General features: G+C 38.7%; 5 protein-coding genes and 1 long non-coding RNA gene across 6 annotated transcripts; 3 read left to right on the top strand and 3 right to left on the bottom strand.

Annotated features, from left to right (window-relative positions):
• Positions 1 to 15,015: 15,015 nt before the first annotated feature.
• Positions 15,016 to 18,556, bottom strand: LOC109401220 (uncharacterized). Its single transcript, XR_003894328.2, has 2 exons — positions 17,852 to 18,556; positions 15,016 to 17,784 (listed from the first exon to the last, which is right to left on the bottom strand). It is a non-coding gene; the product is annotated as an uncharacterized LOC109401220 (long non-coding RNA).
• Positions 18,557 to 33,125: 14,569 nt separating this feature from the next.
• LOC109427832 (uncharacterized) lies at positions 33,126 to 38,239 on the bottom strand. The gene is made up of 7 exons (XM_062850034.1): positions 37,940 to 38,239; positions 37,726 to 37,867; positions 37,150 to 37,633; positions 36,940 to 37,097; positions 36,705 to 36,870; positions 34,146 to 34,246; positions 33,126 to 34,082 (listed from the first exon to the last, which is right to left on the bottom strand). The coding sequence occupies exons 1-7, from the start codon at positions 37,963 to 37,965 to the stop codon at positions 34,065 to 34,067; spliced, it is 1,095 nt and encodes a 364-aa protein (XP_062706018.1). The 5' UTR covers positions 37,966 to 38,239; the 3' UTR covers positions 33,126 to 34,064.
• A 1,173-nt stretch (positions 38,240 to 39,412) lies between these two features.
• On the top strand, positions 39,413 to 40,068 carry LOC109428246 (uncharacterized). Its single transcript, XM_062854902.1, has 2 exons — positions 39,413 to 39,641; positions 39,702 to 40,068. Exons 1-2 carry the CDS (start codon positions 39,513 to 39,515, stop codon positions 39,993 to 39,995), a joined length of 423 nt encoding a protein of 140 aa, XP_062710886.1. The 5' UTR covers positions 39,413 to 39,512; the 3' UTR covers positions 39,996 to 40,068.
• Positions 40,069 to 48,867: 8,799 nt separating this feature from the next.
• LOC109427810 (zinc finger protein 391-like) lies at positions 48,868 to 51,771 on the top strand. The gene is made up of 3 exons (XM_062850035.1): positions 48,868 to 49,105; positions 49,341 to 49,530; positions 49,620 to 51,771. The coding sequence occupies exons 2-3, from the start codon at positions 49,396 to 49,398 to the stop codon at positions 50,889 to 50,891; spliced, it is 1,407 nt and encodes a 468-aa protein (XP_062706019.1). The 5' UTR covers positions 48,868 to 49,105; positions 49,341 to 49,395; the 3' UTR covers positions 50,892 to 51,771.
• Positions 51,772 to 60,781: 9,010 nt separating this feature from the next.
• LOC134286111 (arp2/3 complex-activating protein rickA-like) lies at positions 60,782 to 62,422 on the bottom strand. The gene is made up of 2 exons (XM_062847682.1): positions 62,249 to 62,422; positions 60,782 to 62,150 (listed from the first exon to the last, which is right to left on the bottom strand). The coding sequence occupies exons 1-2, from the start codon at positions 62,420 to 62,422 to the stop codon at positions 61,293 to 61,295; spliced, it is 1,032 nt and encodes a 343-aa protein (XP_062703666.1). The 3' UTR covers positions 60,782 to 61,292.
• A 4-nt stretch (positions 62,423 to 62,426) lies between these two features.
• Positions 62,427 to 63,786, top strand: LOC115256726 (arp2/3 complex-activating protein rickA-like). The gene has a single exon (XM_062847683.1). The coding sequence runs from the start codon at positions 62,427 to 62,429 to the stop codon at positions 63,309 to 63,311; it is 885 nt and encodes a 294-aa protein (XP_062703667.1). The 3' UTR covers positions 63,312 to 63,786.
• The last annotated feature ends 8,303 nt before the right edge of the window (positions 63,787 to 72,089 follow it).

Genomic DNA, 72,089 nt, shown 5'->3' on the forward strand with positions numbered 1-72,089 from the left:
GTCCGGGAGTCACCTATGGTTGGTGATATGATTTGACAATGGATCAATATACACAATAGTATGGGACAAACATCAAATTCTCGCTCCAGTTGACTTTTTAGATTCCATTTAGGTCTCATATGAACTGTGCAAAATTTCAGCGCAATCGGTGAAACTATAATTTAGCGCAAGCGGTACAAAGATTTCATAGGATTTACTATGGAAAAAGTTACACTTCTAGATAAAAATTCCCAGAGGTCGCCCCTTGTCTCCTTAATTCAAATCGATCAACGCTTCTTGTAGAAAAATCATTTATGAAACTTTCCTCCGAAGACCGCAAAACCATTGGATGCTTGTGGAAAAAGTTATTGATTTATTACCGATTAGTAATCCGTTGAACGGCTTTTTGTTTTGTTTTATCCGTTGCTGCATGGGGTGGCGGGTGGCATCACCACCCCCAGAAACAGCAGCAGCCAAGGCAGCAGCTACAGTGCTGCTGATAACACAAAACAAAAAGCCGTTCATCGGATTACTAATCGATAATAAATCAATAACTTTTTCCACAAGCATCCAATTGTTTTGCGGTCTTCGAAGGAAAGTTTCTTAAATGATTTTTCTACAAGAAGCGTTGATCGATTTGAATTAAGGAGACAAGGGGCGACCTTTGGTATTTTTAGTTTGAAAGTGTAAATCCTATGTAAACTTTGAACCGCTTGCGCTAAATTATAGTTTCACCGATTGCGCTGAAATTTTGTACAGTTCATGTGGGACCTAAATGAGATCTAAAAAGTCGACTGGAGCGAGGATTTATTTTTTTGCAATTTCTCATCGTAATAGGCTATTTTACCTCACGCAAATCTGCCAGGAAAAGGCCTACTTTCCCACACCAAATAAGCAGTGCGGTAATGGTTCATTACCGCACTGATTTGCGTTGTTTGCGTTGCGTAATAAACTATTACCACAGAGAACAGATATCCAGGCTAGAACAAATTTCATTCAGAAAGTTGTGTAAGGATTTGAATCTTTACTTGAGTAAGGTTGTAAACCAATATACGATGACAACACTAACGCCACAGAGAACAGACATTTAAGCTCGAACAAAAATACGTCGAAATCGTGTGTAAAGGATTTAAGTGTACCTCAACGCCACCAACGGAGACTGCCCCACATATAAAGTCGATTTGACTCCACGATGGCAGTGTTTATAGTTAAAATACACTAGCCCACAAAGCGACACGAGCGCCAAACGGCCAAAAATGGCGAGCACTGGAAACAAAAATGACAACACAACAATGTAAGTGATGGGACGCTAGCGCCGCGCAACGGGAGCATAACCACATACTCTGATATGACCGTTACAAAGTTTTACACAAGGTAGAAAGCGAAGATAGACGTCTGTTCTCTGTGCTAACGCCGCCAAACAATATATTGCTACAGTCAGTGGTGAATTGAAACATTTCAAGTGGTGAATTTAATTAGTATGAGAAATTAACCGATTGCAGCGCCACGGTATTGCCACTTGTGTTGCCGATTTCAAATGGCCGTTAAATTCCTTACACAGTTTCGGAACTGGACTTGGATGTCTGTTCTCTGTGCTATTACAGCACTGTTTTCAGTTTTGATCATCTTCTTGATGCTTTCTGGAAGCAGTTTTGAAAAATTGTGACAACTGCACAGTATAACCTGCTGTGATCGGACTTTCTTAAACATGGCTTGTGTGGGATACCCTATTATCCGTTAGAGTATGTCATAATATATACCCCTCGGATCATTGCCTGTTGAGGTTCATCCAACCAGTGAGCGCTAGAGTGAGCGTTCATTTCCAATAAGAGCTCCACTGACGTACGCACATCGAGCATCAACTCGGCCTCTTTCTCGTGTGGACCATCGAACCGGCAAGACGTGCCGAGCAGCAGCGTGGAGTAAGTACCGCGCCGTTGGGCAATCCTCTGTTGGATGTTTGTCGGATTTGCACAATGGCGGTCCTGCCAGGTTGCTAATAGGCTCCTAAAGGCCTATCTCAATTTCTGCATAATTCGATCAAGCATTGATTAAAACGACATGTTTACTCATTTTTTAAGTATTCCTATTAGGTAAAGCCCATAAAATATATTTTCAAAAATTTTAATAATTTTTGCAACACTCCTTGTTTAGCACTAAATTTTGGGTAAATTTTGTTTACCGTGTATGTCAAACAGGAACATTTATTGTCAAAAGTGAGCCAATGTGGTGTCTTTTGCAACCCGCCGTTTCACTTTCATTACGTCAAGGTTGACCTCGAATGTCAAACAAGACCTGCTCATCATTATTTTATTTTCAAGTTTATTAACTATTCTGTTATTGTTTAAGTTCGGAAAAAATACCATTGAGATCAGAAAAGCATGCTCTTTCGTGTTATGCAGCAAAACCGGGGAAATATTTTTCATTTTAGGACCCTATTAGCAACTAGCAAAAAAAGCGAACTAAATATCAAATATCTAGAGGATTGCTTAGCGGGTCGCAATTTGTAGTGAAGGAGTGAAATACCAATGGAAACAAAACTTTCCCGTTCCTTTCGCGAGGCACGAGGGCCCGATTGATTGTTCGAGATAGCGAAACGGCAACGGGGCGAGCTGTTGCGCGGTAGTGGAAAAGAAGTGTGCATGCGTGTACGTGTACAAGTGTGCTTTAGTGTTTGTATTTTCAAATGAGTGTTGATTTAATATTCTTAGTGCTGCTCTCACGGTTAGAGTTAACGTAAAATAATGCTAAGAAGAGTATTAGAATGCCCTCTGTAAGTGGAAAGATCAGTAATAACTAGTACTGCTTTTGGATGCTTTATTTATGCTATCGGACAGAGACAATCGTGAAGCTTTGTGACGGGCAGTGTGCGGCAATGTGTGTGGTTCCAGAAATGTGCCATTGATTAGAATTTTGTGCGTTTCGTGATGGAACGCTTGACTGCTGTTTTGATGAATCAGACCGCTGAGTAGACCTAATGCTGAAAACTTTCACGGCACGGGACGTTCTGTGAAATGCATTAGATTATAGAAACATGCCATGAGTCGGGATGCTCGATGGAAGTTTTTTTGATTTTATCTTCGAGATGGGACGCTCGATGAAATACTGAAAATACAATGCTGTCATGGAGAGGGATTCTCTGTGGAGGTATAAAAAGGAAAGTTCACGAAGCGGGACGCTCGGTGAAGTACTAAAAATACATTCCTGTCATGGAGAGGGATTCTCTGTGGAAGAATAAGAAGAAAAGTTCACGAGTCGGGATGCTCGGTGATGGATGCATTCATAAGATGGAACACTCGTTGAAAACGAAAGTCATGAAATACTTTACATGAATCCTAGGTATTGTAATGTTTTACTAACGACACGGGACGTGTTGTGGGTTCCGTGTAGCGAGTTATGACCCGAGTTATGTGTGTTCTCAAAATATGTAATTGAACGATTGGATATCAGAAAGTTTTGAAGGGTGCTCTGTAGAATGAAGACAATTAAACAAAAACGGTAACAAGTGCGTTGTTGTAGCTAATGCCGGAGCAATTCGGATAGTGGAGCACGAGGAAATCAGCTGATAAAACAAATCAACAACTACTTATAGTACTGTGGATTGGTTTGGGTTTGATTCATATTACAAAAAAAATCGGGAGCTGATTGTGTTCTGAAGAATAGCTTAAAGGCACATTCTCCGTATCATGAGATTACGGATGCTCAAATGAGCTGAAAAAAGTACAACTGCAAGAAGCCAACCAGAATGTTTTTTACACTCTATAATTCTTGAAATGGACGGTCCTAGTAAGTTGTAACACTTCACGTTCCTACTTAATCTTTGGAAATTCAATGTACATGTGCTTTCGTATTTGAAGAAAAGAGAACGAGAAGCGCTAGGGTTATGTCAAGCGCTAGTTCTTTCTTAGTGTAACTAATGGAGCTATGATGGGTTCCACCATCCGATCGGACTTGTAAATACTTTCCCAACTCGGTGGAGTTTGACAATACACACTTTATCAGCGATTAGCGTTTGTCATGTCGCGAAAAACAAAATCATCCTAAACTACCTACAATAAAAATAAATCGTGGAAGAAAGGAAGCAAAAAAAATACTACAGAGGATGGGTTTGAGGAAGGAATGCAGCCATACAATGGTTGCTTGCTTCGGTGAGGACATAAAATTTTGCATAACGTCAGTTTTCTTCCAGTGGGAGGATAAAACAGCGATGAATGGGAACAAAAACAAACTACCGGTAACTGTCAATTTACATGTAGGAGGAAAAAGTGAGAGACGAACAAGAATGAACCAAACGATCATTCGTGTCGTCATCCTGAGAAATGTAATTCCTGGAAGGTGAGTGACAGTATGGAATAAAACATATGTAATGTGTGAACTTGCAATTATGGCTCGGAGCTGTCGCGACCAAAACTTTCGGTTTCGCCCTGGGTTTCGCCGATCTTCGCCATGCACATAAGTACAATGTCGGCGCTTCTGTGGATCGATTCGCTACAAGAAATTTTTCTTGTGTGGTCATGTAACGTGTGGTATGGCATTTCTCGTGGTATTGCGTTTTCAAATTCACATTTATGGAAAGAAATGCGTGACTGTGTTTTCGCCACGTATATGACATCCCTATTCCCACCCAATAGGATTGTTTGGATCTCAGGAGAGATCGCGTCGTGTACTGAGTACACGCACCATGGAAAATGCGCGCTCGTGGTACACAGCGTGAGCGTGGTGGTGTCGCTGAAGGTCGAAGACGCGACTGCTCGAGGGTTATATTGGTTGGTTTTGTTTTTCATGTCGGTCGAAACTGATGATCAGAAATAATTTAGGTGGTGTCGGTGATACAGTGGTAAGAGTGGTTTTCTCTCACCCCAGTCGGTCTGTTCGGCCCTAGTCGACGGCCATCCGATCACGTTTTCCTTCAGCTGAGAAGAAGGTAAAGCCGTTGGTCCTGCTCCTGTGTTGTTAAGTGTGATATGTGAGGTTTCAGGTAATGTAGATGTCGCTCTGATTGTCCGTGCTGCAACCGATGCTAGAAGGTGTCCGTTGTCCACATAGAAGAAAGTCAATCTATCTTCTATATATATAAAAATGCAGTGGCATACGTGGGACCGCGCATAACTTGCGAACGGAAGGACCGATTTTGATCGTCTTAGTTTTGTTCCGTTAGTTTTCACCCAAGGAAGGTTTATGAGGCAAAAAAACATGGGAAAATTGGGAGTTTTTGAAAATCGATTTCCATACATTTTGACCGGGGACTTGGGTGGAAACATGAAACGTCAAAAAAAAAACGCAGAAGGGAAGACAAAGTTTGCCGGGTACAGCTAGTAACATATAAAATGGGCGGGAAGTATTGATTTCATAAAGGTGCAAACCAGCAGGGGGAAGTTCAGTTCCCCGTAAACGAAGCAACAAGCCCTTGAAGTTAGGAGGAGTACAGACTCTCCGGAAAAGACTGATTTTTTGCAGTTGCAGCTGAAAATGATCAAATGTGACGAGAACTAGATCCCAAGATGGAAAAATTGAAACGGTCACTAACGGGAACAATTCTGTTTCAATATTAATCGGGTTTTATCTTTCGATTATTTATTTGAGTGATTATTTATTGTTCTGTTAGGAAAACAATAATACAAACAGTAAAGAAAACACCAGTTTTGTGATGTGAAGTTCGCTTCTTTTGCGCGCAGATGAATCGCGCCAGCTGGCTCGTATTGCCGCAATCAGTAACATAGATGGCAGCAGCAAGCAGCCAGTTTTCCAACGTATTTGGACACAAAATTTACAGAGTATTTTGTAAAAAGAACGATGAAGAAGCGTAATCTTTTGTTTGGTGACATGTTTCATTCACAAATTATTGTTCTGATACTCGAACACCATCAGGGTGAAACAGGAGGTTTTCAAGGTATTTCTGAAAAAAAGATGCAGTGCAGTTATGAAAACGTATAGGACAAAACGTAAACGTAAACGTAAATAAACTCGTAAAAAAAGTTTTGTAAATTTTCATATTATGACCATGCTAGACGTTTAATTGATAATGTATTGAATTATTTAATTAGGAATAACTTCCATAGTTCTCGTGAGAAGATTTCAAGTTATAAAAAATTTGAAGGAAGTACAGGTAATAATTTGCATGCATTCCTTATGAGATAAGCCATAACTGGTACACTATGGCGGAAAAGGGTGCAAGAAAGTAGAAATTTTAAGTAGAATGATTTATTTCTACCATAATTCGAGCAAAATGTGGAGTTCAAATGAGTGCAACCATGTTTTGTAAACGTGTTCTATTGTTCACAAGTTTTGTCTTGTTGATTTACATCGTAAAAGTTGAAAATCAACTATGACGAAAAATTGGTACTATAGCCATAATTGGAAACACTTACCCTATACGTGTAGATTTGTGTGTGTGCGAATTTATCTCACGTGATGCTTACGTCGGAATGGTAACTATTCCGTTACGTCTGGAGCAATTAGATTTTTTTTTTAGAGAAGAAGTGGGATGTGGGATACCCTATTATCCGTTAGAGTATGTCATAATATATACCCCTCGGATCATTGCCTGTTGAGGTTCATCCAACCAGTGAGCGCTAGAGTGAGCGTTCATTTCCAATAAGAGCTCCACTGACGTACGCACATCGAGCATCAACTCGGCCTCTTTCTCGTGTGGACCATCGAACCGGCAAGACGTGCCGAGCAGCAGCGTGGAGTAAGTACCGCGCCGTTGGGCAATCCTCTGTTGGATGTTTGTCGGATTTGCACAGCTTGGCCACAGACAAGTCTGTGGCTTGGCTATGAACATCAGTGGCAGTTTGATGAAAAAGTTTTGTTAAAAACTATCCTCAAGCGGTAATTTATGAAATTGCAAAAAAACGTTGTACGCAACTCGGTGCAGAACTCGATTTTCACAGCACTCGTCGTAATTATCCAACTCGGCAAGCCTCGTTGGATAAATGTACGACTCGTGCTGTAAAAATCTTCATTCTGCACCTTGTTGCGTAAACTACTATTTCCATACAAGCGTGTCCCATACTAATACACAAACCGCCGTTAACAACCGACCACTTTTTGACGCAAAAACTAGCCAAAAAGAAAATTCTATCGCGCGTCTCCATTCCACTAGGGAGCAGAAACCTTTAGTCTATTCCACACAGAAATACACTGAACGCGACTCACTTGTCGGCGCCCCGATTTTTTTCTCGACCGGCGAGCCCGAACTAACATTTTTCACTCTTTTGTGTAAATGTAAAAAATGAAAGAAAATATTTATTATCAACTAAAAGTGTATTGGGAACTAGCGCCGACGGAAAGCGAAAAATTCGGAACCGACTCGAGCCACGACGCGTCCACCGCACACTGAATTCCGAAAAAGCGGCCTGTACACTTTGCCTCCAAAAACTTACTCTCAATCACTGTATGGCCAATTTATTGTTAAAATATTGGGATTATATTGAAGTGCTCTTCTTACCCCGTAGGGGTGCTCGTCTTGCCCCGTAGCATGTTCGAACTGACCATAAAATATCTTTCTTGTTTAGTCAAATAAATCGTCCTTATTGTGAATTTTGAAACCTCCCATATTTATGGGTGATAGAAAACATGATATAGAAAATAACTATTGAGAGGTACTTTCAATAAACTCAACGTGATCCTTAGGGCAGCGTTTCTCAAACTATGGGTCGCGACCCACTGGTGGGTCGCGGACTGATTTTTGGTGGGTCGTGAAGGCTTGGGCAATATTGTAATAAATGTCTTGAAAAACTTATGTCAAATGATATTGCTAGCCATTTTCTAATTTACAAATTCTCTCTTGGAGAATCGGCAGTTTTTATCTAGAAATTCGGTTTCTAATTAATTCTATTCAAATTTGTGTATTAAAAGTGTTACTCTGGAGTATATTGAATATTGAAGCGATTGTCTGCGTTCCAAAATCAATTTTGAATCCATGAATTTTCAATCAGAAAGTTTAGGATTAGGGTAAATTTTATTTTCTTGTGTTCTGGACAAAAGAATGATCGTTGCTTGCGCATTTTCAGTAAGATTGAAGTGCAGCAGCATATTTAAAAAAATAGAAGCACCAAAAACAGTTAAAAATTGCCAAACTTCGACTAGAAACCTTACCTTGACCGAACCTCAGTAAAGCTAAACTTCGGAGAAATTCTACTGAATGGCGAAAATCTGAAGTTTTACGAAAGTCAGACCAACTGAAAAGTTATTTCAATGAAAATTAAATAAAAAAGTATGTATGAAGGATATGACTAAAAATTTCAAGAGGATTTAAAATTGCCACTATATCTTCAAAAACTTCGTCCAAATTGTACGTTTTTTGTTTGTTTCTTGAATGTGTAAAAGAATACCTAAAACCTGTTGCATGGACTCAAACTAGTTGAACATTATTATAAGAAACTTTGAAACTTCTCTCAACATTCTTTAGACTAAGAGTTTATTGAAGATGAATATTTGGGCATCTTAATCTTACTTAGACTTTTTCAAACTTCAAAGGGAGCAGCATAAGTTAAAAAACAATATTTTGTCTTAAGATTGAGTGCTACGTAACGTACATTTGTCAAAATCTATGAAAGTAATAAAATGTTTCCAAATTTTAGTATTTTATGAAAATATGTGCTGGTGGGTCGCCAAACTCTATAAAAATCCAAAGTGGGTCGCAACCTTAAAAAGTTTGAGAACCCCTGCCTTAGGGTGCTCATTTTGCCCCGCCCTACCCTACCTTATACCATGTAGGGTGGGGCGGGGTAAGATGGGTCACCTAAGGATGGATCACCATAAGTTTGTAAATACAAATCGTATTGGTTTGTATTCATCCGCTACTCTTTAATACACTAGCTAGCTATGCTAAAAGTCGATAAAAAGTTCATTAAATACAAAATATGATGTTAAGCAAGCAGTTTTAAAAAGTGATCGATTTTGCGCCGTGAAAAAAGTGTGGGGCAAGATGGGTCACCTTTTAAGTAATTCACATTTTCTCAACGAAAAACGTCAAAATATAAGATTTGTTCCGCATTCATATATGCTCCATATCCATACTGAGTAAACAAGAGCTACTAGTAAACATTTTATGAAATTATTTGCAATATAAAAAAACTTTACGATTTGAGTGGTCCTAAGACGACTTGAAAATCGATGTTTCACTAAAAAAATATCATAATTTTATGTTATAATTTTGAGCGTTCATTCTGCTTGATTGAAGTCATTTATGAGATAATCTTGTTATAAAAAAATAAATAACTTTTGAATGCACCAAAAATACGTTCAAAATTGAAGGTGACCCATCTTGCCCCGCGGCCGTTTATATGGAGATTATATGGAATGTATAGCATAAGAAAAATGGCTAAAAACCAATTTATTTTTTATTTCCAATGAGAGTGAATAATTTTTCAATCAATGCCCCAATCTTTTGTAAATTTATGCTGATCACCTAACAAAATTATTAACATAATCAAAACATGAATAATGCGCCCGAAAATGGCACTGACCCATCTTGCCCCGCCCCACTTTACTTAATGCATTGCTTGTCACACATTTGAATCCCCCCCTCCTTATTTTAAACGTGACGTACTTTATGGATTCCCCCTAATCTAATGTCTGCGATTGTGCATCGACTGAAAGTATAAAAAAATGCTATCGGCGAGCACGCAGAACGGCGAGAGTATGAGAGCCAATCCAGTGGTTCACAACTATAAGCATAGCATTAGTTCATTCTACCATTCATTATCAGTTTTTTTCAATAGAGTTAATAAACTATAGAGGACGAATGTCGCTGGTGTTCCCTTTGTTCTCGCTCGGAAACATGCCGGGTATCTACTTGTCAAACTGCATACTTTTATGCTTTGACACTTATACACGAAAAGAAAAATCCTTATTGAATGTATAAGAAAATGTTATACATTTTTGCCATTTCGTTTTCCTAATAAACCGTATGAATAAATGTAATGTATAGCATAAGTAACCAGAAATAAAAAGTATAAGTTTACCCTAATACAATCAATCATTAATGCTAATGATTGATATTAGAATTCTTATATCATGTATGTGATACAACTTATGAAATCAATTACCGTTTATTTTGAATTTGCCTTCTACTTTTTCTTCTTCCAGTTAACATGATCAAGAAAATAAAACATTATTTCATTCGAAATACTTAATTTATTAGTCATTTTTAGAGGTTTGCACTGCACTTGCATCTAAACTGGCAGTATAATCTATGTAAAATTTTGGAAGGCATCTTTCGGCAAGATCTGACATCTCGAGTGGATGTACTCCAGTGGTAAGTTGGCGACGGGACGCGTTTGTTGCAGTTTCCACACAATCAGATTGTTGTTACCGATAATCATTAGCCAATGTCGTTCCGCTTGCGAAGTAATTTGCAAGATTGCAACTAAAAATAGAAAGTTACACGTTAGCAGCTTATTCTAGCAAATACACGAAAGTTCTTACCCGCCGCCACCGTCTTCGCAAATTCCTTCATCTTTCGAGCCCCTCGCGTCGAAAATAGCACTGGTCCGCTTCCTCATCCGCTTCTTAGGGGTCTTTTCAGTGATGTCGACTTCCTCTTCCGAGTTGAAAAGAAAGCACGGATGCGGCTCCTCGAACAAATCCTGGGCCGGGAACCGGGTTTCGGCCCGCTGGAATAAACTAGTATGCTTATGTGGCTGCGACAAAACAATAAAAAACAGATTACCTGATAAATCTTGTCGATCACTGTTAGAAAAATATTAAATTCCTGGTTTTGCTTAAGTAAAATACACTTGCGTGTTTTCAATTCGCATTTTTTGTTTGCGGAACTTCTTGATGTGGGCAAGCGCTCGATTGGCGGGAAAAATCAAACTGAAAACTTATTCAAAGTATAAGCTTAGCCTTATACTTTTTGTCCATTAGCCAAAATATATGAAAAGTATTAGTTTGGCTTATGGCAATGATGTGTTATCATAATACATAATATTAGGTGAATTTATTATCGTTATTAGGTTCGTTGTTATTGATTGTAAAAGGCGATTGTAATGGATTTAATAATTGAAATATTTTACGTGACTGCCATGAATCGCATATCTGTCCCATTTGCATAGTAAATCCAGCAAAGATGGGACTGATATGCGATTCACGGCAGTATAGCCCTGCCTATCTCCGCCAGCAAGAGATGTTGCGGCGGCGACGCCAGCGACATTCTTCCTCTATAGTATATTAGCTCTATTGTTTTTTCTCGAACCACGAAGGTGTACACAACAGGGTGACCAGCGAACCGGGAGAATCGGGAATTCAAAATCAGCGGAAAAATACCGGGAAATATACGGGAATTTTTGTTGCCACCGTGAAAATTTCGTAATCCATCAAAAGTTTGTGAATATTTTTCACGAAACTAAGTTTGGCTTACATGCACTTTGTGAAATTTTCAGATATACATATGTGGAGTACCTCAAATTTTAAATTAAATTAATCTAAAAAATCTTTTAAGTACCGTGATCACAGAGAACAGACATCCAAGTCCAGTTCCGAAACTGTGTAAGGAATTTAACGGCCATTTGAAATCGGCAACACAAGTGGCAATACCGTGGCGCTGCAATCGATTAATTTCTCATACTAATTAAATTCACCACTTGAAATGTTTCAATTCACCACTGACTGTGGCAATATATTGTTTGGCGGCGTTAGTGTTGTCATCGTATATTGGTTTACAACCTTACTCAAGTGAAGATTCAAATCCTTACACAACTTTCTGAATGAAATTTGTGAGAATCTTTCTCTGTAATGATTATTCAACAACTGTATTCATTATTTGTATACACTTTAGTCCTGTTCAACGACGCAGGTTGAACTTGCTCAAAGTTGCTGCATCTTGCTCTTACCCATTTGTCATCAAATGGGTAAGAGCGGGATGCAGTAACTTCGAGTAAGTTCAACCTACGTCGTTGAACAGGACTTTTATTACCGATACTTCAATATTACATACAATGATTCACACTCCAGACAACAATAACAACATCTCCACATATGACAGATACTCAATGTAAACATACACGCTAAACGTAATAGAGTAATACAATAATTTATTATGTGCATACCACAAGGTACCACATCTCGTTTTTTCTCCAGTTTCGCAGCAAGGTCACTCCACGTTGTTTTCGCTTATAGTCTCCTCAGTTTATGAACGTCTCTCTTCAGTCTCACATCAGAATTAGTAGTACAGTCATCCATTTGGTCATCCATCTCTGCTCGGCATTTTGGTAAATTACTTGGCCGTTACTTATGGTTGTACCTAAAAAGAAACATTATTTTGACCCAAATATTTTCCCAAATCCCAAAATATGTTTAATACTGAGTGTCAAGCTAAATATTACCTTTGCTGATGAATTAATTGAATTGCTTTCCTCTTCTCCAATGTTAGCATGCAAACATTGTATACAGCCCACTGTTTTTTTTTTTGACATGTCCCTTCATAGAAGAATCTCATACAAATGGTATGGATATTCAGATTACTATTCAGATTTTTTTAACTAACATGTCGGAATACTGCACGAATGTTACAGTGGAAAAATTATCAATCCATTAACTCGTTTTCGATCCAAAGTGTCCAAGTGTCATACAAACACTATTTCATTTTATGTTTTTTTAGCGAACTTCGCTGAAACTCGTTTCTTGTTCAGAATATATTCAAAAGTTTGGCTTTACAGATTTTGTTTTCTAAATATCGAAGGGATTGATACTTTTTTAAATCAAATCACGATTTCGAAAAACGTCACTTGTCCAAAGCAATATTTGTAATACTAGTTTTAGCTAAATAGTAATTTGAAAACTTGAAAACATCCAGTTTTTGAATTATATTTAATACATATTGTTCACAAAACTCGCACCCGCACTAGCTGTTTGAAAGTATAGTAGAATATTAATATTCATTCTTTGTTTTGTTTTCCATGTTGTAATCCTATAATTATCTCAAATTCTTAATACATACATCGTCGTCGCAGTACCAAATCGAAGTCACGCATTTAAGCACATGCAAAGTTGCAGTTGGGACGTAAATTTGAACCGGTTGCTGGTATTGCGCATCATTAAGCTACTTAAGAGCTGAAATTAGCACTAATCTAAATCGAGTTGCTATGTTTATAAGTAGGTTAAACATTTATTTTCGCACCGCCAGTCACTTCGGCTTCCAACCGAAAACGTAATGATAGTAGCGAATTATAATATACAAAGCAATTTTCTCCAGATAACAAAATAAATCGATCATCTTATTGGAGCACTTTTCGGCGATTCACCTATACCCATACCTATAGGTGTCCACGTTTTTAGGAATCATGTTTCCGATAATTTCGGAATTCTCATAATTTACCATTTACCTTTCAAACTTAATGAGTTTATTTTTACGGTTTGGTCGTTCAATAGGTTTACATTCTACGATGCATATTTTCCCGCATTAACTGGTGATTCGTGTTCAATCAAACATATTTTAACATTACAAACCCCAATTATCTGTCTATCATATCACTTATTTCACATCTTTTCGATGAAATACATCCTCATTTCTTTTTTGTTAACGCTTACAAGTCTGACGTATTTAGTGCACACTGACCATGATTGTCTGTGTCATGATGGCCCTTACGCTTGCCTCTACGATTCATTCAGTACATAGTGAAACAATTTAAAGCACGTTTTTATTCAAATTTTCAATGAACTTATTAACACAAATATCACTTATAGATGTACACACATTTTTATTGGTAAAAATCCATGGATATGAATTTTATTTGTACACACATACTCGTTTTCCACGCTGGATCATACATAAAATCGATGGACCTTATATAAACTATGTGTATCTACACATTAAAAGGGTTATCTATGGCAAATTGCAAAAATCTATGTGTGCGACACATGCATACAATATTTGCAGTTTTTGCAGTGTATGAAATCTAAAAATTCAAACAAGGTAACATGTTAGTAAATGCACAGAGAACAGACGTCTATCTTCGCTTTCTACCTTGTGTAAAACTTTGTAACGGTCATATCAGAGTATGTGGTTATGCTCCCGTTGCGCGGCGCTAGCGTCCCATCACTTACATTGTTGTGTTGTCATTTTTGTTTCCAGTGCTCGCCATTTTTGGCCGTTTGGCGCTAGTGTCGCTTTGTGGGCTAGTGTATTTTAACTATAAACACTGCCATCGTGGAGTCAAATCGACTTTATATGTGGGGCAGTCTCCGTTGGTGGCGTTGAGGTACACTTAAATCCTTTACACACGATTTCGACGTATTTTTGTTCGAGCTTAAATGTCTGTTCTCTGTGGTAAATGGTACCTGTTTGCATTAATAAGCTCGACTGAAAAACAAACCTCATAATGCAGCTTTCATTAGATATATCTATTCCTGTAGTTACAGAAATGATTACCCGGATAAAAAATACAATAGAAAAACATAGGATTCTTATGTAACAGTACCATTGAAAACCATACTCTCACAATAGAATTCAATGTGAAAATAACAATAGAAAAACAATAGAATCTAATGTTTCTAACAATAGAAGCAAATGTGAATGAGCATTTCACATTGAATTGTATAGGTTGTTAAGTATCGTAACAATACAAAAAATGACTTTTTTCCATACAAGTTTTTTCGCAAAACAGAAGATTCTAATGTAAATGAAATGTTGTTAATACATATACGTGGAATCAAATATACCGTAGATTTTTATGTATTTGTATTGTTTTGAACTGTTAAATATGCCGAGAACTGTCTGTTTTGAACTGTGATTTTACATTAGATTCAATGGTTTGGGGATGGTTTTCTATTGTGAAACAGAAAATTCTTATGTTTTCGAATAGTTTCAAATAATTAAATGCTCAGTAAACGTAGTGTTTTGGGTAGTGATTTTATTGATGGTTCCACACTTGATTCAATTGTTTTGGAATTGTTTTCTATTGTGAAACAGAATATACTGTTTGTACTGTGTTTACATTGAATTCAATGGTTTGGGTATAGTTTTCTATTGTGATACAGAAGATTCTTATGTTTTCGAAATGTTTAAAACAGTGAATTGCACGATAAACGTATTGTTTGGAGTAGTAATTTTATTACTGGTTCCACGTTTGGTTCTATGGTTTAGGAATTGTTTTCTATTGTGATACAGATGATTCTTATGTTTTCATATTGTTCTTTGAGCAGTGACTTAATTACACATTAGATTCTATTGTTTTGGAATTGCTTTCAATTGTGATTATGGAACATACTGTTTTGCCCACGGTAAATCCAATGGTTTGGGAATTGTTTTCTATTGTGAAACAGAAAATTCTAATGTTTTGGAATAGTTTTATTTTACAAACGAATATGAACATTTTGGAATGGTTTGATCTATTTCTGCTTTTTAGTTTTGTTACTGATTGCTTGAAAAAATCTGAAAAACAGTGAATCTGAACTATCTTTATGCATTTGGACTAGAAGCTTGTATTTATATTTTATGCTAAATTAAGGGCTACATTTTAAGAACACAGATCGAACAATTATCTAATATTTGGATCAATCATGTCGTAAATCGAGTAATATTTGATTGCATTAATGATTGAAGCTTAGGCTCCCATGCCCCACTGGCCAGATAACTGGGTTTAGCAAACTAAGCATTATATGTGGCAACACTATGAGCGGCATATGGGAACCGTGCCCAGCGCGCTAAGTGTTATTAGTCCACTAATGTAGCTGCATTTAGTGGGTGATGAGGTACAAAAGTAACATTACAGCGTGTTTAACCATTATTGTAGCACTAAAAAAACTCGATATACTACAAGTTGAACCTATACTTGATGATCGTTCGAAACGTTAAAATGCAAAATATTGCATAGATTAAGTTTGTTAAATGTTGACTATACACAAGCTTCTATATAGTTTGAATCTCGGTTTGAATAGTTCTTCAAATATTTGGATCGCTCGTCGTAGTTCAAATAACGTCTGATTGCATTGATGGTCGAAACTTAGGCTGCCATGCCCCACCAGCCAGGTAACTGGGTTTAGCAAACTAAGCATTATATGTGGCAACACTATGAGCGGCATATGGGAACCATGCCCAGCGCGCTAAGTGTTATTAGTCCACTAATGTAGCTGCATTCAATGTAACATTACAGCGTGTTTAACCATTATTGCAGCACTTATAGACACTTGATAAACAGCTTGCGGAATACAGCATGCAATTGCGTCTAATTTGATAGTTAATCCAAGGGATAACTATAGAATTTAACTCAAACGCACGCATGTGTTCCAGGCTTGAAGAGCGATCCTATATTAGAAGACGTTGCAAAGCGACCAAATGCGAAAGATGGTTCTAATTCAGTAACAAGTGTAGTGTCCCCACTACTGCTATTGTGAATATCTTGTGTAAAATAATATTAGAGTGTATGCTGTCACCTACTCGTTGTTCAATATGGTTTTAATTATGTTTCACTAGACAAGTTTAATATGAATTGAATGATTGCAGTCAATTAAAATTCTAAATAAAAGCTTTTCATATTTTCGTCAAAACCGGGAAAATCTCAGGGGCTTTATATTGAAATTTTTCTGCATTATTTTACAATTATGTTAAACTATTACCTCGACTATTACATACTCTTACGTACTAGCATTACTTCTTGCTTTCATTATTATTTTTAGATTTGGTAAATAGACGGGTCGTGCTCATTCTGAAGTATACATTTTACGGCTTTTCGTAGAATTACTTACTCTCTATGCTCTCTCTCTCTCCGATAATAAATGCGCTGCATGGGAATACCGCAAAGTAATTAAATATTAACCTCGATATTAACTAAAAAAATCGACACAGCGTTCATTTCATAGACAAGTGACGTTAACTGCACGGAACTACAAATCAATCAATATTATGGGTTCTTTTGTTGTATGACTAGAAATTCGTCAGACAGCGATAGTGCTAGGTTGTTTTCGTGTGGCGGTAAACATTTTATTCCAGTGGAAAGTTATACTCAGTTAATGAATGGGTCAGTGCTTCTGTTTTCGTTTTTGATAAAATTCATGTGGAGTGACAGAGAACAAGCTAATACTGAGTTAAATATACCAAATATACACGCTTTTATGTAGGGTGACTTTGGGTATAATCTGCAGGTTTGTTCATGGCGAAGAAAAATGCCGAAAATACGTAAGTTCCCCTATATTATTTTTTTTTAAACTTATTCGTACGGTTGAAATACTTTTTGGGACATAATTTTAGACAAATCCTAAATAAACTTACTTTGCGGCATTCCATTCGACCATTCAACTTTTCTCGGCGTGACTCATATTCTAAAAAAAACGCCGAAAAAAGACAAAAAACGAAACGCAAAATCTTACCGTCTTCCTCTGGTTTGAAAACTTGTGGCGTCCCCTCTGGTTTTAGGTGCCGGCCAGAGTGGGCACGTGACGCGGAAATTTGCACGCAAAGGAATAACAATCAATAATAAGGAGTCAAATCGCGAGATGGACCAACCAATGGTCTTAGCCTGTCGAGCAGACAAATCCAAAGAAAAAAAAAAAAAGGAGTCAAATCGCATGGAAAATCCGCGTCGTGTCGCGTCCTCTCTGGCTGTACCCTTACGTATTAATTGGAATGCCCTTAAAAACTTGTGGGGGATCTCCACCCCTTGCAACTCAGTTGTTGGCGTAACGATTTCTTGCACTTAGGTCCTTCTTGAACAGGTCCGTCCACAGCATACGAACGCCGCAGTTGATATTTGATTCGACCCTCCCTGGCGGAACGACCGAACTGGATTGTTCATATTAAACGCTGCTATGCTCCAAATGACAAATCCATACTCCAAATGTATGTCCGGAAGTTTGACCACCCTAGAATCAGAATTGCAATCAGATAAATATTTACTGAAATATAAAACGAAAGCAATATCGTACTTACCGCACACCGGCCCACAATGGGTTTTTCCAGCAGCAGCAGCAGCAGTAGACTTGGCCGTGTAGTTTCGCCGAATCAATCGAGCTTTTGCAGCTCCGCCTTGAAGGCGACCGTGTTGGGCTGCAGCAGAAAAACTCGTCCCAGCAGTAGTAGCGTAGTAGCTTGTTTCGGTCCGCCTTTGCACCGTGCAGCAACAGCACACCACTTCTCCGTCGGGCGTTTGGAGTCGGAACCGAAGCGCTTACGAGTGGCCATTCCGAATGCGGGTACCGAGATTTATCGGCGCACGCAGAATTCGATCGGAAGCAGCAAACTTTCCATCACTTCACACACTACGCTTCACATACCCGGAGGACATCAAAACAAACACGCATAAAATTTCAAACACAAAAATGTGTGAGGGTTACGCGGTTACGCCAAATCGGCCAAATTGAGTGCCATGGAGTTCGGCGTGAAACTTAATGAAAAATAACAATGAAATCTAATGTGATTATACTGTATGTCTTCAGTAAACACTGTAACAAAGAAATCTTATGTTAATCTACTGTATGCCCATAGAAAACACTGTAACAATGAAATCTAATGTTAATCTATTGTAATCGTTATAACGAATGATATTTTGAAATGTGCTGTACAGTACACTTACAATAGAAAACGTTGTTAACATGAGATTCTTCTGTTTGTCTACAGTTTTCACAATAGGTTCAACGGTTCATTTTTATACGGGTATCTTTTATTATTCCAATATGTTGTGCTTTTGATATACTGTACGTTATTCTCCTCAATAATAGTTTCAATACTTCTTTAACTGATCAAAATTTGTCTCTTCCTGTAAGGAAATTATTGTGCAGAATTTGTTGTTGAGTGTACTGCTGTACCTTGTTCTCTAACTTGTTCCACAGTTCTTGGCAAGATGGCACTATATCCAGTGTTAAGCAATCATAAGTGAAAATGCCCCTCCTGACCACACCCGATACATTTTATATTCAAAGACTTCAGAAGTGATTACTCAATAACTCACTGTACTTGAATCGCATAAACATTTAGTGGCATTCAATAGGCTATAAAGCGCTTTTTACTCGAATTCCTGAGACTTCTAGTTAGGCCGAAAAGTTTCATTTATTTTTTATTATTCGTTTTTTTTTAATATTCAATTCAACTAGTTATTTGACTAGCAGCATACTTAACAGGTTAGTGGTTAGCAACTGCTCTGAATATGTTGTCTAGCTTCAACGAATGCTTTAACTGTCATTTTGACTTCCTATCTTGCAAACTACCAAGACAGTTTAATTGTTCTCACACATTGATGTTAATTTTCTTGAAGTTACATTTTTAGTCTTGTAAGAGAGGACACAGCATTGGTTAAATCATGTCTTCATGTTAATTTGGTTTCAAGAGCCAACCCTTTTTACGTCTCGTAGACTTAATATACTTTACTGAGCAATGATAACTTCAATATATATTACCTGAGGTGGTTCCACAGCAATCTCAGTATTTGCTCAGTTATATTCGCATTTGGAACATATTCAAATATTATTCGTTCCTGTTTTTCTAATCACGCTCAGCCTAAAGTTTAGTTTTGTCTTTCGCCTTCTCAGCTGCCACTTAATTGGTGTGAAATTTCATTTTTAATGGTTCAATTCAACTATAAAGCCCAGATTGGAGTTCAAGAGAAATCGCTCAAGAAACTTCTAGAACGATTCCTGGCAGAAACTTTCTGCGGTGACTGACATTTGAACTGTCATTTCTTCGCAACTGCGTACTGCGATCGAAGAAAAAACGGTTACTTGAGCGATTCAGCCAAGGAATTTCCCATGCATCAAGATAGGCCGACAAATTCCTTCTGATCTGAAAACAGCCCTTAAATCTGTGTTGGCTGGTAACCTGTTTCTTACGAAATTTACGACACTGTTGCGTTTTTAGTACTTTAATTTTTAATATACACAATTCGCCTTATACGGCTCTACAAAGAATCGACTATATCTGTCTTGCAGGTCTTACCGCCTTCAACGGCATTTCCACCTTCAACGGCTTTTTCCGCCTTCAACGGCTTTTCACTCACCGACGGATCTTTCCGCCATCGACAGTTTTTCGCCTTAGTCGGCTCTTCTGCCTATAACATTTTCTGCTTTCAAAAAGTCTTTCCGCCTTCAACGGCTTTTCTATCTGTGATCCTTTCCGCCTTTTCCGGCTATTTCAAGAATGTCGCCTTCATTAGCTTTTATCGCCTTCATTGGCTTTCATCGCCTTCACTGGCTTTTAACAGCAACGGCAAAATTTGATTTCAAAATATTGTTTCACCTCTACGCCTTCCTCGGCCATCCGGTTAACAAATCAATACTTCATTCATCATTCAGCATTTAAGTCTAGATTTAGGACAACAACCCTATTCAACGAGTATCAATATCACAATCAACAAAACTTAGATTTTCTTCACAGTTATTTATTTCTTTATCTGACAATAGTGATTGTCATCGATTTGAACTAAACAATACCGATCACCATCAAAATCTCTCACAGGTTGATCATTGACATTAGTCGAAAGTATAAATAGATTGTTTGATTCATATTGAACAGTTAGTACACAATATTTACCTTTTTGATTCCAATGTTGAAATTCAATCACAAGTCATCACCTGAAGGTCATCACCATTCTACATGCACCACACACACCACTCATCTCTTTCTTTTTCCAAAGAAAACACTTCCCGAACCGAAATTAAACTAATTTCACATGCACTGTTCACCGTTCTCGTCGCCAATGTGAGAATCTTTCTCTGTAATGATTATTCAACAACTGTATTCATTATTTGTATACACTTTATTACCGATACTTCAATATTACATACAATGATTCACACTCCAGACAACAATAACAACATCTCCACATATCCGGAGTAATTCGCGAATAGGGCGTAACTGACAAAGCAATAACATTGCGAAAACAACAACCGAATTTGGCTGATTCAATTTCAATTCCTATTTAGGGGTAATTCAGAGGAATTCAACATGAACAAGCTTAAATGACACAATTCTGACACATTTTCTTGATTTTCTAATAAAACAGTACGAATTTGTTAAATTTTGCACTAAAAATTGCATTTATTTAATTACGCCTGAATTGATACCTAAGAATGCTAATTTCGCCCAATACTATGCGCCTCGAATCGATATCATTTTCGGAATCGCCTTTTACTATTCGCCTTGTTTATGATTTTGACAGAATTTCGCCATTTGCTTTCGCCGTGTTTACGTTTTGATTTCAGTTTCGCCTTCTACTATCGCCGTGTTTACGTGTTGATTTCAGTTTCGCCTTTCACTTTCGTAAACAAAACACCAAACAAAACAAAGGAGTAGAAGGCGTAATTCTTGTTTTTGTTTGTTTGGAATAGAATTGAATTACGCCTTTCACTCAATCAGTGATTTTCAATAGTTAGAAAAGTGATATCAAGGAAACTTTGTGAGGATTCAGAAGACAAATCTAGCATCTTTTCACTCCTGCAATTACTCAAATTGTGTACATTTTGTTGGTTACGGCTTTTTCGCTAATTATTACGGATATGACAGATACTCAATGTAAACATACACGCTAAACGTAATAGAGTAGTACAATAATTTATTATGTGCATACCACAAGGTACCACAAAATTTGTTCTAGCCTGGATGTCTGAGATCTATGGTTCAAACACAATAACACACGAAATAATCATTTTTAGCTATTTCGGCACCCTCCCTGACCCCAGTACAATCCGGAATATCTCCGAAATGATTCCGGATATTGCATGGCCACTTGGGTGTAATAAACTGGCACCAATTTATGATCGATTGAGAGCGACTTCAAAAAATTGGATTAAAATTGACAAAATGCACATTTTCAAAATGAGATGTTGGGGGTTGGGTACGTGAAGGTTATTCGAGTTATACAAGTTTTTACAGTTATGAAATTTGAAAAACTAGCTAAATTGTTTTTTTACTGTTAAGTTCATGATACTGACTTTCGATCATATCAATGTATGCTAATAATCCTGAGTTTTCTAGTATTCATTTAACGTTATGCCGTTCTGAACTTTTTATCATTTTATTAGAGCAAATAAGCTAAAAATTAAAAGTGCATCACACTGTACTCAATATAATGATTGGTGAATTTTAAGTACATTCTTCGGTGATATCGCTTTGAGATATCTCACTCCTGCATTTTTATGGGTTTCTTATTAATGTTATGGTGGATTCAGTCTTGAGATTCCTACAAATTTGTTGTACAGAAGACTGGTGATTTTTTTTTATTTCTGAAGAAATCAACAAATTCAACAAATCTCTAGTAATAATCCCTGAAAAATCTTTCCGAGATGATTGCCTCTAGGATTGCCTAGTTCTTCATCCGATTCGTTCTAAATCTACGTTCCCAGTAGAGCTTGGTCTGCCTCTCTTCAACTTAGTGTTCTTTATGCACTTCTAAAAGCAATCAAAGCCAATCAATGCACTAGAGAACTGTAGTATCTGAACCCAAAAAAAAATCCTGCAACGCCACGATGTCGAAGTTGCGGGGATGTAGTTCGTCGTAGATTATCCTGTCACATCCTGCGAAACCTAGTGACTTGCAATTCCATGTTCCAAGTTTCCAATCGTAGTCCTTATTTCGTCGCGTGGGTCTTTGCCGATTGTATCGAGTCGTATTTTCTCCTATGTTATTCGCAATAGGGATTTTTACGGGTGGCTTATTGGGCATACGCCAACACTCCTGTTATATCCGAGCAGCGTTTCTGGCAGCAATGGAGCTGTCAACCGCACGAGCGCAACCACTCGTGCCAACCTGCCAACCACAACATCTTCCGCAACGGTACCACACCGTAGTGAAAAGATCACTCTGTACCACCATTTCGAAGAGAGTAGAAGAATAAAGCTAATCAGTTTGTACTACTGTACGCGTTTTGCTTCTACTAATTCAATTCCGCCGGTCCGAATTCGGTTCTCTCGGTAGTTCCTCCGCCCAGTACATAATAACTCGCCGGAGGGTCATCGTGCCAGTTCTGTTTAACGTCCCAACCAACACTGGGACGACCACGCTGATGGGGCTACCACCTTGGATCTAGCTGGGTGTGGTGCAGCGTTTCTTACTCAGCCGCTGGATGCCAGAACAGACGCTGTTTGAGCCGCATCTCCTTGGTGAACAGACGCTCGGGTCGTACCTCCTCAATCTAGCTGAAGTCAGAATGACAACAGTGCCCAGGCTGCACTACCAGTTAAGCACACAACTCTTAGCTGGCGGTCTTTGTCATCGCTTAACCCGTGGAAGCATGAGGTAGGAACTTGTGAGGACCAGAGCTATGTTGGACGCTCTCCTTATCGGCTCACAGTTTTGCAGCCCAAAAAAATAGAACAGCTATGGCAGATTATGCACGAATACGGATTCCCGGATAAACTGATATGATGTGCGTAGTTCGAGTATCAGGGACACTCGAGTCTCGAATCTCGCAGAGGGTTACGGTAAGGTGATGGTCTTTCGTGCTTGCTGTTAAACACTGCTTTAGAGGGTGTAATTAGGAGAGCGGAGATAAACACGAGTGGAACGATTTTCATTTTCACAAAGTCCGTTCAGCTGCTTGGTTTCGCTGATGATATTGATATTATTGCTCGTAAATTTGAAACGATGGCGGAAACATACATCGGACTAAAGAGTGAAGCCAGGCGAATCGGACTAGTTAGTCATTAATGTGTCGAAGACAAAGTACATGATGTAAATTTCCGCACTACAGTTTCGGCCGATTGCCGCAAAATTGCCTCCAGCCTGTTTTGGATGACACGCACTAGCGTGCACAGGGGGTGGCAAGGGGGGGCACTTGCCCCCCCTTCTATAAAAAAATTCTAGGCACCATTTTTGCAATTCTTGCACCTTGGATCTTACCACGCAATGTTGAGAAACACTGAGCTATGGTGCACCATTGACACATACAATTTCTTAGTATTTCATGCACAACCATGATGTTCTCAGAATCATCTAGGCTAATCTTACGCACCATCTTCTAACTAATCAGTGATGTGAGTGCCACATTTGGTAAATATGCACCATTTTGGCATTTCGTATTCCAAAACTGTATTCCATGTACGTGAACCATGGTGACTTCGGCACCACAGCACCATTTTTGCAATTCGTGAACCTAGCCATTTAAAATAACGAGTATCACTGAATAACAGTGACGACTAATACAGCACATTAACATCATGCACCTTCTTCAAAGCTTTCAATGCATCATCATGATGTCCACAGAATGATCTGGGTATCCACGCATTGTGATGATCGCATGAAATGTCTTTTTATCATTTTATCTAATACCTCATATTGATATGCACCATCATGAAATTTCATGCACCATTTCAGCGTTTATCATATCATCTAGGCATCTAAAGCATTGTAATGCCGTGAGCATCACATAAAATACATTTTATGTATGCTATGCACCATTTTTGCAATTCGTGCACCTAACCATGCAACATGTTGAGAAGCTTTGAAAAACGGTGACAACTAATGCATCATCTAGTATCATGCACCTTCTTCAAAGCTTTCCAACCACCATTTCGGCATTCACTATATCATCTAGGCATCTTATACACCATTATGATGTGGTTCACAAGTGAATTTGATGCACCATTTTGGCATTTCCCATACAAAATAGCATTCCTTGTACCTGGACTATATTGATTTATGTGCCACATTGAGTTTCCTGCACCATTTTTGCAATCCGTGCACCTACATATGGAATTTGTTGAGTATAACTGGCTCATGGTAAAACTAATGCACCATACAGACATCATGTAGCTCCTTTGCATTCCATGCACCACCATGATGATCACGTAAATATCTAAGCACCATCTCACACGTCATCTAAGCATTTAATTCACATCTGAATTTCATAAGCTCCATTTTTGGCATATCGTACATTCAATTGTATTCCATGTACCTGATCCATGTTGACTTCAGCACAACATTAAATTCTATGCATCATTTTTGCAATTCTTGCATTTTGGATCTAACCACCCAATGTTGAGAATCACTGAATTATAGTGGCAACAAATGCACCACTGATACATACAATTTCTTAGTATCTCATGCACAACCATGTTGTTCTCAGAATCATTTAGGCTAATCTCACGCACCATCTTTTAACTAATCAGTGATGTCAGCACCATATTCAAATAACATAAACCATTTTGGCATTTCGTATTCCAAAACTGTAATCCATGTACGTGAATCATGGTGACTTCGGCACCACAGCACCATTTTTGCAATTCGTGCACCTAGCCATACACAATGTCGAGTGTCGCTGAATAACGGTGACATCTAATACAACACACTAACATCATGTACCTTCTTCATAGCGTCCACAGAATGATCTAGGTATCCACGCATTATGCTGATCTCATGCACTATCTTTTAATCAACAAGGAATCTAATGCATCATACTGATATGCACCATCAAAGCTTTCCAAGCACCATTTCAGCGTTGATTATATCATCTAGGTATCTGATGCACCATTATGTTGTGAGCATCACATAAAATACTTTTATTTTGTATTTTATGCACCATTTTTTCAAATCGTGAACCTAACCATGCAACATGTTGTTAATCTTTGAATAACGGTGACAACTAATGCAGCACACTAGCATCATGCGCCTTCTTCAAAGCTTTCCATGCACCATTTTGGCATTCACTATATCATCTAGACATCCTATGCACCATTATGATGTGGTTTAGATTTGAATTTGATGCACCATTTTGGCATTTGGCATTCAAAATAGTATTCCACGTACCTGGAACATGTTGATTTATGTGCCACATTGAGTTTCCTGCACCTTTGCACGAATTGCAAGTGCACCTTAATATGAAACATGACGAGTATAAGATAACCATGGTGAAGCTAATGCACCGTACTGACATCATTCATTCTATGCACCACCATGATGTTCACAGAATCATCTAGGCACCATCTCACGCACCATCTTTGAATCAAATATGTGTCTAATTGCAAAATCATGCACCATCGTTAAATTCCATGCATTACTAAAGCTTTTAATGCGTAATCGTGGCGTTCACTATCATCTAGGCATCTATTGCACCATTATTATTGTATGAAGTTTTGTACATCAAAACAGCATTTCTTGTACGATGTCAATTCTAATGCATCATACTGACATCAAGCACCATCTTTGAATGACATGCTCCATATCAGCATTCAATGCACCATAATAATGAACTCAGTGTTATCAGAAGATCCTATACACCACGGTGCCATCATGCACCTTTATTGCAGCACGCAATTTGATTTTTACGCAGCGCCAACATTTTTATGTTTACACCATCTCCAAATCTCATGTTTTATCTTAGCATTCTATAAATCAAATTGCAATTACTTGCCGCGCATGCACTATCTCAACGTTCCCTTGATCATTAAGATATATAATGTACCATACTCACATCACACACCTTTTAAAACTCTATGCACCTTCTTGGTGTTCATTGTATCATCCACAATTGAATTTTGTATACCATTTTGTGATTCGCGCATCAAAACAGCATTCCGTGGATCATTTTGAGAATCACTTTACAGCTCGAGAAATATCTGGAGGAATCCGTGGAGGCATTCCAGAAGAAATCCCTGGATGAATTTCAGGAGGAATCTCTAGAGGAACTCGCGAAAGAATTCATGGAGGAATTTCTGGAGAAATATTTCGAAAAACTCCTGGACAAATTTCTGCAAGAGTCCCAGCAGGGGCTCATTTACGAACCCCTGGAGGATTTCCTGGAGTAAACTGTGGAGGCATTCCTGGAAGAAACCCTGGAGAAATTCCTGGAAGAATTTCTGGAGGAATCTCTGGAGGCATTCCTAAAGGAATCCTTGGAAGAATGCCTGCAGGTTTCTTTGTAAGAATTCCTGGAGGAACTTCTGGAAAAGTGTCCGAAGGAATTTCTGCAGGAATCCCTGAGGAAATTTCTGGAGCGACATTTGGAGGGGTTTCTAGAAGAATTACTGGAGGAAGCTATGAGAAATTCCTGGAGAAATCCCTGATGTAATCCCAGGAGGAATTCTTGAAGGAATCCGTGAAGGAATTACAGGATGAAACGCTGGAGGGGTAACAGAAGGAATCGATGAAATAATTCATGAAGGAATTCCAGGATGAATTGCAGGAGGAAATCCTGAAGATTTTTTTTTTGGAAAAATTCCTGCATGGATTTGTGGAAGAATTACTCGAGGAATTCAATGACGAATCCTTGCAGAAATTACTGGAGAAATCTCTGGAGGAATTTGTGGAGCAATTTCTGGAGGAATCAGTGGAGGTATTCCTGAAGGAATTTTTGGGAAGAATCCGTGAAAAAATTCTTGGAGTAATTTTTGGAGGCATTCTTTCAAGAATCATTGGAAGAATTTCTGGAGAATTTTCAGAAGGAATACTTGAAGGAATCCCTGAAGACATTCATAGAGGAAATCCTAGAGAAAGCTTAGGAAAATTCCTAGAGAAATCCCTGCTGTAATCCTAGAAGGAATTCCTGAAGGAATTCGTAAAGGATTTCCAGGATGAATCCCTGCAGAACCAGAGAAAATTCTGCAAGAATCCCTAGAGGTTTTTCTGGAGAAATTCCTAAAAAAATGTAGGAATTCCTGGAAGAATTTCTGGAGGATTACCTGAAGGAATACTTTGAAAAATTTCTGGAAAAATATTTGCGGCTTCCAGGAGGAATAATTAAAGGAACTCCTCGAGCAAAAGTTCCTAGAGGGATTTTTGAGGAAAATCTGAAGAAATTCATTGATGAATCCCTGGAGGAATTCCTGAAGAAATTGCTGGCGAATTCCATGGAGGAATACCTGGAGAAATTTTTCGAGGAATTCCTGGAATAATTCCGGGAGAAATTTTTTTCAGGATTTTCTGGAGAAATCCGAGCAGGAAATCCTTTAGGAGTCCTTGCAGAAATTCCTGGAGGAATCTCTGTAGAAATTTCCGGAGGTATTCAAGATGGAATTAACGAAGAAATTTTTGAAGGAATAATGGAGGAATTCCTGGAATAATTCCCGAAAGAATTCTTTGAGGTATTTTTTGCGAAACATTCCTGGAGAAATTCCTGGATGATTTTTTTGAGGAATCTCTGGAGAAATTCCTGGAGGAACCCATGTTTGCATTCCGGGAGGTATTTCTGGAAAAATTCTAAAGAAATTCCTGGATAAATTCTTTAAGGAGTTTCTGGACAAATATTAAAGGCTTCCTGGGGGAATGTGTAGAGGAACTCCTCGAGAAATTTGTGCAGGATTTTTTTTAAAGTAATTTCTGAAGAAACTCATGGATGAATTCCTGGATGAATTCCCGAAAAATTCCTGGAGGAATCCATGGAGAAATCCCTAAAGGAATTCCTAGAGAAATTCCCAGAAAAGATCCAGGAAAAATTACTGCTGTAATCCTAGGAGGAATTCCTGAAGAATTCTGTGAAGGAATTCAAAAATGAATCCCTGAAGAATTCCCAGAGAAATTTCTGGAAGAATCCTTAAAGGTTTTTCTGGAGAAATTCCTGAAAAAATGAAGGAATTCCTGGAAAAATTTCTGGAGGATTTCCTAAAGGAATTCTTTGAAAAATTTCTGAAAAAATATTTGCGGCTTCCTAGAGGAATGATTTAAAGAACTCCTCGAGTGATTTCTGAAAGATCTCCCATGGGGATTTTTGAGGAATATCTGAAGAAATTGTCCAAGAATTTTTCCAAGGAATTTCTAGAGGAATTCCTGGAACAGTTCCGGGAGATGTTTTTTCTGGAGAAATCCGTGAATGAACTCTTGGAGGAATACCTAGAGGAATTCTTGGGGGTATCCATGAAGAATTTTTAAGCGGATTTTCTGGAGCAAAAACTAGAGTAAATTGTTATAGTTGTCCCAGGAGAAATTTCTGGAGAGGTTCCTGAAAGAATTCCAGAAAAAAAAATCCTGCAAAAATTTCTGTAGAAATCCCTGGGAAAATTTCTCGTGAAATTCCTGTTAGAGTTCCGGGAGACATTTCTTCAGGATTTTCTGGAGAAATCCGAGCAGGAATTCCCTAAGGTATCCTTGTAGAAATTCCTGGAGGAATCCCTGTAGAAATTCAAGATGGAATTACTGAAGAAATTTTTGAAGGAATGAATGGAGGAATTCCCGAAAGAATTCTTTGAGCTATTTTATGCGAAACATTTCTGGAGAAATTCCTGGATGATTTTCTTGATGAATCTCTGGAGAAATTTCTGGAAGAATCCATGTTTGCATTCCGGGAGGTATTTCTGGATAAATTCCTCCAGATTTTTTTGGAGGAATTCATTTATGAATTCTTAGATGACTAACTAGATAAATTCCTGGATGAATTCTTTGAGGAATTTTTGGACAAATATTTATAGCTTCTTGGAGGAATGTCTGGAGGAACTCCTCGAGGAATTATTGAAGGAATTTTTTGAGCAATTTCTGAAGAAACTCATGGATGAATTCCCGAAGAAATTTGGGAGGAACCCATAAAGAAATCTCTGGAGGAATTCCTAGAGAAACTCCCGGTAAAGAACCGGGAAAAATTCTTTTAGAATTTTCTGGAGGAATTAGTCGAGGAATTTCTGGAAGAATCCCTCTGACAGAAATTCTTAGAGAATTTTTTGTAGGAATTCCAACAGCAATCCCTGGAGGTATTTCATGAGGATTCCATGCAAGTATCCCTGGAGGAATTCCTAGAGGAGTTCTGGGAGAAATTGATTTAGGATTATGTGGAGGATCCGTGGAGGATTGCCTGGAAAAATCCCTGAATAAATGCCTTGAGAAATTTCTGGTGGAATCCATGAAGGGTGCAATTTCTGAAGAAATTTCAGAAAAAAATCCAGGAGGAATCCATGGAGGTATTTCTGAAGGAATTCTTGGAAGGGTTCCGGGAGACATTCCTTTAAGATTCTCTGAAGGAATTCTGTCAGAAATTCCTAGAGGATTTTCTGGAGTAATTCCTGAAGGTATTTCTGGATGAATTTTAGAAGAAATTCATGAATAAATCGTTGAAGGAATGAATCCCTGAAGAAGTCCTTGAGAATTTCCTGTAGAATTTCCTGGAGAAATCCATGTAAGAATTGCTCGAGAAATTCCAGGAGGAATTCCTGGAAGAGCTCCGGGAGAAATTCCTTTGGGATTTTCTGGAGGAATCTGTAGAGCAATTCCTTGAGGAAATATTGAAGAAAATCCGGCAGACATTCCTAGAGGATTTTTTCTATAAGAAATTTCATGAGAAATCTCTGGAGGAATTCCTGGGGGTAATTCTGGAGGAATTCCTGGAGGTAATTCTGAAAAAAAATCTGGAGTATTTACTGGAGAAATTCCTGGAGGAACTATTGGTGGAAATTCTGGAGAAATATATGAGGCTTCATGGAGAAATTTCTGAAGGAACTCCTCGATGAATTTATATAAGAATTTCTGGAGGAATTTCTGCAGGATTTTTTAAAATAATTTCTGAAGAAATTTTTTAACGAATCCCTGTAGGAACTCCTTGAGAAACTCCTAGAAAAAGTTCTGGGAAATTCTTTGAGGAATGCAAGGAGAAATCCCTGTAGTCCTGATGAAAATTCCCTGAGGATTTTTAGAGGAATCCCTGGATGAGTTCCTGGTAGAATGTCTGGAGCTCTTCCTTAAGAAATTTCTGAGAGAATTCCCGGAGCATTTTTGCGGAATTTCTGAAGAAATTCATGGATGAATCCTCGGAGGAATTCCTGAAGAAATGCCTTGAGAATTTCCTGAAGGAATCCATGGGGGAATTTTTCGAGGAGTTCTAGGAGGAATTTTTGGAAGAGTTCCGTTAAAAATTCATTAAGGATTATCTGGATGAATCCGAGGATCAATTCTTGGAGGAATCCCTAGAAGAAATATTGTAGGAATTCTGACAGTCATTCCTAAAAGAAAATTTCAGGAGGAATCTCTGGAGGAATTATTGGAGTATTTACCAGAGGAATTATTTGAGGAATTTCTGGTGAAATATATTAGGCTTCCTGGAAAAAATAATGGAGGAATGTCTGAAGGAACGTCTCGAAGTATTTCTGAAGGGATATCTGGAGGAATTTCTGAAGACATTCATTATTGCATCCCTGGAGGAATTCCTGAAGAAATTTAAGGAAAAAATCCTGGAGAAATTCCTATGGGATTCCGTGGAGGACTCCCTGGTGGAATTTCTCGCGGAATTATTCGAGGAACTCCTGGAGGAATTCCTGGAAGAGTTTCGGGTGAAATTACTTTAGGGTTTTCTGGTGGAGTCCATGGATGAATTTCGGGGAGAAATCCACGGAGGCATCTCGGAGGAATTTCTGGAGGAATGTCTGAAGAATCTACTCGAGCAAATTCCAAAGGAATACCTGGAGGAATCTCTGGAGGAAATATGTATTGGAGGAATTCTGGCAGACATTCCTAGAGGATTTTTCCTTGAAGAAATTTCAGGAGGAATTCATGGAGGTAATTTTGGGAGAATTCCTGGACTATTTACTGGAGGAATTCCAGGAGGAATTATTTGAAAAATTTCTGGAGAAATATATGAGACTTCCTGGAGGAATTTCTGAAGGAATTATTGGAAGATTTTTTTTTGGGGAATTTCTGGAGGAACTCATGCACGAATTTACGGGGAAATCCTGGAGGAAGCTCTGTAGTTTGCAACAAGGATTTTGATCAAAATGTTCTATCTAGGAATTCTGACATTCTCCAATTCTAGCATCACTAATTATCCAGGATCAAAATTCTTTCACATCGACCATATTTTTTAAGAGTCGAGATAATGACTTCATATTGAAGTTTCGCACTGCCTTGAAATCATCACCATCCGAAGCCTTCTCCAGAATCCCAATATGAAGTACTTGGCGATGTAAGCACCACAACATGTTGAAACTCCTACTTGGGAATTCATATTTCGTGTAACACCATAATTCTATTTTGCACCATGATCATACATATATTGCACCATTATTATAGTGCCCCCCCCAAGCAAGAACCCTGCGCACGCTAGTGATGACACGTGCTTGCCCACCCGGTTGCTGCGATGCGAAAGAAGACGATCGTCGGCGGCGCGGTCTCTCCTGTCCGACCGGCTCGAGTCTTCGTGTCGCTGACGACCGACGACGTGCGCGTCGCGACGTCGCGATGTCTGATGGAGCGCGATTATTGTTGCCGCGGCTGCGTCGCGCTGTTCGATGATGCGCAAATGCTGACGATTCGCATCTCTGCGCATAGGGTGCTAAACTGGTATGCCACACATGATGGCAAAAGGCTCCAGGGAGGAATCACCGCGCCCGCCACCCCGAATTTAAATCGACGGTGATGAAATCGAGGCGGTTGAAGAATTCGTGTACTTGGGCTCACTGGTGACCGCCGACAACGACACCAGCAGAGAAATTCAGAGGCGCATTGTGGCAGGAAATCTTGCTTACTTTGGACTCCGCAGAACTCTACGATCGAATAAAGTTCGCCGTAACACGAAGTTAACTATCTACAAAACGCTGATTAGACCGGTCGTTCTCTATGGGCACGAACATGGACCCTACGTGCAGAGGACCAACGCGCCCTTGGAGTTTTCGAACGAAAGGTGTTGCGTACCACATACGGCGGAGTGCAGATGGAAGACGGGACTTGGAGAAGATGAATAAATCACGAACTGCATCAGCTGCTGAGAGAACCAACCATCGTCCACACCGCGAAAATCGGGAGGCTACGGTGGGCGGGTCACGTCATCAGGATGTCGGATAGCAACCCGACTAAAATGGTTCTCGAGAGTTATCCGACCGGTACAAGAAGACGTGATGCGCAGCGAGCTAGGTGGGTCGATCAGGTGGTCGATCGCAGAGTGCGAAACTGGAGACACCGGTAAGGTAAGTAGATTTTAATGTGTTTTCGGTAATTGAATTCGCGTACACCTTATTTCACGTTAAGACTATCACGGCCACCTCGGACGCGTATTCAACATCTGAAAAACTAGTTTTTTAAACGCATTCGATTTTCCAATTTTTGCTCAATTCCTACAACATTGGTGCCAAAGAAGCATATAACAATAAGACTCTATAGAGAATATAAAGCTGTTTTGAACATTCCCTCTCCCAGATGAACAAGCCGAGGGCTAAAAATCTCGTTAATACAGATACAAAAAAGCTGTACGGTTCCGGATAAAGGTAGAGGCAGGCATAATAGGGTTATTCTTTGGATAGTACTCGCTCACAAAACTCAAAGGAATGTACGTTTTGGAAGTATATTTTCTTTCACAGATATATCTGTCCCAATAGTTAAAACTTTATTTTGCTCAAATGCTTCGTTACAAGTATTTTCCTATGAATGTTTGTATTAACGTTTATTGCATTGATCATGCTCCTTGCCTTGATGAAATTTATGTTTGTTCAGTTTGCACTGCCATGGGGATAAAATATTCCTTCGAGTTCTAAGTATGACGATAACTGTGTAATATGCTTCAAGTTTATTCTATGGGCAATTATGACGAATTGAAAAGATGTTATCTGATTTGGGTTGGTACAAACTGCTAGTACAAAATAGTTCACAACGGTTGGCTAGGTAAAAAAATAAACATTACGAGTAATTTACCAACAATTTTTACTTTTCCTCTGCTGTAACGAATTATCTTTTAGATTTGGTTAGTTTGCTGCTTAAGAGCCCTTATCTGGAACGTGTTTTCTTTTCTGCTTATAGTTTGTAGATATCTTATTTAATTGCGCTAGTTCGTGCTACAAATTCGCTGCATTCGTTCTAGTGGAATGTCTCGGCTACTTTTATTTTCAGTATCTCTCTGTGAAAGCTATCATTTCCATTACTGTGTGTTGGGCCACGTTGTTTTATGCCTGTTTTATTCAATTTTTGAATATTATCAACTGATTCAAAAGTCGAGAATGTTTAAAACGTAACTACCACCATCGTTTGTCGGTATTTCGCTATTTATAGTTTATATGTTTGGCAATTCAATCAAATGCTTGCAATATATAGAATTATATTATGTATCATTTTCGTAAAAATTATCTACTCTCGTGTAATAGATCACTACTGATTGCTTCTAGCATCGTGATATATTTTCGGTACCTATGTGTTGGGACAGGTCTTCGTTGGAGACCGTGTTCTGCATTTGCTAGTGCGGTATCATCAGCTATAACCATTCATAGCTAGAATATAGGAAAGGTTAGAAAATAGTTTGCATATCAACTGTGGTCCACATTATACTTGCCTTGCTCGCTGTAAAATATAAAAGATTTTAATAATTTCAATTATTCTGTAATATTGAACTGCCCTACTTACTTTGCGGTGACTGCATTGATTGTAACGGTTGTGAGATTTTTTCACAGCCTCGATTATTGCTTCGCGTACCATATTGCCATCCATGTGGTCACTCCAGGCAGCTGGATGCGAGAAAACAGTTATCAATGTGAATGACAATGACAATTTTAAATTAAGACTAGCTGCTCAGAGCAGATATATAATATGATGTTAGAAGTATTTGCTGTTTTGGAAACACAACACTAGCGAACCTGGTGGCGGAAGTCAAGCCATCTACACTGTTATTTTCCTAGGACCTTACCAACTTGACGAAAAAACTCGTTCAACAGTGTACAGTTAAATCCACCATCAAGGTGATCGCAAAACGAGGTGCTTAAACCCACTGACAGCTTTCAGAAAATTGATTTTTATTCTTGTTTTAGAGCCAAAGCCGGAAGGATACGGTGGGCAGAGCATGTTGCAAGAATGCCATAGAACAATCCTGAAAAGTTATGGCACAGAGAACAGACATTTAAGCTCGAACAAAAATACGTCGAAATCGTGTGTAAAGGATTTAAGTGTACCTCAACGCCACCAACGGAGACTGCCCCACATATAAAGTCGATTTGACTCCACGATGGCAGTGTTTATAGTTAAAATACACTAGCCCACAAAGCGACACGAGCGCCAAACGGCCAAAAATGGCGAGCACTGGAAACAAAAATGACAACACAACAATGTAAGTGATGGGACGCTAGCGCCGCGCAACGGGAGCATAACCACATACTCTGATATGACCGTTACAAAGTTTTACACAAGGTAGAAAGCGAAGATAGACGTCTGTTCTCTGTGGTTATGGTGTTCGCTATTGATAGGGTGACCATATGGAAATAAGATGAAGGAGGACATTCAGACCAAATTCAGTTGGAAAAGGAGGACATTTGAATAAAAAGGAGGACACTTTTCAAAATAGCACAAATATACAAGGAAAACAGATTAAAAAGGCACATAACGCAAAAATAAATATGAGTTGAGTAAAACAAACGCGTTGTAAATTCAATTTGTAATAATTTACAACGCATTTGTTTTACCTAACTAACATTTTTTGCGTTGTATGCTTCAATTGAATTCTTCAGTAGCATCCGGATTATCTTATAAACTCCACAATTAATTGAAGTCTTCTATCATTCCAACCATGAAAATTAAAACTAGTAGTTTAGTTTTCTAATTGTGTAATTCTATTTAAAATGAATTATTTTAAATAAGCTTGGAGAGCATGCAATGTTTTGCTCTCTGCTGTATAATAGTCAAACTGTAGCAGTGAACGCTGAATAACAAGGGAGCAATCTGGAACAAATCATAAGCAAAAATACATAATGAAACATCAGGAGTCATCTTAGTTTTTGGACTCAATAACTTTTTACTCGGTTACTATTACTGCTAAATATTCTATTCTAACTTCCTGAGATTTTCCAGAAAATTTAGTAACTTGGGCAAATCGAATAAAGAGTTCTCTCTCACCAATAAATACGGCTACTTTTATACTGTATGTTTGTAATGCGTTGTTGTTAGCTTGTTGTAGAATAGTGTTTCAGCTAGAAACTGTAGATTTCAAGTTCTTGCAGACAGTTTGCTTGACGTTTCACTTTATTTTTCACGTAGATTAAATAGGAAAAGCTTCTTGTGACACTGTTTATAAACCTTTTCGGTATATTTGTTTATAAGAAACCGGCATATTTACTTCTCATGAGAGGCAGTAAGGATGGTATCTGGAAAGTAGGGATTGAGATTTCGATTTCATGTGATACGTACTTTCAATAATTTATTTATAGTTACCCATTGAAAATGTGTCTGATGCAATGATAAACGCTCAACAATTACATTCGAATTATATCAAGCACAAGAACAAAAAATATTTGCCAGTTACTCATACAATCTCGAGTTAAAAGCTCAAAAAGGAGGATATTTTCATGCAAAAGGAGGACATTCGATTTTTGATCAAAAAGGAGGACATGTCCTCCTTTAGGATACCATATGGTCACCCTAGCTATTGATATCTGGCGAGCATTGGGCATGGCCAAGGATGGAAAGCGGCAGCCACAAACCTAGTTTTGTGACGTACTAAATATTGTTGACAAACACATTTAGGCCTACGTGGAACGACCTCTTAGCCAAAGATTAACAGACCTAACAGCTAGGACAATTTAAGTGAAAATTCATCGCCCAGTCTACACAAACATCACCTGGTGGAAATGTTTCACGAAACACAGCGTTGTGCAATATCGTCAACAGAAGCTGCCAGTGTAAAACGTCAAACGCAAAGGAAAACATTGCGCGTGCCTCTGGTTGTGAAAGCCACAACTGAAGATTTAAAATGATCGTTAAAAGCGTAGCGTGGTCGATGGAAATTTCGCAAGTGTTACGTCTTTTTTCTGTGTCTTGACTATCAATAGTCCATTTTACGAGCCGATTTTTGAATTAAATTTTGACAAGAGGTAGCGTGCGAATGCGTGAAAATCAATATCATCATTACCATTGTTGTCACTTCGTAAAATGGCTCATTGTATCAAATTCAGCTGTCCTGCCAAAATGTCCCCTTACCTGGCATGCAGTCGGTGAAAATGGAAAGACTCTTCAGCGGCCGTTTGTTGTACTTGGGGGAGATGCCGTCGTAATTGTAATGAATCATAAGCGCGTCGGTGAACAGACGTTGATATGTATCGCTCAGTGAGGTATCGTGCGTTTTCAGCGATTTCAGCAGTGTAATCTGAAACGGATAGTGGTGGATAGTATAAGTAGAGCATTGGTTAATTTTGGTTAGGATATGGGATAATACAAATTTTTCTCTGGTGACGGTACACGTCCGGATGCGACGTTCTAGGCAGTCTAGCTCTTCCACCGTTTCCAGCGGAAACCGCATACCCTCAATAGCGTTCGTTATCATTTTGGGACTACGTAAAATCTTTGCCGGCAGCGGTTCACTCATTGTGGTAGCTAGTAAGAATGTTCTTTTTAGATTTGTTCATGACATATAAGAAACCCATACCTTCCGTGTCGTCTACAACCGATATATCCGTTGATTTGCCACCGTCAGTATCACCACTCTCCGGGTGGTTTCCATTCAATTCGGCTGGCCGATCGCCTTCAACGTCTTTAACGGGAATGCACAAACTCCCTGGCAGTTCAGTGTTACTAATCACAGTAACGTTACCTCCATCACTGCTACTGCTAGTGACTATCACATCTTTTTCCGCTTGGTCCTCCTTGGGTTCTACTGATTGCTCGTCGTCTTCGTTGTCGGGAGGTTTTCGATCCATGTGATCGTCCTGATTCGCCGTCGGATCATTGCCATTGGTACTACTCGGCGGTTTCAGTCCACCGCCTCCGCTGAAAAGTCTTGATTTGTGCAACTTGTTGAACCTATAAATCTCGTTGCTACGCAAACACTTTGCTCTGAACAGTAGAAATTCGTCCAACTTGAGCGCGCAATCCTCGCAAATGGGCGACGGAAAGTCAAAATCCTTGGAAAGCTGATGCAGTGCGAGAGGAGGTGGGAGAGGGAATGGATGTTAAGGACGAGTTACGACCACTGAATTAGCATATTATGTGGGTCGGTAATTACCATAATTGCAGTGCACTCGAAAATTTTATCCACGAGGGTATCGGTCGTTTCCTTGCTGTCGCATTCGAAGATAGACTGGACAATCGCCTTGTCCGAGAGGCACAGTCGACACTTGCTCTCCAGGTTCGGAATGAGATGTTTTCTGCAAAAAAAAAGTTTTCAAATGATTAATGTTGTTAGTGTTCGAGTTAGCACTAGGCGGAAAGACAATTACTTGAACACATTTCTGATCTTGGCCATTGGTCATTGGTTGATTAGCGAGTGCGGAATTGGGTAACCGCTACTAAGGTACTGAATGAATCGAATAAACTCTACTTAGCTTCTACTTTTCACAGCAATTATTAGAATTCAATGAGATGTTATCTATGGTAATCGGATTAACTAGTGATACTTTTTCCTAGAATGCGAATGACAGGACGTACGGAAACAGATTGACGTGATTGCAAGGATATCATGTGTTTGTAGCAACAAATGTTTCTCGCCAGGATGCGCATGTCCTTTTCGAAAGGGGTGTTGGCCATTACGCCGTCATGTATTAGGGTATCGCGCTACTTGGGCGGTGGTTTTCTTCGTCTGTTATTTTCGTCTGTTTTCCACTGTAACTCGGTCAATTTTGAACCGATTGACTTGAAATTTTGTACACGGGTAGATACTATACCTATCTCACCGCATTCCAAGAATTGTGTCAATTGGTTCAAGATTGACTGAGTTATAGTGGAAAACAGACGAATATAGAAGCCACCGCCCAAGTAGCGCGATTCCCTACATTATTTTCTGCCGAGGTGTTGTACATTGTAACTTAAAATTTACCCTTGTTCGTTCAAATTATGACGTTTTTTATCTCAATTCTTATTGTTTCTAATGTTTCACACTAAAACCCACGGGATCAATCTAGTTTATTCTTATAAAAATTATTACAATAAACAAGCATTGACTACGGCACTGATTCTGCTCATTATTACGCATACATACTCACTTCTAACAAAAAATACAAAAAACAAAACAAAATTGATGTTGATGAGTTTAAATTAAAAGCTCCCAGCTATAAAGGCAGAAAGTGTCACCATGAAAATAGTATAAAAAATCTTATCAAATTCCTAATTCAATCTTTATTTTCGAAGCAGAAAAAAAACTTTAATCATGTTCCGTCATCTTTTGTCACATGATTGTCACTTTTGACCCATAGTTCAGGTGGGTGGCTGATAGGGCACTGCATGAAATTCTCGCGCTTAGTATCATACGGGCGTATCTACAGTGATCGATTTCTCTTCATCGGTTTTCTCTTTTGTTAATAACTTGGCTGGCAAATCATTTTCGGTTGTTTAAGTTGTTTTAGATGTTAGTCCTAGTCGTCCTTCACCAAAGCACACCGAGAGATCATCCGGATATTGGTCGTATTTCCCGGAATAATCCGAAAAGAAAATCGATGAAGAGAAATCGATCATTGTAGATACGCCCGTATGATACTGAACGCGAGAATTCTCTCTATGGTCCACTGCACGAATTTATGCTGGCCTGCTTACTCTCACACGAAATATGACGTTTGAGCGGTGCCGGCACCGCTCAAACGTCAAATTTCCCTTGAGAGTAAGCAGGCCAGCTAAAATTCGTGCAGTGGACCATAGTCTTCATTTGAAAATCTGTTATTATTTGTTCGGTTCTGTCGATACCAAGGTCGATACTTAAACCTTGTAATCATAGCAGCCTGGCTGCTGAAACACTTATATCTGTCAAAAAACAACTTGGAGTGTTCAGTTCAGACTGCTTACGAAAATAATAAAAAAAAAATGATTCCAAGCGTTGTTCCCCCTCTCAAGTACAAATGGACCAAAGCATATCTGTTACGTCCCATCGATAACATTATATCGCATCCTGATGCGCTGCGTAAACGTCCATTCAGACCCTCATATGAGTCGGTAAGTGAAATTCAAATATACTCACTTCGCAGACAGTTGTTTAACCGCCTTATCCACAAGCACGGAGCTCCCTGTATGCTGTGTTTACTGCAATATGACTACTTTCGTATCTGGAAATGCGAACATTCCAAATTTCAAGCCTGCAAATGCACCAGAGCTAAAGCACCGAAGAAGAAATTTTCGCCCTACCGTAAGAAACCGATCCGAGGGACGTACTGCGGGGGAGCATGTGGTCAGCAGCTTTCGCAAAAGCCGCGCTTTATTATGAAGAAGTTCCGATCGGTTCCCGGCAGGGTGGATTGCCACCGCTGTCAGCCCTGTCAACCGATGGCCATTGCTGGATCAGGATGTTAAGACGGTTGGAGGCAAATACAACCATAATTTTGCAGATTAATAAAATTTTACGTGTTGAGTTCAAATAATAAACTGTATTTTTTGTGAATGAGTGTAATCAGTTTCGTACCTTTTAATTCCGCCCTATGTTGCTTATCCTTTGACAGATACGCGTATTTCGACTACCACTTGTAATCTTCCTCAGTGTCAGTGTCAGTTATCCACTGGATCAGTGGATAACTGACACTGAGGAAGATTACAAGTGGTAGTCGAAATACGCGTATCTGTCAAAGGATAAGCAACATAGGGCGGAATTAAAAGGTACGAAACTGATTACACTCATTCATAGAGGGTATTCTGCTTAGAGGGTTCGAAAAGTCGGTACAAGATGCATTTTTTGTCCAAATGTAAAACGTATTTATTTTATTGTGGCGCCCATGTAGGGGAAGAAAGTCCAAAATGCCAAGATCGGGTATTAAGATGGCCCATCTCATAAAATTATTCCTGAATGTGATTTGATTATTACTGGTGTCATGATATGTTTGTATAAAACATTCTTCTAGAAGCTAGACCGCCAAACCAACGGAAAATCTTTCGATTTTCCAATGAAAATAGGCAACTTCCGGTTTTTCGTGATTGCAGTTAAAGTTTTCTGGTGATTTTATTACCAACTAGATGTACCCGGCAAACTTTGTCTTGCCTACTGCGTTTTTTATATATATAGATAGACATTTGCTTTCTAGCAGATTGAGGAACACGTGGAGGCGCATGATTGCTGAAATCTACGCTATCCATGTTAGGGTGGTTGGCAACTTCAACACTTCAAACTTCAACATATCGTAATAAAGCCGCTGTTTCAAAGACTGTTTTTTGAGTATTTTCGTTTGTCAAATAATCATTCTTGTGGGAAATATCAAAAATTGATGTTGTGAATTAAGAATTTGTATTGTGAGGTAATAATATTATAACAGAGTAAGAATGCTTCAACCTCATTTACCGATCATCGTACATATATATCGGAGCCTCCACCTCGCATATATAAAAATTATCCTGGTAGGTAGTCATTGTTCTTCTCAATATATACAATAAATCTTTATGAACTTTCAAGGAATATTTTTGTATTCACTACAAACTATGTACTACAAAAACCAACTCGTGGCTAATGAATCTTCATGATTTTGCAAATGAAGTATGTTGGAGGAGGATTCTGAGGTTCTGAGGAACATATTGGCCACAACCCATTTCCCAAACCATCGTGATACCTCGAACTGTGACACTTCAAACTTCGTGATTTTGCAAATCCAGCATGTTGGATGATCATTTAGCGGTTTTGTGACATATTTACCACTGTGTCCAGTGAACCTGAAAAAAAAATGGGTAAGTTGCCATTTCCTAAGCCATTCTGTCTACCTTGCCATTCAAGTCTGCCTTGCGATACGTCAAACTTCATGATTATACGAAAGAAGAATGTTGGAGGAGAAACCTGAGGTTTTTGGATACATTTATAATCACCAGGGATGTTCCGGGAACCTGGAGCCACCCGCGAAAGTAATGGCCATTTCCCTAACAATTTCTCATTCAACATACTTGTTTTGCAAAATCAAGAATTTGTATGTGTCCCAAAGCAGGTTTCAGAATTGTTTAGGAAATGGCCGCCTTTTTGGCTCGTGCTGAATACTTACGCGTTTACAGCTGTGGCCATGGGGGTTCTAACCTCATACTGTATTCTGGGGTTTGAATACATAATTTTTTGCGGCTTCAAATAATGACTATAGTATGACCGGTGTATTGGAAAAAGTTGTTCGGTATTCTAACCTCCTTATCATGGAATTTTTAGCTATCTGATTAATTTATCTAGAAGTGAGATAGAAATTAATTTGTTTGTTGTAAATTTCGAAAGAGTATGTGAGTCTTCTTAAAAGTTGTAGAAAAATGTATTTGAAAAAACTGTTACAGTCGGCTTTTGTTCGTTGCACTACTCTTTTAGTCCAGTTTGTGAAAGTCTTTCACTAGCGGAGCTGAGTTTTCAGCTGTAAATCCCGAGTAGAAGTGAACATCTTACAAATACCATGCAAAGAGCAACCTGTGATCTAAAACCTAAAGTTATTATTTTCATATTATTCTACGGAATGTAATGAGAATACATATTACAATAAATATTGGACATATTTGATCAGAGTTTGGTATTGATGTTTTTTTTTATTTAGCAGTGAAAATAACTGAAGAACAAGTTTTTCTATTACTCATGCAGCTATCGACAAATATAATTGTGAGATCTTGATTAAAAAAAAATCAAGTTGAGTATAATTATAATGTTTTGCTTGATCGAATCACATTGGGTGGACAGCCCACTGCTATCGGGCTTAGTACCGTGCTACAATGAATGGAGAACTATCATCATCATCATCATCATCATCATCATCATGCAGCTATCGACAAATGTTTAATTTTAATAGCAAGGAATGTTGTAACTTTGTTATTCCATACCTTTTGGATAACAAATACATAACTTGAAATTTTTGGTATGCATTTATTAATAAAATAACAATACTTGTTATTTTTAGTTGTTATTTAAACAAAACCATGATGATCGTTTTTCTTATTTTGCCTCTCATTACTACCTAATAAAGGACATATCAAGGTATAATGGCATTAAGGATTATTACCTTGATATGTTATTCAGTTATTATTCTTTTCTGCTCGGGAATAAACTCTAACAATGGAGATTCAGGGCTACCAAATTCGACAAATCGTGCTTCACGACTGACTTCGTTTTGACTTCGTTTTAAGGTGAAACATCAATAAATCCCATTGCAATTTTGCATACAAACTTTAAAGGCACAAATCAGACTAACGATGCATCGAACCAAGGTGAACTTGTTTATCCTGGCTCTTTGCTCACTTGCAAAAAGAGGCAGCTTTTCTAAATCGAGCGCATTTGTTTACGAGTTTTTAAGATTGGTGCTCTTGAAAACGTGAGTAGGGGTCCAAGTCGGCCATTGTGGCAGCCATATTTGTATTCTCTGAAGTTTCTCCTCAACTGGGCTCACTTAACAGGCGCCCATGCCACAAAAGTTCAGCCTATTGGACGCAGTGGCCTAATTTTCCCAACAGGGGAGGAAAAAACCAGGCGCCCAGTTGAAACGAAGCCCACCTAAACGTAGCCCAACGAACGAAGGTCATCTGATCCTTATGATTATTAAATAACATTAATTGGCCTCTTTCAGTGACGTGAATACTGCTCGAAGTAAGAGGGAGTTAGGAAAGTGATGAAAGAATACGGTAGATACGCAAGCGAACGTTAACCCGGAAGCGGTCGCGTCGTGTACTGAATACACGCACCATGAAAAATGCACGCTTTTGGTACACAGCGTGAGCGTGGCGTCGTTGCAGGTTGTCAAAGACGCGACTGCTCGAGGGTTAAGCTAAATTGTAAGGAAATTGAAAATTAACAGATGGCCATTATTGAACAATACGCACTCACAACGACAATCTTCTTTCCTAACGTCTTGGTCCAGAAGGCTCTACCCTATTTGGCATAACGGCATTTGGCATAACGCCATTTGACATAACGCCGTTTGGCATAAAGGCCATTTGGCATAAAGGCCATTTGGCATAAAGGCCATTTGGCATAATACGAAGAACAGCCTTCTTGGTAAGAATTTGCATAATCCTTGTTATGCCAAATGGCCATTATGCCAAATGGCCGTTATGCCAAATGGCTTTTATGCCAAACGGCATTATGCCAAACGGCATTATGCCAAATGGGGTAGAGCCGGTCCAGAAAATAGTAGTTTGATAAATGTTACTATTCCTGGATAGGCAAATGATCTTGGTCGTGATCTGTTAAATGTTGTTCGGACATTCATGTCGAGTTTTCATCTCGCATGCTCATATTATGCCCAAATGAACATTTTGCACATTGAACTATTTCCTAGTCTTCCAAGACCAGGACGTTATGTAAGAAGATCATCGTTGTGATTATCTTGTTCAACAATGGCCCTCTGTTAATTTCAATTTATGTTTAAATTCTCTTTTCGCTTGCTTGCGTATCTATCCACCATATTTTTTCATTACTTTCCTTCTTTTAGTAGTAGTCACCGAAAAAAAAACAAATAATGTTATGATGAAGCAGGGGTTCCCAACCTTTTTGAGATGGCGACCCTCTTTAAGAATTGTCAAAACATCTGGGGCCCAATGAAATTTTTTAGAAAAATATGAATTTAATAAACGGAACCGAGTTATTCAGTTACAGTGGTGTTGCAAAAAAAAATGTGGGAGGGATTTTTCACTATCAATGATACTTATTTTGTTTGACACTCACATTCCGTAAACAATGATGCCATGTACAATTCAAATTGAGTCGTAGCTTAAAAATAGCGGCGCATCCGAAAAAAATTTCTTCTGAAAGCCTTGTATACTGAAAATTTGTTCCTCAAATTGTGGCTCTTGCGGTGGCTCTTGGGGCTTTGGTAGTGGGTAACCCAAAAAAATGGAAAGGGGGTTCAACAAATGTCTCGCTTAATCCAGGTGTTTTCCAAACCACTCCTAGAGACAAGCAAAATATGTAATTCTGCTGAAAGCTTATTTTGAAATATCCACAAAGACAGTTTGACGAACTACTATGCAGATTTGTTCTTCTTTAGGATGGTAAATTTTTCCAAAAATTAAATATTCACTAACAATACGATGAAATCAAATCGAATAAAAACTTCTCAATAGATTTTAGATTTCCGAGTTTCAAAATATGTTTAGTCTCCAGAAACACTTACAAAAAAAGTTTCCATACATGTACCAACTTTGACATTCTGTATAATTATGTAGATATCTGAAATATGAAATATTATATTATTATATCATATTATTACGATGTCACAGTGGACATTTTGACAATCTGCGATGTGTAGATCGGAAAAGGATTGTTTAATATACCTTCCGAGGCAAGAAGTAAATCAAAATTTATAAATAGAAGCACGTTATAATCGAAAGAGAGGATACTTAAAGAGAGTCTCTCATCTGCACTTGGGACCTGTAGAAATGTTCGGCCTGATTTTAAATAAGCATTTTTTTCTTAAAAAAAATCCCAGAAATATTAGGGAATGTAATCCTCATGAAGAAATCAATATGCTTTTATTCATTATTGGAAGAAATTTCCGGAACTAAAACAAGGAAAACAATATATTCTAGGACATATTTCGAAGGAAGGAAGCATATTTCAAAACTTTCCATAATAAATTAAATGTGCGTGTGTAAACTTTTTGTTTCGAATTAAAAGAAATTTCTGAAACTTTCCTGGGCGAAGAAGAGGAACGAGAAGAAAATAAAGATACGCATGTTTTTGGATTATTCTGGAACATTCTCTTTTGCAGGAAATACTAAAAATGTTCGTAAATTTTCGATACATAATGGAATATTTTGAAGCTTTCTGTTTCTCATTCTTAAAAAATATAGGAACATTCCTGTGAGAATCAGGAGATGAAATCGAAAATTCATGAACATTCTCGAACATTCTTCGTAGGAATCAAACCAATACCATACATGTTCGACTATTTTTCACAAATAATAGCAGATTTAAAAACTTTCTGTTTAGAATTCGGAGAAGTTTTTGGAGCCTTACATGGCAAAGAGATTAAGTTGTAGGAAATTCTAGAACATTTCAGAGGAATAAGTATGGTTTCTGAATAAAGTTGTAGCTGAGTAAAAAATGCATACAAACATTTTTAAGCCATCGTCATAATTCTCGGGATTGTGAAAACGTGGCTAGCCACGTCGGGTCAGCTAGTTATATTATATTATTACGATGTCACAGTAGAAATTGTGACAATCTGTGATGTGTAGATCGGAAAGGGATTGTATAATCTACCTTCCGACGCAAGAAGTAAATCAAAATTTATAAATAGAAGCACGTTATAATCGAGACTTCAAGTGAGCCTCTCATCTGCACTTAGGACCTATAGAAATGTTCGGCCTGATTTTAAATAAGCATTTTTTGTTAATCCTTAAGAAAAAAAATCCTTGAAAAATTAGGGAATGTAATCCTCATGAATTCTGGACATGTTTCTTGGCACAACTAAAGAATCGCCGCTTTTACAGTATTTTTGCCCCCTTTCGACCCGATTTCCTCCCACTCTAGGAATCACTTGTTTGTACGCATCGCATCCCTCATTTTTACGTGTACTGATTAACGATATGAAAAAAATTGCAAAACAAAGTAACAAAATAGAATAGAACAAATATTTAACCTTATTTTTGTAATACCACCCCCTGGACTGGCTTCATGCCCCCCCTGGGGGCCGAGGACCACCGGTTGGGAACCCGTGTGATAAAGTCATGCGGTGATCGAAACTAGAAAATAAAACTATTACCTTACTTACTCAACTTAAGAAGTTATGTGTTAGTATTTGTGGATCGTTCACAAAAACTAACACATCACTTCTAACTTAAATATTTTTTTCTGCCTATACTTTTTCTATGGATTTTTAGAAATTTGTATATGCTACAAGTTTTTCAAATGAGTGTAATCAGTTTCGTACAATTTAATTCCGCCCTATTTTGCTTACCATGTGACAGATACGCGTATTTCGACTACTACTTGTAATCTTCCTCAGTGTCAGTTATCCACTGGTGACCAAGCTTTTGTTTTTAATCTTTTTTTTTATTTGTAAATTTTAGCCTTTTGGCGAATTCTTACAAATTGTTTTTTTTTTGCGATGAAATACACCCCCTTGTGTTTTTTTTCTTCTTGGAATACTGAGCGTTTATAACTGGAACACAGATTGCGTCTTAACAGAGATATCCCAAAAATATTTCCTAGAAGATTCCTTGGAGAAATCACAAGAGTTGTATTGGAGGAATTCCTGGAAGAATCTTAGGGTTCCGTAGAAGTTATTGCCAGAATTCCTTATGCAATTATAGCTAAGATTCCTCCAAAAATTCCTACTGAAATTACTCTACGGATTTCTTCAAAATTTCTTAGTGTGATTCCTTTAGGGATTTTACAAGGATTTTTCTAGAATCTTATTTTTAATCTTTACCAGGAACTACTACTGGAATCCCACTTTAGTCCCACCTTGGATTCTTTTAGGATTCTTTATTTCAACCTGTTTTGGCTAAATTTGTTTGATAATATTTCCTGGACTATAAGCTGTGGAAATTTGAGACAATTTGGTTTAATTTAGTTATTTAGATTTGTCGAAATCGCCTAAATGATTTCTGAAGGAAGAGACGAACTAGCCAAGGGCTGAAAGTCTCTTTAATAAAGACAAATCAATCAATCAATTTCTGAAGGACTGAAAACGAAAAAAAAATAATGCATTACACAATCTAAATCACTTGTAGATAAAATATAGTCTTTTTCAGATGCAGTTTTGGAAATAATATGCAAGGAGGAAACTATTATTATTAATTCCGAGAGAATACGACGAATAAGAATATCTTTAAAAATGTTTTAGATTTGTGTATTACAAACGAACGATATTGCGGCACACGAGCGAAGAGTGAATGATTTCGCATGTAAATCTCGCACAAGAGAAAATGCTATTCAATGTTCTAATCTAATGTCCTAAATATTCACACACGAAACCCAACTAACTCTCTCTCTTTCTCTTCTTGGCGTAACGTCCTCGTTGGGACAAAGCCTGCTTCTCAGTTTAGTGTTCTATGAGCACTTCCACAGTTATTAACTGAGAGCTTCCTCTGCCAATGACCATTTTGCATGCGTATATCGTGTGGCAGGCACGAAGATACTCTATGCCCAAGGAAGTCAAGGAAATTTCCTTTACGAAAAGATCCTGGACCGACCGGGAATCGAACCCGTCACCCTCAGCATGGTCATGCTGAATACCCGTGCGTTTACCGCCTCGGCTATATGGGCCCAACTAACACAAAGTCTTATATGATGTTGAATAAGATGCTAAAATGGAGGTCATATGCATACATGCTTCTATTTTACCCCGTGTAAAGTGTGCGTATAGTACGCAGATCGCAAGAAATTTCTTGGTCTGTCTCGATGCGTGGAAAATTCAGGCAAGGAATCGCTCAAGAAATAATAAAGTGTCGCTTTATTCCGGATCCTAGAACGGAGCTGAAACGAAACGTCAAATCAAATGGGGCTTGCTGTGTTAAATGTCTTGACCATTCCGGTCACGGAAAAATAATGCACTGAACGAAAATTAGGTACTTGAGCGATTCCGTTTGAAGTGCATACCTCGCATAACACTGCACTCATCGAACAACACTGCACTTTATATAGAAGGTAAACATTTACCTACCACTAGAGCAAGAAGACGATGGAGACGCGTGGCTGTTTATCTCGTAAAGTGTAACATCGTGAACCTTAGAACGAGACACTTCTGCCGATTGTATCACCTCCGCTCAAACAAAGTTCAACCCAATGCCAATATGGTTGATCCTGATTTACCAACTAAGCTATAGTTAAAAAATTTGCTGTTACACATGTTTTCGGCCGACAGGGTAACTCTAGCACACAGACACTTTTTTATTTTATTATGGTAAATAAGATAGTCTTTTGAAAAGTAAGTAACTAAATTCATTTAACATTTTTTGGAATTCTATTTTAAAAATTCAGGAAAGGAAATTATAAAAAAAATAAAAATTGAATAAGTAATAATTTAGCAACATTAAACAATGTAAATCTAAAAAAAATGAAAAAGAGTCACGGGTATACTTTCAGCCAACTTCATGGACAGCTCATATTTACCAGATCAGCTCCTACTTTTCTCGATTTGCACCCTCGCCTCTGATCGTTTATAGTATTTTTCGTCCACACTGGAGCATTTATCTTACTTCCATTTCAGGCATATCTGCTGCTGTGCTGCCTGAATACATACAGTCTGCTGGTTTGAAGTTTCTCTGCGCTTCGCTTTCCTCCATACATCGAAGCAACTAAGGGACATCATTCTGTCACTGGCCGCGACTCGATTCGGTTTAGTGTTGTTGTACATCCTCCAAGCTAAGCTGTGTTGATCGTTGTGGTTGGTGTTGGTCGACGAGACCCTCGGTCGTATAATTTACAATTTGATTAATTTAATTATCATTTAACTGGAAATCAATAGTTCGCCTCGATGTAAGTGAACGGAATGGCCGAGCGGTCGAGTTAAATGTTCCAGAAGGTGAGTGTGATTAAATTTTTCTGTTTGAACCACGACTATACGATTGAGGCCTTGGCGCGACTTGGTGCTGCGTATTCGAACCATCATATATTATAATCGGTGGGATAATTAATCACTTTATTCATGTTATTCATGCCAAGGAAGGGAGAGAAACTTCCATTAATAATGACTTGGCTGGATTTGCTGGTATTCATTTTTTTCTTTCTCGTTTCTCGCTTCATTCTTGTCGTTTCAGTTTGGCGTCGAATATAATAATAATAAATTATAATTAATTGAATTTTTGATACAAAATGGAGGCGCGCTGCAGATTGTGCTTTGAAGAGCGCTCGGAGTTGGAACGTATATTCCCGGACAATGAAGACGAAGATGATGTAGATTGGGAATCTCAGGTGGCAATAAAAATTTTCAAATGTACCTCACTTCAGGTAATAAATATTCAGCTGGATTAGAGACTGGGAAGCATGGCGGATTGTTAGAGGTGTGACCCACTTATTTGATATTTGGATTCTTTCAGTTGCCAGTTGACGATGATGATTTGACCGCCCAAATTTGCAAACCATGCATGGCCAAGCTGGACGAATTCTTCCAGTTTCGAGTGACTTGTCGTAAAAATAACTTACAGTATTGCAAGAAGAAACGAAAAGCGCCGACGTCGGGTAATGCAAATGACTCGGTCGAAGAGTGTAGGAATGAGCAGCAGGACAATGAGGATATTAGTCTGGATAAGTTGGACGAAACTCTGCTTCGAGCACTGGAAGGCAAAGATGTATCGATGGATGGATCTCCATTCGATAACACGTTTGCCAGTGAGGTAAAACCGGAAGATTTGCTCAAGATTAGCCTGGGATTCAATGAAGATCAGTCGATGTCAGCGGATGAGCCTGTTAGCTCAAGCTCTGCGCGATGTAACGAATGTGGAGGAGAATTTTCGTCAGCATTTGAACTCAACCAGCACATACCTTTCTGTGCTTCCCGATCCAAGCCTGATGGCTTCAATTTGCAAATCTCAAACGTTGTTGGACGAGTCGACCTTAATTGCTACATTTGCCACAAAATGTTCTCCACCATGCAAGAACTCAAATACCATGAATCCATGCATTCCAATACGAATTCAATGAAGTGCAATTTCTGTCTTCAAACATTCACCTGCTCTCGTACTCTCAAGTTCCATATGGACCAACACAAGATGAAGAACACCCTACCGGACGGTCGATTCAAGTGCGATCTCTGCGATGCGACTTTCAAACTCTATGGAAACCTGATTATCCATCGTAGAAGTCACACGGGAGAAAGACCTTACGCGTGCAACATCTGCGGCAGAGCGTTCTCCACTTCCAGTAATATGAAAACCCACATGAACGTCGTGCACTCGCAGGATCGGCCGTACAAGTGTCAGCAGTGCTACAAAAGTTTCAACTCGGAGGCTCGCCTTCGATCCCATGCGGAAACACATTCGTATCCGCTGGCGGGAATGTCGATGGGAAGCAGTTCGGGAGAGTCAGCAGCAGGACCTGCTATTGGTGGCGAACTGTCCAGCACGTGTAAGATTTGCAACAAAACCTTCAGCCATCCGTCGTATTTGACCATTCACTACCGGGTGCATACCGGCGAACGACCTTACCAGTGCAAGTTCTGTTCCAGCGCGTTTGCCACCAGCGGAAACCTGAAAGTTCACATGAGAATTCATGCCACGCTAAAAGTTCGGCCCTATAAATGCAATATGTGTACGAAGTCTTTCCTTCATGCTAGCAATCTGTCGGTTCATAAGAAAACACAACACTATTAGATTGTAGGTGTGTGGTTTAATATTTTACTGTAGAGATTAGTCAAATGGTTGCTTTTAACTATTGATGTTAGCGGTCTTCGATGGGTTCTTCTATGATAAACCATTTCAGTTAAGCTTTTGCTTAAATTTATTAATTTATTATCTATGATCGTTCTACTTATTGAAATATACAACTTTGTATACTTTTATATTTTATTTACACATAATTTATTCTAGCTTTAATTCAGAAACCCGTATTATGAAATAGTGTTTAATCATTTTGTTAATTGATAATAAACACCCCGATGATAAAATACCAAAATTTGGACAGCAACAAACCGTTACTTCAATTTATGGTTGAGTATGAAGCATACCAATCTCATTTCATTATTTTTTTCATCTGTCAACGTTATAAGTTTGAATAGAATGGAAGGTCATAGCTCACAGTGTTATTTGAAGTATTTATTTTCAGACGTTGGCAAAGCTAATATGTGGCATTTTGTTGAAACATAAATTGTGGCGAATGTTTTGGAAAAAAAAATACAAGAAACGTGTGAGGTCAGTGATTGAGAAGGAAATTACTTTAGCTTACAGGTTTATTTACTTCAAGTTCACCAACTAGTTAGAAATCAACACAAATGATTAAATGCTATTAATACAAGATAGGCGCGAATACTCCAAAGTGTAGATGAATCTATTTATGTGTATAATGAACTGAACTTCTGTTGTTGCTTCCTTGATTGTAAGTTTTAGTAAAATTCTCCATGTTCAGTGCTTCACTATAGAGTTTAGCGATTCCGCATGTTCAATCCGCATTTTATTGTATAAACATACATATTATAATGCAACAATAAGTAATAATCAAAAATAAAGTACTTACACACATCCGATATTACACAAAGATATTTCATTTGGTGTATGAAAGTAAGAAAAAGAAAATCGAGTTAAATATTGTTCCGCTTAATTCCCACTACGTGTTTGTAGCCTATAACGTGCCTCTGGAGCTGGCCTTCTGATAGGTTTTCTTTTATTTACAGCTATTTCACTAACACGTTCAGGTTTATCATTAGCTTGATGGAGTCTAGTCCAGTTTGGTCTACATATACACAATCATTCATTGAAAGAATCCTGGAAAATTGTAATATCGACAACTTCCATAATTTTTCTTGTCATTATTAATGATTGTAGTGCATCGGAGATGCAATACAAGCATTGAAGCGGTCAGACCTAATGTGAAGACAATAAAGACTATGAGTGGGAACATTCCGTACCAACCATTCAGATTATAAAAGAGCAAAATTAAAATACGTTTTAAAATTGAAAGTAATGTCACACCTTTGTTCTTGGTTCTTCTTGGGATGGAACACAGGAATTTTCTCCGTGTTCTGGCCCTAGTGCCTAGGCTTACTTGCTCTCTGAAAGTAAACTAAAATGTTATTGTCCCATGATTGCTCAATGATGGCCCATTTTCAAAATATAAATAAGTATAGCGATTATGACACTTGAAACTGGTTAAAGCAATCAAATTGGAGTCATAAAGTTTCTATATAATGTTTCTCACTTTTGCCGCAGAATACTACAATTCAAATATCTGGAACTATGTTTACCACGTTTTGCTTTTGAGTGAGTTAGAAGCAAGGGGGTGTAAGTGACAAAACCCCACTTTCGATTAAATGAGGTTTACAGTTTTTCACCATTTTTTCATTCCATACAAAATGTATGGAGTTCCAAAATCGAGCCAATTTCCTTCGATTTGTTGTAATTTTTCTAGCCATCGTAAAAACAATCTTAAAACAGTTACTGAAAGTTAGAAATCTGAATAATTTTTTGATATGCTCAGCTCAAAATCGACAGAATAGTCGCTCACAGCCCTTTGCATCTGGGATCCTCACTTATTTTGAGAGCAATTGTCAAAATGAGAACAACAATTTCCTGAAACGATCTCACCATATAATCAGGAAGCTGTAATCCGTCATGTCACTAGAATATCCTTTTCATCGCGTCATCCAAACGGTACGCTAGTTCTATTTCTAGGCGGATTTTATCCGAAAGCAAAACTCTAAGCTCCGACGTGGGTGTCGCCTTGCTTATTTGATTTTTCTGAACCCTGATTCAGAAGAGTACATCGTATCGATCTTGTTGATATCACACGCGAAATCTGTGTTAAATTCGATCACATAAGTTCACTTCCATGGGCCGAATAGAGTTTCATGCGAAAACGAAAAAAACGTGGCAGCGATCAAAAAATGAAAAAAAAAAACGTCAACAGTCTATTAGTCGACAGAACTCAACCACTTTTGAACACTAACTTGTACAACACTCAAGTTTAGGAAACATACGAGTTCAACACTTTATAGATTTCTGGACGAAGCACATTGGCGTAAATGGACAAAAATCCTGGCCATAAGTAAACATTTTCCAAAGCTTATTTTTTTTTCAAGTATTGCTTCATCATGTGGCAATCAATGACACACTTGGGGATGTATATTTTTTTATGCTTTTGCATCATAACTCATTGAAAGTACTTCAATAATCGAAATATCGACAGTTTGAAAAAATAATTGAGTAGGTATGTAAACCAGTTCTCCTGATTAAGGTGTATCATTGAAACAAAAAAAAAACTGCACCTTGTATAATTTTTTTTGCTCTCTTACAAAAAGTTTTCAAAACCATGGTTTTTGTAATTTTTTTACCATTTTCAGCATTTAAAAAGTTTTCAAATTCTGCAGCATTCCACAATCTGGACAAAATTACAATTAAATATAAGACATACCAGAAAGTACCAGACGAAAATATAGATTATATTAAAATTTACACCTTTTAAACTAGTTTATAGTTATAACACAGCGCAACATTTTTTTGTCTCAAGAGCAAACTTATGTGTCTCCGACAGATTAGGGGTTGCTGAATCCGAATCCGGGTTATCAAAAAAAAAAACCCAAAATCACATATTTTGCCCTATAAATTGAGGTATAGCGCAAAATTGTGACGTGCTGGAGCAAATCAGCGGCCCCAATTCCGTCGGAGAAACATAAGTTTGCTTTTGAAACAGACCGAAAGTTAATTTTTATTTCGCTGTGTTATTCAAGTTAAATTTTAAAATAAAAAAGGAGGCATGCCTCCATCTGAATTGACGAACATACAAAAATAATTGGTTAACTGAATTAAAATTTAAGCACAGTTAACAGATAGCATTACGGAGCCGCAAAACTGGGTGACTTTGATAGTGGGACAGGTGTTGTATAGTTTAGCTTAGGGTTCATTCAAATATTACGTAACGCAAAATTTGACAATTTTAGACCTCCTCCATCCCCACGTTACAACTTTTGTATGGGAAAATTTGAAATTTTGTATGAAGCGTAACACAGTGTAGACCCCCTCCCTCCCACCATTGCGTTACATAATATTTGAACGAACCCTTATAATTATGATTCTTCCAAGCTGTTAAGAAACAGGCTAACGTAGATCAAAACTATACATATGAAAGCCATTTTTTCCCCTCTCCTGTAGAGCCTTTTAACAACTGCGTTCATTATTTAGGAATATTGTGGTATGACGCATCTTTAATTTGGTGCTAATCGATTATCCTGTCACAATTGGGCTGTGATGATTATATGGTTGATAAAGCACTTGATCCCAACTAGGCACAACTCGTTTGATAATAGTAGTTTACGCAATAAGGTGCAGAATGACGATTTTTACAGCACGAGTCGTACAACGAATGCTGTAAAAATCGAGTTCTGCACCGAGTTACGTACAACGTTTTTTGCAAGTTCATAAATTACCGCTTGAGGGAAGTTTCAAACTAAACTTTTTCATCAAACTGCATACTGATGCTCATAGACATGTTTCAGAAAATCTGATCATAGCAGGTTATACTGTGCAGTTGTCACAATTTTTCAAAACTGCGTCCAGAAAGCATCAAGAAGTTGACTGAAAACAGTGCTGTAATGGTTCATTACGCAACGCAAATCAGTGCTGTAATGAACCATTACAGCACTGTTAATTTGGTGTGGGAATGTAGGCCTTTTCCTGTCAGATTTGCGTGAGGTAAAACAGCCTATTACGATGAGAAATTGCAAAAAGTCCATTACCCTGTTGGGATTATTTTGCCAAATTTCAAAGGGCTCTAATAACCCTTTTCCAAATATTGACAACCTTTGATTGGACCACACTCCACAGCCGCAGAGTAAATGATCGGCGATTTCATTTTCACCTTGACAAAAACGACAACCAGATGATTGGATTTGTCCAATCTTGTACAGATGGTACTGGGGCAGTGACCGGTCATTAGGCCTGTTATTACCCTCAGGTCTCGCTTGTTCAAATTTAGCATAGTCCTGGCTTTTGCTGCACTAGGCCTTATAAATATTTTTGCTTGTCTGGATGTATCCGTGGTATTCCAATTGGATTCTACCACAGACATTTCCCATGTTTTTAGTTTCATCCTAAGAGTACACTCAGGAACTCCACAGAATGGTTCAGGGCCTATGAAGCTCAATGCTGCACCCTGTCTGGCTAAATTGTCGGCGTTTTCATTTCCCTGAGTTCTTCGTTTCTACTGGCCAACTCCTTCGGAGCATTTTCACACTAGCTTGGACTGGCATGTGAATGCCTTTAGCGCATTAAGAGCAGCTTGACTGTCTGAGAAGATGCTGATTTTTGCAAACCTGTAATTTCTCCTCAGACAAGTATTAGCATACTCTAATATGGCTTGAATTTCTGCTTGAAATACAGTGGGACTGCATCCCATTGGTATAGCTTTACTTATACCGGGACCAAAAACTCCAGCACCAGTATTATCACCCATCTTAGACCCATCAGTATAAAACACAATAAAACCTGGACGTAAATTTGGCCCACCAGAATCCCAAGTATAGCGGCTTGGTTTAACCACTTTAAAGGGAACATCATAGTTGGTCTTCGTAATCATCCAATCCTCTACTGTTTTAATATCTGAGCTTAAATTGAAGTCTTTGGCGATCTTCAAATGTCCTACTAGATCACCTTCTAGCAAAAGTCAAGTCTAGTCAATCTTAGACGTATTGTCATTAAACCGAGTTGATATGAAACTTTTTGGGAAAAGCATAAAAATGTTGATATTTGTGTCAATCGTCAACCGCTTCAAACAATCTGCTGAACAACTTGGTTTCAACTATTTTTTCAATGATTTGTCACTTACTCTCTGTAGACAGATCATAGTAGAATGCAACTCTGGTCTTGAATCTTTTAATGAAATGTGTTTTTTAGAACTGGAATCGATTTTGTAAATTTGGACAGAAATCTAGTAATTTTATGTGCTAGAACTGTTGTGTTCAATATTTGTTTATAAAAAGAAAATCAGAATATTGAAAAGATTTTTTTCAGTTCTTTGTACAAAAAAAATGACGAATAAAGTCATTTTTGGGGGTGAAAACATACGTTGCCCTTAGAGAGGTTATAAGAAATCATTTCTGACCTTTACATGGATTAATATAGCTATTTATAGTCCAAAATGCAACCTCAATATCAAAATTCACAATTTTATCGCTAGCATCTAGATAATACACCATTGAAACGTATTAAAACTTTTTGGCAATGAAAGGCCGGCGGAGTAAGGCCGGTATGTCACTGTGTCAAGTCGGGTAAAAGATAGGCCATGAACGGTTTGCACCCCCATAACTTTCTTCTCAATGCAGTATTTCAATTGGAATATGTATATTTCGTTGCCTTATGATAGTTGAAGTTGCTACAGGTTCGAATTTGAAATTTCACGGCGGGTTTCTTTTGAGTTTTTGGGATATTTAATATTTCTGATTTTATCCCCTTGTAGATTCCAGAGGTCATCGGATCTATCTTAAGGATATAATTGTTGTCCTTGTCTTACAGTTTATATTTTCTGTATCTCTCGATGGATTATTCGAATCCGTCCTAGAACATTTCCAGCTCAACGCACGAATCGCGTAAACACGACCTTTTTCAATTCAAATGAAATACATGAGCTTTTATCTGAAAATGTTTTTCATGTTATTTGTTTTACAATATTCTCCACCTAACTTTTGAAAAGGGCGCATAAAAATCCTATTTTTCTACTTCAAAAAGTATAACTCGAAAACGGTTTGTTAGATTGAAATAACGTCTTCGAAGATGTTTGAGAATATTTGAATGACTTTTCGAATTTATGTTAGATGTCATAAAATTTCAATTTTCCGCAAAATCTTACTCTTTGTTTTTTTATTATTTTTCAGTAACAGTAGAATGCTGGCTTTAAGCCTCTAAATTTGCCAAGTTGTCCAAGATAGTCAAAGGCTTCTAACTGTTTTTTTCTCGATTTTTTATTTTTCATTGGTTTCCAAAACAATCAGAAGGAAACCATTTTTGAGATTTTTGATATCAAAACTAGGTACTACGTTACGTACAAGATAAAATAAAATATGTATATTTTTTCCTACATCCAACCATGCTTAATTTATAGCAAATTAAAAAAAAACATCTTCAAAACCATCATTTCAATCCAACAAACCTTGGACTACAATTAAAGTTATTTGCACGCGGAAAACAACGGTTAGCTTCAGAAACCAATACTCCAGTTAGCCTAGTGGTTAAGGCTTAGGATCGCCAATCCGGAGACGGCGGGTTCGATTCCCGTTCCGGTCAGGAAAATTTTCTCGACTCCCTGTGCATAGTGTATCATTGTCCTTGCCATACAATATACAAATTCATGCAATGGCAGGCAAAGAAAGCCCTTCAATTTAATAACTGTGGAAGTGCTCAAAGAACACTAAGTTGAAGTGAGGCAGGCCAAGTCCCAGTGAGGACGTAGAGTCAAAAAGAAGAAGAAGGAGAAACCAATACTACAATACTGCATCGAACAGGAGTAAGTAAATTCTTTGACTAGATTCCTCAGTACCCGGGATGGCTTAGTTGAAGACTGGTTTTGAGTTCATTGAGCTGTAGACAAACTGTAATTACATGTTCTGCCTATGTGAAACCTCTGTGCACAAACCCATATTCAATCATGTGTCAATTAAAAGATCTCTCACAACTATTCCTAGGAAATTTGATGATCTACGCAAAGCTATGCCTCGACATCAGAGAACCGTAGATCGACAACAATGGGAGTTATTGCTCACGAAAAAAAAACATCAAAAAGGAGCAAGTAAGCTCAAGATGTCAAATTCGTTAACTACAAAATTTAGATTTTAGTAAATTCAGTTTTTTTAAACTGCTAAACTAGATTTTTTACTAAATTTTAAATGTTCTTAAAACTTTTTGAGGCAAGAATTGAAATCAGCAGTTATGCATGAAAAGTTGTGGTCGTTGATAGAAGTTCATGACTTTTATTATATTCTGTAAGTATGAAAAAATAATTAAATATTGCATCCTGAGTACTCTACCATTTTTTCTAGTAAATATAAAAATCGTGACCTTTCACCCAAATCAACCTAAGTGGTCATCGAGCATCTCTTACATAGTTTTTCCCTTCTGCTAAAGCGTCTCCATCGTCCGTCGTCAACTGTATATACCGACTGCTGTGCTACTAAATAACGGTCGACTGTTTCTTGAGCAACACACTTAAACCACTCAACACTAAGCTGGGTGAGTCCTACTCATGAGTAAATACTTTTCATTTCAAACACATAATCACATAATCCTAGATTTACCGGTGAAACAAAAATAATAAATATTTCACATCCATCCGCTTAGGCTTTAGGAGAGATGTTTCTAAATCTGTGTAACTGTTACGCATTGTTTGTGTGGTCGTGAAATCACCAAACTAGGAATACAGCTTACTTAATTTAGTGTGGAATGATTTTTAGCGTGAAGTCCAGGATGGCACACTGTGCAGGACACTCCCAGCCAGCCCAAGCCCATCCGTGACGTTCGCAGTTAATCGTCTCATCTTCTCCGTGTGGTTTTTCTCCGAACGAAAGTCGTGACATTGGTCGCATTAATTAGAATTTTCTTGCTGGTGGTTGATGGCATGTGAACCGATGCGATGGCAGAAGACGCACCCATCCATCTCACCATCCTAAGGGTTCAGCTAGATGCTGCCGCACAGTGCTGGGACGTACTGTGGAAAAGTTAAACGTTTAAAAATGATTTTGAAACGAAAGAAAAACTTTATCTGTGGCTAAACAACATATGAAAAACCTTTACCCACACAATTTGATTGAGATTTTTTATGCACTTAGGTCTACTTATCGAATTGTTGTGTTTACGACATTTTTAGACAATTAACATCTCCAAACAGCATGCTAAAAGATATGAATTTAGTTAAACAGTTGACAAGTTTTAGTGCTCTATAGATAACATTGAAACAATATCATAGATTATTTTATGCAATTCAGTATCATAATTTATATTTTATATAAATTCCAATTTTTCCAAACTGGTTCATTATGCAACTGAAATGAGTTGCAAAATGAAAAATAGTTGTGTAATGTTCATAATGCAACTAATTTGAGTTGCATTATGAACATTATGCAACTCAAATGGGTTGCATTATGAAAAAATCATTGCATAAAATTTTGTATGGAACTCTTTGCAAAACTCGATTTTTTTCAGCACTCTTCGTATTTATCCAACTCGGCAAGCCTCGTTGGATAAATGTACGACTCGTGCTGAAAAAATCAACTTTTTGCAACTCGTTACATAAATAACTATTAAACAACCCTATCAGGTATCAGGTATCAGTAGGTCGGCTCTAGAGGCACGTTCTCCTCCATTCGGGAAATTTGTGCCATCGCCATGAACACGAGCCTATTCATCATTTACCTGACGGAGAAGGGAAGGAAAAAGGATAGGACATGGGAAAGGACAGGCAAGGGAATAGGATCGTCATACTCCCAAAAGCGTACCACAATGGGTTCACATAGCGTCCTGAAAAGGACACTGTAATAACGCATAAGCGTGCCACAATGGGTTCGAACAGCGCCCTGGGAAGGGCACTGTGATAATGCATAAAGCGTAAAGAGAGCCTATAGCTCTTTACCACAGCGGGTCAAGAACGACAGAACGTCCTGAAGATTCAGGTTTCTGAAGTCAGTTTCACTTAACACGTACGTCCCCAACCCCCATTTCGACGAAAATTTCAAAATTCAAATGGCTGGTTCTCAGTCATTTTTCAACGGATTTTAAAAATTTTTGCTCCAATCGATCACAAATTCCTTCTAGTTTTAAGAACCGGAGTCCACTTTACGGAAGCGGTCATGGTTCCGGAATTATTCCGGGGAGTCGTGGGGTAACCTCCTTATCGCTCATGGTGGCCACATTGTAACGTTAGCTAAAACCTCACATGCAGCATACCAATCATCATGATTTTGCAAAACAGGAACTCTAGAAGGTATTACGAGACTTTCTGGACATATTGGCCACTATCGGAGATACTCCGCGAACTTGGTGCCCCCGGGGAAGTGGCCAGTTCGTGATTTTTTCTGAACCCTATCTTACGACATATCATTCTTCATGATTTTGCAAAAACAGGAACTCTAGAAGGTGTTTCTAGACTTTTGGATATATTGGCCACTATCGGAGATACTCCGGGAACCTGGTGCCCCCGGGGAAGTGGCCAGCTCATTTTTTTTTTCTGAACCCTGTATTGTGACATATCATTCTTCATGATTTTGCAAAACAAAAACTCTAGAATGCATTTCGAGACTTTCTGGACATATTGGCCACTATCGGAGATACACCTGGAACCTGGTGCCCCCGGGGAAGTGGCCAGTTCATTTTTTATTTCTGAACCCTGTATTGCGACATATCATTCTTCATGATTTTGCAAAACAAGAACTCTAGAATGCATTTCGAGACTTTCTGGAGTTAATGGCCACTATCGGAAATACTCCGGGAACCTGGTGCCCCCGGGGAAGTGACCAGTTCATAATTTTTCTGAACCCTGTCTTGCGACATATCATTCTTCATTATGTAGTTTGTTCGTGAATTTCGACTGGAATTTGATTTATGATTTCGAACTGGCTTTCTCAGTCTAGGGAAATTCTAAACGACTGGTTTTGTATTGCCCGACGTTTCGGCCTTGTGTATTTGGCCTTTTTCAAGGGTAAACTAAAATAGAATGCATAATTTTGGTATTATAACATAGAACGGAAAACATAACATAAAACCATAAAACTACACCTACACTGTCTGTCGTTCTTCGTTACATTTTGTAATGCCGAGAGTATCATTGCGTGCTTCTTGTATGCCTAGGTTTTCTAAAATAACACTTATTAGGGACATTTATCATTTTATCACATTTAAAGACTTACGAAATAGTTATTTAATTTTTGGTTTTGGGACACTGTACTGGACACACCTATTATCAACGACCTGGACTGTGCTATTACAATATGACTTTCAACGGTTGGTTCAAAGATGGCGGGTGAAACAAGGTAGAGCTTTCGTGTAGTTGGATAAAGTTTATCCGTAGAACTTGATCTAACATTAATTGTGTGTGCTGTGTGTGCTATTGCTAGGTTGCTCTCTGCGAGAGTTGGCTTTTTTGATTGTATGCAATATGCCAGCGTAGGCTGTATTGAGGCCATCTACGTCAGTGCGGAAATTTATGGTATTAGATGTGTTCTGTATATGGCACATTTCTAATATTGGTAGGGCGGTTGATCGGAAAGTGCGATCTACTATTTTTGTGCCGTCGAGATTGAAGGTGTGGTTGTGTTCGATCATGTGTTGTGTGAGAGCTGTTTTTGCATGAGTTATGTCTGTTGGTGTGTTAACAATCTTGTTTACATCTGATTTGTGTCCGCTCATTCGCTTTTTGAGTTGGTTGCTAGTCATTCCGATATAGACTCCTTCGCAGTTATTGCATGGAGTACTGTAGACAACGTTATGTTGATCATTTGGGGGGACTGGGTCTTTGATTGTTTTTAGCAGGGATTTTGTTGTTTTGATGTTTCTGGTGGCTATTTTTACCTGATCATAATCTTTTTTCAGGATGATGGAGATGGTACGGGTCAGTGTTGGGATGTTTGGCATCGATCGATAGAGGACTTCTGTGACTTGGTGATGATGATCTCGTTGCGTGCTGTTAATTTGTTGTTGTTCTGTTGGTGGATTTGTAGCATTCGGTGGGGATGGATTCGGTAGCGGTGTCTGTAGTGGTGGTGGAGGTGGCGGAGGTGGCGGAGATGGCAGCAGCAGTGTTGACGTTGGGGTGATTTGTGGCAGCGCAGGAGGTGGTGGTTCTGGGGATGGCGGTGATGGAGAGCGATGCGGTGGTGGTGGGGTGGTCTTTGGCAAGTGGGTGGTGGAGGCGCATTGTTGTTGGTAATGCGGTTCATCATCCTGTTTATGAGCGAGGAGGGATAATCGTTTCTCCTCAGATTTTGGAAAATCTGATTCTTCTGTTGTTCGATTTGGCCATCCGTGGAGAGCTGCAATACGCGTTTCATAAAGTTCATCGCTACGTTCATTTTCATGGCTGTTGGATGGAACGAGTGGTAGTTGAGTAGGCGGCCGGACGATATGGGTTTGGAGTACCACTTGGTCGTTGCGGATTGATCGTCGTGTCGAATCACAAGCGTGTCCAGGAAGGGCAAGGTGCCATCCTTCTCCATCTCGATGGTGAACTGCAGATGGTGGTCATATTGGTCATATCGCATTACCAACAACAATGCGCCTCCACCACCCACTTGCCAAAGACCACCTCCACCACCACCGCATCGCTCTCCATCACCGCCATCCCCAGAACCACCACCTCCTGCGCTGCCACAAATCACCCCAACGTCAACACTGCTGCTGCCATCTCCGCCACCTCCGCCACCTCCACCACCACTACAGACACCGCTACCGAATCCATCCCCACCGAATGCTACAAATCCACCAACAGAACAACAACAAATTAACAGCACGCAACGAGATCATCATCACCAAGTCACAGAAGTCCTCTATCGATCGATGCCAAACATCCCAACACTGACCCGTACCATCTCCATCATCCTGAAAAAAGATTATGATCAGGTAAAAATAGCCACCAGAAACATCAAAACAACAAAATCCCTGCTAAAAACAATCAAAGACCCAGTCCCCCCAAATGATCAACATAACGTTGTCTACAGTACTCCATGCAATAACTGCGAAGGAGTCTATATCGGAATGACTAGCAACCAACTCAAAAAGCGAATGAGCGGACACAAATCAGATGTAAACAAGATTGTTAACACACCAACAGACATAACTCATGCAAAAACAGCTCTCACACAACACATGATCGAACACAACCACACCTTCAATCTCGACGGCACAAAAATAGTAGATCGCACTTTCCGATCAACCGCCCTACCAATATTAGAAATGTGCCATATACAGAACACATCTAATACCATAAATTTCCGCACTGACGTAGATGGCCTCAATACAGCCTACGCTGGCATATTGCATACAATCAAAAAAGCCAACTCTCGCAGAGAGCAACCTAGCAATAGCACACACAGCACACACAATTAATGTTAGATCAAGTTCTACGGATAAACTTTATCCAACTACACGAAAGCTCTACCTTGTTTCACCCGCCATCTTTGAACCAACCGTTGAAAGTCATATTGTAATAGCACAGTCCAGGTCGTTGATAATAGGTGTGTCCAGTACAGTGTCCCAAAACCAAAAATTAAATAACTATTTCGTAAGTCTTTAAATGTGATAAAATGATAAATGTCCCTAATAAGTGTTATTTTAGAAAACCTAGGCATACAAGAAGCACGCAATGATACTCTCGGCATTACAAAATGTAACGAAGAACGACAGACAGTGTAGGTGTAGTTTTATGGTTTTATGTTATGTTTTCCGTTCTATGTTATAATACCAAAATTATGCATTCTATTTTAGTTTACCCTTGAAAAAGGCCAAATACACAAGGCCGAAACGTCGGGCAATACAAAACCAGTCGTTTTGAATTTCCCTAGACTGAGAAAGCCAGTTCGAAATCATTCTTCATTATTTTGCGGAACAAGAACTTTAGAATGCGTTTCGAGACTTTTGGACATATTGGCCACTATCGGAGATACTCCGGGAACCTGATGCCCCCGGGAAAGTGGCCAGTTCGTGATTTTTTTTTCTAGACCCTGTCTTGCGACACATCATTCTCCATGATTTTGAAAAACATGAATGCATTTCTAGACTCTCTAGAAATATTGGCCACAATTGAATGTACTGCGGGAACCTGGAGCTCCCGGGGAAGTGGCCAGTTCGTGTTTTTTCTGAACCCTGTATTGCGACATATCATTCTTCATGATTTTGCAAAAACAGAACTCTAGAAGGTATTTCTAGACTTTCTGGACATATTGGCCACTATCGGAGATACACCGGGATCCTGGTGTCCCCAGGGAAGTGGCCAGTCCGTGATTTTTTTCTGAATCCTGTATTGTGACATATCATTCTTCATGATTTTGCAAAACAAGAACTCTAGAATGTATTTAGAGACTTTCTGGACATATTGGCCACTATCAGAGGGACTCCGGGAACCTGGTGCCCCCGGGAAGTGGCCAGTGCGTTTTTTTTTGTATGTCTTGCCACAGAATTGATTTTTGCATATCTTGACCACTATCAAAGGTATTCCAGGAACCTGGTGCCCCCGGGGAAGTGGCCTGTTTGTGATTATTTCTGAAGCCAGTCTGGCGACATATCAATAGAAGACATTTGGAGACTTTTTGGATATACTGGCCAGCAGCAGAGGAACTTGGCTCCCCCGGGGAAACCGCCAGTTCGTGATTTTTTTTCAGAACCCGGTCTTGCAACATTTCAATCTTCATCATTTCGCATAATAGGAACTCTAGAAGACATTTCAAGACTTTTTGGAAATATTGGCCACTATTAGAGTTACTTCTGGAACTTGGTTCCCCGAGGAAGTGACCAATTTTTGATTCCCTCTGAAGCCTGTTTTGCGACATACATATCAATCTTCTTGATTTTGCAAAACAAGAACTGTAGGAAACTTTTGGAGAATTTTTGGATATACAGACCACTATCAGAGGAGCTCAGAGAACCTGATTATTCCAAGGGAGCCACCAGTTCGTTATTTTGAAAACGGTCTTGCAACATTTCAACCGTCATAATATTGCAAAACAAGAACTCTAGGAGATATTTAAGGTAGTTTTGTCATGTTAGCCACAATCAGGAGATACTTCGAGATACTTTTTTGACCCTGGTTTTATGACATATCAATACAACAACTTTGGACATATTGGCGAGTCCTTCAGGAACCTGTTTTCAGATAAGAGGCCAAATTGTGAAAATTTTCTAATCCTTGTTTTTCGACACATCAATATTCATAATTTTTCCTCCTCAAGCGGTTTACAGTTAACACAAATAATTCCTTAGGGAAAAGGTTTGTGGGATATCTCGTTGGATTTCGCTCGATTATGTTCTGAATTTGAAGGAAGTATTTTTTAGAGGTTCTTGAAAGAGTTTATCTTTAGGAATTCTTATGAAATTCTTCCAAACAGTTCCTCAGATTACCTCCAAAAGTACTTTCAGGATATTTCGACGAATGGGATATTTACATGTAGTTTCTTGATACTTCCAGATATCCATATCCAGATATACATTTCCAGATATCCATATTTCTAGATATTATCCAAAATTACTTTTTTGTTTTCCCTATTGAGTTTCTCTCTGGGATTCCTCCAAGGATTAGGTTATCTTTTGGATTTCGGTGTGAAGTTCTTATTTGGACACCTAAAATAATGTTTGACGTCTGTGAATTTTCCAGGAACTGCTTCTAGGATTGACCCAGGTGCCAATTTTTAAATTCCTCCGCCAGGAATTGATATATGTTTTCGAAGAATGATCTCTGGGTTTTACTTTCTGAAATTGCTCCAGGAGTTCCTTCTGAAATTCACCCAGATTATTATTTGGATATTCCTGTAAGAGTTCCCCCGGCGTTTTCTTCTAAAGCTCCTATGATAATTGTTCCAGGATTTTTTTCTTCAATAATTCCTTTTGAAGCTTCTACATGAGTTCCCACAGAATTTCTGCTTGGGATTTTTTCATAAAAAAGTGAAATTCTATCCATTTTGAAGTTCCATCTGCGATTCATAGAAGAGGTCCTTTTGGTATTCTTCCAAGGAATCCTTCTGAGATTTTTCCATGAATTTCTGCAGGAGTTCCTTTTGAGGTTCTTCCAGGACTTCCTGTAAGGATTCCTAGTTTCTTCTAGAGTACTTTTCATCCTTGCCCTTATTCTTAGATTTCTGCAAATGCTTCTGTTGAATTTCCTCCAAAATCGTCTCTGGAATTTCTCCAAGATTTCTTACTAGGTTTACACTAAAAGGTTCTCCCGAGAATCCCAAACGAGTCGATTCCGGCAAGGTTTCCTGAGTACCTACCTCTGATAATGACCAATATGTCCAAAAAAATACAAAATGCATTCTACAGTTTTTGTTGTGCAGAATGATGAAGATTGATATGTCGCAAGGGTCCAGAAAAAAACCCCGAACTGACCACTTCCCTGTGGGGAAACAGGTTCCCCGAGTACTTTCCCAGAGTAATCAATAGATTACATACATTACATAGATTACACTAGTTTACAGCATTTTTGAACTCGGTAAGCTGATGATCATTTTTGGTGTAGAATCATGCCCTGAGTTCGAAAACGCGAAGGAAAAAAATTACAGTAGAGCGGAAATTTTTTCGACTTTCCATACAAGGTTGATGATTCGAAATCGATTTTTGTTCTATTTTTAAGCAACGTCGCTCACTTCACACATCTTACTCTCGGTAATCAATGCTCCGATTGAGCTGAATTTTTTACTGTAATTCGTCTACATATGATATGTCAAATAAACGTTGAGAAAGAATTTTTAGGTTGTTTTTGTCTTATTGAAAAAAATACATTTCTTCATATATTTTTGGAAATTTGTCTAAAATTTAAGGAGATCGTCCCTAAAACTCGCCAATATTTTGAATTTCATCAATCTGACGCAAAACCTGCATTCAGATGATCGAATGGTATTGTATTCAGCTTTTGATTTATGGAAAAAGATTTGAAATTGGTTGAACAAAACGCAAGATATTTAAATTTTAGTAAATTCCATATTTTTAAAAGTTGTAAAACTCGATATTGAGCTAAAACTCAAAAACTGGTCTACTTAAAAATTTTTGAAGCACGGTTTCGAAATCAGTGCAAAATTGTGCTTCAAAAATTTTGGTCGTTGACAGAAGTTCACGACTTTCGTTTTATTTTGTAAACTAGTGTTACATACAAAAATCCCATAATACCCGTTGAAGAATCCTCAAAGTATTTCTGGAAGCATTCCAAAGAATAAAATTGAAGAATTCCATAAGAAATGGTAAAATAGCCCCATAAGTAATTCCATGAGGAATCCCTACAAAAATACTTCTTACGAATTCTAAAAGATAATAAAGCGAAATCCATTGAGGTGTAATCCCAGAAACATGTTTGGAGGAATTCCAAAAGAAACTCCTTGTGTAATCTCCAAACCACTTTTAGAGGAATCTCCAAAAGTTTCAAAGAATAATCCCATGAAATGTGTCGCAAGACAGGGTTCAGAAAAAAAAAATCCCGAATCGACCAAAAAGTCTCGAAATGTCTTCTAGAGTTCTTGTTCTGCAAATTCATAAATGACCAGAAGAAGACATTTCAGAATCACATAAAAACGTCAAGAAAAAGTCCTGGACGTATTTCCGGGAAACTCATACGAGAATCCCTGACCCTATATTTGTTCAAAAAAATCAAACAGTCCACTTCCCCAAGGAAATCAGGTTACTGATGTACCTCTGGCAGTGACCGACCAAATTGTTCTGTTATGCAAAATCATGAAGATTGATGTCGCACGAGGTTCTCGAAGAATCTCTAATAATGGTCTATAAGTCCAAAAGTCTTGAAATGTTCTCAAGAGTTCTTGTTTTACAAAATCATGAAGTGGTATGTCGCAGGAACGTTATCAGAAAAAAAACACTGGTCAGGGGAAACCAAGTTCCGGAAAGAGTACCTCTGTTAGTTGCCAATATGTCCAGAAAATCTTGAAATATCTCCCAGAGTTCTTATTTTGCAAAATCATGAAGAGTGATACCTCGCAAGACAGTATTCAGAAAATAAATCACAACCTGACCACTTCCTCGGGGGCACCAGGCTCCCGGAGTACCTCCGATAGTGGCCAATATGCCCAGTAAGTCTAAAAATACATCCTAGAGTTCTTGTTTTGCAAAATCATGAAGAATGATATGTCAGAAGCCAGTATTCAGGAAAAAAAAACACGAACTAGCCACTTTACCGGGGGTACCAGGTTCCCGCAGTACATTCAATAGTGGCCAATATTTCTAGAAAGCCTAGAAATGCATTCTAAAGTTCATGTTTTGCAAAATCATGAAGAATGATGTGTCGCAATATGTGGGTCAATATGTCCAGATAGTCTCGAAATGCATTCTCGAGTTCTTGTTTTGCAAAATCATGAAGAATGATATGTCGCAGAACAGGGTTCTGAAAAAAAAAATCATGAACTGGCCCTTTCCCCGGAGGTACCAGGCTCCCGGAATTCCTCCAGTAGTGGCCAATATGTTCAAAAAGTCTCGAAATATCTTTAAGAGTTCTTGTTTTGCAAAATCATGAAGAGTGATATGTCGCAAGATAGGGTTCAGAAAAAATCACGAACTAGCCACTTCCCCGGGGGCACCATGTTCCCGAAGTATCTCCGATAGTGGCCAATATGTCTAAAAGTCTCGAAACGCATTCTAAAGTTCTTGTTCCGCAAAATAATTCAGGGTTCAGAAAAAACATGAACTGGTCACTTCCTCGGAGGCTCAGGTTCCCGGAGTATCTCCGATAGTGGCCAATATGTCCAAAAGTCTCGAAACGCATTCTAAAGTTCTTGTTCCGCAAAATAATGAATAATGATATGCCGCAAGACAGGGTTCAGAAAAAAACATGAACTGGTCACTTCCCCGGGGGCACCAGGTTCCCGGAGTATTTCCGATAGTGGCCATTAACTCCAGAAAGTCTCGAAATGCATTCTAGAGTTCTTGTTTTGCATAATCATGAAGAATGATATGTCGCAATACAGGGTTCAGAAAAAAAAATGAACTGGCCACTTCCCCGGGGGCACCAGGTTCCAGGTGTATCTCCGATAGTGGCCAATATGTCCAGAAAGTCTCGAAATGCATTCTAGAGTTTTTGTTTTGCAAAATCATGAAGAATGATATGTCACAATACAGGGTTCAGAAAAAAAAAACATGAGCTGGCCACTTCCCCGGGGGCACCAGGTTCCCGGAGTATCTCCGATAGTGGCCAATATGTCCAAAAGTCTAGAAACACCTTCTAGAGTTCCTGTTTTTGCAAAATCATGAAGAATGATATGTCGTAAGATAGGGTTCAGAAAAAATCACGAACTGGCCACTTCCCCGGGGGCACCAAGTTCGCGGAGTATCTCCGATAGTGGCCAATATGTCCAGAAAGTCTCGTAATACCTTCTAGAGTTCCTGTTTTGCAAAATCATGATGATTGGTATGCTGCATGTGAGGTTTTAGCTAACGTTACAATGTGGCCACCATGAGCGATAAGGAGGTTACCCCACGACTCCCCGGAATAATTCCGGAACCATGACCGCTTCCGTAAAGTGGACTCCGGTTCTTAAAACTAGAAGGAATTTGTGATCGATTGGAGCAAAAATTTTTAAAATCCGTTGAAAAATGACTGAGAACCAGCCATTTGAATTTTGAAATTTTCGTCGAAATGGGGGTTGGGGACGTACGTGTTAACAAGTGTTTCCCGAGTACTCGGAAACGCAATTGCGCAAAAACTGGACAGTTACATATTAAATGATACGAAGTTCCATAATCGGATTCACAGCTATCACATGCAAATGAATCAGCTTGCTGAATATTCGCCATGTGATAACTGAGTCGGCAGTGGCCAGTCAATGCTTTGACCAGCATGCTGCAATTCTGCTTTGACAGATTTGTTAGATACTTTGCCACCCCTAGCGATGGCTCAGTACAATACAATTTTGTTTGACGACATGACTCCAAACTATTCCAGTATTGTTTGTGCTGAGTGGCAGCCCAGGTGTCAATCTGAAGCTTCACCCAACACTTCGATATCGGAATAGCTGGCTCAGGGCCAATGAAGTCATGTGATGCTCCAGTGCGAGCTAACTCATCAGCCAATTCATTTCCAGCGATGGAAGAATGGCAAGGTACCCATACAAGGTGAACAGCGTTTGCTGAATTCAGCTCCTCAATTTGAGTTCGACAAGCGATAACTATCTTCGACCTGGAGTTGGCCGAAGCAAGTGCTTTGATAGCAGCCTGGCTATCTGAACAGAAGTATATTACTTTGCCCATTACGTGCTGCTGAAGTGCTGATTGCACTCCGCACATAAGAGCAAAGATTTCGGCCTGAAAAACGGTGCAGTGTCTGCCAAGTGAATAAGACTGATACAGCCTTAGCTCACGAGAATAAACACCAGCACTTGCTCGACCTTCGAGAAGGGAGCCATCAGTGTAACATACGATGCCGTCTGAAATACTTCTCTCCAGATAACCAGATGCCCACTCTTCCCGGGAAGGGAATTTCGTGGAAAATGTCCTATATGGAAAATTACAAGCAATTGTAAGATCACTTGGAGCAAGGACAACTTTGTCCCAATTCACCAAAAGTGGAAACAACGAGGTGTGTGTTGAACTGCGGTTCACAGGAGTTTCCTCTAGTAAACCGAGTACCCATAGGCGGTAAGTGCAAGAAAGTGCTTCTTGTTTGAGATGAATGTGTGGTGGGGCAACGTCAAAGAGAACTTCGAGCGCTGCCGTGGGAGTTGAAGAGAACGCTCCAGACATCGCCATTAAGCACATCCTTTGGAGATGGCCTAACTTTGATTGGACCGTTCTCACTTCGCCCTTTTGCCACCACACAAGACATCCATAGGCCAATATTGGCCGAACAACAGTTGTGTAGATCCATTTGATATACTTGGGTTTTAGACCCCAAGTTGTACCAAAGGTTCGCCGGCATTGCCCGAAGGCCATACAAGCTTTCTTGATTCTGAACTCAACATGAGGTGTCCAGGAAAGCTTGGAATCAAGAATGACTCCAACGTACTTTACCTGTTCAGTCACATTGATTTCAGAATCAAAGAGACGTAAAGTTCGAACACCATTACGGTTTCGCTTTTCCGTAAAAAGAACAATAGATGTTTTACTTGGATTAACCGAAAGGCCATATTGGCGACACCAACCCTCAACTACCTGAAGAGCGTTTTGCATCAGGTCGAAAAGGGTGCTGATGCACATACCGACTAACAATGTTAGGTAGTCGTCGGCAAAACCATAAGTAGGAAAACCGCTATTATTGAGTTGCCTCAATAGCGTATCTGCTACGAGATTCCATAAAAGTGGTGATAAGACTCCCCCTTGGGGGCATCCACAAACACTCAGTTTCCTAATCGCCGCTTGACGCAATGTCGAGAAGAGGTCGGTTTTTGAGCATCATTGGAGATATACCATGACGCCGTGCGGCTTCCAATATGGCATCGAAAGGCACGTTGTCAAAGGCACCCTCGATATCTAAGAAAACACCCAAGCATGATTGCTTTTGAGCGAATGCCTTCTCGATATCGTAAACAACTTTGTGTAAAAGAGTCACAGTGGACTTTCCAGATTGGTAAGCATGTTGGTTCACATGAAGAGGCACATTGGCCAGATGAACATCACGGATGTGATGATCGACTATGCGTTCTAAGCATTTCAGAAGAAAAGAGGTCAAACTGATAGGTCTGAAGCTCTTTGCTTCTTCATACGACGCGCGACCCACTTTCGGAATAAACTTCACAGTAATATCTCGCCAGGATTTGGGAATATACCCTGTAGCAAAACTGCAAACAAGTAGTTGTTTCAAAACATGTTTGAAATGATCAAATCCCTTCTGAAGCAAAATAGGATAAATCTCATCTGCCCCAGGAGATTTGAAAGGAGCAAAGCTACAAGAAAAGACATCAGGTTCATCCGAAGATGTAATATCCACACATCCGGGGAAGTGTGTACTGAATAAACATTCTAAAACTTCCTCATCAGAGGAAGTGAAATCACCATTTGGCAAACGAAGTTCGTTCACTTGAAAATCCTTAGATTTTGCAAGGATTTTGTTCAATCGACTGGCTTCACTCAGACTGGAAACATTTGTACAAAGGTTTTTCCAGCCGAATCGTTCAGCAGACCGAAGAGCTTTCTGGTAGGCCTTGCGAGCCGACTTGAAAGCCTCCGATCCAGCCGAACGCC

Source organism: Aedes albopictus, chromosome 2 (assembly GCF_035046485.1).
Source record: "Aedes albopictus strain Foshan chromosome 2, AalbF5, whole genome shotgun sequence".
Classification (NCBI taxonomy): domain Eukaryota; kingdom Metazoa; phylum Arthropoda; class Insecta; order Diptera; family Culicidae; genus Aedes; species Aedes albopictus.

Bases quoted from the DNA above. Each gene is read 5' to 3' on its own strand.
- LOC109427832 (XM_062850034.1), bottom strand. From the start codon at position 37,965: ATGGCCAAGATCAGAAATGTGTTCAA. The intron at 37,098-37,149 runs GTATGGGTTTCT...CATTCTTACTAG, and splicing joins GGTTGTAGACGACACGGAAG to CTACCACAATGAGTGAACCG. The intron at 34,247-36,704 runs GTAAGGGGACAT...TCTCGCATCCAG, and splicing joins TTTCACCGACTGCATGCCAG to CTGCCTGGAGTGACCACATG.
- LOC109428246 (XM_062854902.1), top strand. From the start codon at position 39,513: ATGATTCCAAGCGTTGTTCCCCCTCTCAAGTACAAATGGACCAAAGCA. The intron at 39,642-39,701 runs GTAAGTGAAATT...CTTATCCACAAG, and splicing joins TCAGACCCTCATATGAGTCG to CACGGAGCTCCCTGTATGCT.
- LOC109427810 (XM_062850035.1), top strand. From the start codon at position 49,396: ATGGAGGCGCGCTGCAGATTGTGCTTTGAAGAGCGCTCGGAGTTGGAA. The intron at 49,531-49,619 runs GTAATAAATATT...GGATTCTTTCAG, and splicing joins TCAAATGTACCTCACTTCAG to TTGCCAGTTGACGATGATGA.
- LOC134286111 (XM_062847682.1), bottom strand. From the start codon at position 62,422: ATGGAGAAGGATGGCACCTTGCCCTTCCTGGACACGCTTGTGATTCGA. The intron at 62,151-62,248 runs GTATTGCAGCTC...GCTCATAAACAG, and splicing joins CGATGAACTTTATGAAACGC to GATGATGAACCGCATTACCA.
- LOC115256726 (XM_062847683.1), top strand. From the start codon at position 62,427: ATGGTGAACTGCAGATGGTGGTCATATTGGTCATATCGCATTACCAAC.